Source organism: Lotus japonicus, chromosome 5 (assembly GCF_012489685.1).
Source record: "Lotus japonicus ecotype B-129 chromosome 5, LjGifu_v1.2".
Taxonomy (NCBI): Eukaryota; Viridiplantae; Streptophyta; class Magnoliopsida; order Fabales; family Fabaceae; genus Lotus; species Lotus japonicus.
The window spans coordinates 4223370-4289799 of NC_080045.1; the positions used below are offsets into that span (position 1 = coordinate 4223370).

Sequence of the window (66430 nt, forward strand, 5' to 3'; positions counted from 1 at the left end):
GTCCAGAGAAGATCAAGTTGTTGCATATAATTATTAAGAAATAATTGTGCATTGCAATGTATTATCTTTTTTTCTTATTTTAATATATATTTTATTTTCAGCATTTTCCCGATATACTGATAACATTATTGCATACGAAAAATCATATGTACATTAAATTTTATTTTATTTTTATTTATGTAATAATATTAATGCATACTTTTTATTTAATAACAGGTTTGGTCCCCTAACATATTTCCGTCCAAAAGTTAACGTTTTTGTCTGAGTTGACTTTTTCTAAATCATGTTTTTCTTTTATAGGCAAATGTTAGTGGTTAGTTGTTAGTAAGTTAGAAAATTCCTTCAAAATTCCCTTCTAGGATTTGAACCCTGGACCTTCCCCTCCCCAACCCTTATGTCCCTTAACTCTTAAATAACGTGGCATAGGATTAGGAGAAAGAAAGACTATGATTCCTACTACAGAGAGATTGGTTAGTGTTGGTGATTTAGGGGAGAAGAGATGAAGAGGGAGGAGAAGAACACAATGGAGATGGAGAAATAAGGATCAGCTTAAATCACGTGAGAGGCATGTGATGTTCCTCTCTCCAAATACCATTTCTCTCTCCTAATCTCATGCGACGTCATTTAAAAAAAAGCCAACTCAGACAAAAACGTTAACTTTTGGACGGAAATATGCTGGGGGACCAAAACTGTTGACTGAGACTAACGTGGGGGTAGCGAAATGCTATTTTTAAATTTTAGGGACCTCATTTGCACATTTTAAAATTCTGAGTGACCAAAAGTGCTAATAAGCCCCGGATTTTTAAACGCCTACAAAGAAAGGAAACAAGGCGTGTATATAGGTAAGGTTTATTTTCTTTAGACCGTTTGAACTTACTCATATTATTTTGTTTTAACTTGTGTATTTTCCTGCAGCGAAAATGTCTCGCCTCTCTGACGATGAGATCCTCCGCTTCCGCCAAGAACAAAAGGCCATGAGAAACGAGATGAATCCCGCCAAGACTCTTGAATTGGAAGAACACGCTGAAAGAGTTTGAAAAATTGATTTCCGAGGAAGTTACTTCACTTTGGGACGCAAAGATTGACTTCAACTCACTGGCGGAGACTAACCTTGTATTTGAAAGAATCAAGAAAATTGGTCGTCACTATAGGAAGATTGGCTGAAGAAATAACATCTTCTGAGGAAAATATGATGAGCAGAACTTCAGAGACAATCAACGTCCATCATCACATGAATATTGTTGCATCATAAAGGAAGACATGAGTTAGTGTGTTAGAATGTCTGAGCCAAAGCAGAATCACACTCTTCATCTGAAGAACTGAAGACTGATCGTCTAAAGCAGAATGAAGACGAAGGAAGCAAAAGATCGTCTCAGAAGTCAAAGTCTCACTCCAGCAAGCTACAAAGTCAAATCAAGTAAAACTTCCCGTTAAAGATAAAGCACAAGAAAGCTTTGTGCAGAAGATTCAAGTTGAAGATCAAATATCTGACGCAATGCTATGATGAAGAAAAGCTATGTGGTGTCACTAACAAATTTCTATATCTCTACACCAATGGATAGAAACAAAAACCTATGCTACCTACTACATGACATATTACATCTTTATGGAATAATGTCTCTATCAAACAGTACCACACTCTGACGAAAGTAATTTTTATGTGTTGTTTGATCCAACGGCTAGAAGCTCTATGAACTCCACGCTCCAACGGGCCGCAAAAACTACTTTTTACTCACATAGGATTCAAAAGTATAAACTATAAAGGGGAAGAAGTGAAGACTGGAGAAGGTAGCGCTTAATGCTCACATGGATTGAGCTTTATGCTCAAATCACTTAAGCGTGAAAAGAAGCCTCAGTTGTCAACCTCAGACATCAATGATGTACTTCATGATCATATCATTCATCATCGTCTGCTTCAACATGTAGAGTAGATTCTATTTAGAGTCAAATCATTTTCTATCTCTATCATGTAATCGAACATAAAGCATAAGCTTAGAGTTGAAAATCTCCTGAATGCTTTATGATTCATGAACTTAAATGTGTCTTCCATCACTCTTATTGGAAGAGACTATTTGTAGATGAAATGATCTTGAAAATGATAGTTTGGGAAAAGTCCTTCTTAATACTTGTAAATGAGGAGTCCTTCTAATACTTAGCGGGAGGAGTCCCGAAGAATACTTGTTGGGAGGAGTCATGTCTAATACTCAATGCCTGAAGAGACAGTGAAATAATACTCCGAGGAGTCCAGGATAATACTCAATACCTGAAGAGGCAGTGAAACAATACTTAGAGGAGTCATGTATAATACTCAATGCCTGAAGAGACAGTGAAATAATACTTGGAGGAGTCCTGAATAATACTCAATGACTGAAGAGGCAATGAAACAATACTTGGAGGAGTCCTGGATAATACTCAATGCCTGAAGAGGCAACAAAAAACTATTTGGAGGAGTCCCGGATAATACTCATTCGGAGAAGTTCTATCGAATACTTGGAGGAGTCCTGGATAATACTCAATGCATGAAGAGGCAGTGAAATAATACTTGGAAGAGTCCTGGACAATACTTAATGGGAGAAGTTCTGGCTAATACTTGTAAAGAAAAGTCATTGATACTCGCATAGTGAAATCTCGGTGCTGCCGGAGACTAGATGTAGCCCTATCGTTCTGGGGGTGAACCAGTATAAACTTGTGTGTGCATTTTATTTCCTATTCTTTAGTTTCCGCTGCACAAAACGATATCGACCAAGACGAGATATCTCTCTATCGTTTGTAAATCCAAGAGTTAATTCAAACCCTCATTTCTTGTGCTACTCTGATTTTAACTTCAGCTGATTCCATCCCTTTTTGACCACCAAAAAATATCCTTCCAATCGCCAACCATTTATCATTCGAATAGCTCGCCATGCCTCTCTATCAGATTCAAACCATACAAACCCCATCTTGAATTGCATGTCCCCCCCCCCGCACCGTCTATGATGCACTTGCACGTCCATGACCCTCCCTGCCCTAGAAAAAATCTTCTCACCTTCGCCTCAGTTACTCTCTCCCCAAGACCGTCAACAAACATCGTGAACGACCCCTCTCTTCGTCGAACTGTCTGCTGAGCCCTCTTCACAATATCCTCCCTTCTGTGAGTCACCTCCGGCGGACTACCAGGCCCTTTCCTGCAAAAACCAAAACGAGACGTCTCAACTGCTTCATAGCCGGGGCTAGCTCCAGTGACCGTCAAAGCGTGATAAACTAGCCCGATTCCCATACCCCCTTCGTGCCGGAAAATTTCTCCCAGAACCCCTCTCTCTAAAACCTCTCTTTAACATTTAACCAAGTTTAAACCCAATAAAATATGTATAGATAATAATAATAATAATAATAATAATAATAATAATATAATAATAATAATAATAATAATTAAATATTCTTATTCTAATTTGTTTTCTTATTTATATATTTAAATTTTATTAAATAAATGCAGTAATTTATTTTTCATATTTATACTTCCAAAAAATTGAAATATAGAAATATGAATGCATGGAGGAATAGTTTGAACATGTTAATTTTGAGTCATTGATTTTGTAAACGAGTTTGATTTTAGTTCTTCGGTAAAAATTTGATGTTTAGACGTCAATTTTCCGCCGAGGAACTAAAATTAAACTCACTTACAAAATCAGGGACTAATTAGACCATTCACTCTAATTTCTATATAATTGGTAATTGGTTATTATGATAATTGATTTGCGTGGAATTAAATTCCTATTAAAAGAAATTCCTATGATAATTTGTTTAGTAAGTTTCTTCATTATTATTTATAGAGTAGTACTACACCCTCTGATCACTATTATAAGCAAAAAACAACATTTCAGATTCAATTAATAAATAATGTATTAATTCATTATTATAGACTAGATACATCATTTATTGAATGAATTTAAAAACTCATTTTTTGCTTATAATAGTGACCGGATGGTGTATATAGCATAATGAGGTACAATTGCGCTGGATGCATTTATTTTAGTTTCTAAAAATAACAAATTAAATCACATTTTTATTGAACAAAATAAAATAACAACCCATTATAGAATACACTCTTCATGTGTGTGTAACAATTGTTGGTGTCACACAACATAATCCTAACTTATATTTTTTTATTTTAAGGCATAAATATGTTTTAAGTCCTTGAATTTGTAGGTGGAATTAAATTGGATTTCTGAAGGAAAAAAATCCTCTAAATGTCATCCTTGAGATAATGTTTTAATCAAATTATGTCAATTGCTACGTTTCGTCAATTTTGATTAATCAAGGACCTACATGGTGAGCCTAGTCAGCTGAGACTTGACTCTGTGAACTTCTCGCTTTGGTTTTAGTCTCTGCAAAAAATTGTTAATCACATTTAATCATTTCTCTTTCACCATGAATCATCTTCTTCCTCCATATCCACCACACCTAATAACTAGAGAATCGCCACAACCTTCACTCTAGGACCAAAAATTTAAATGCATGAAAATCACAACAGTCCAACAACCAGTTTCTTCAACCAACAATTTGCAGATTCTATGAGCATTGGACAACAAGAATAGCACACCGTAAAATAACAATAACACAAAACTATTCAACTAGAAAGAACATGCTGACTGGTCCAAATTAATAACACGTAAGATTTTGGACTTCAATTGAATAAAACAATCTCAGTGATAACATTTAAATGATTTTTTAGTAATCTAATTTAATTGGTCTTAAAGATCAAGACCTAAAACATATATTTATGTATTTTTTAAAAATACAAACATGCAACTTCTATTAAAATTTTGAATACATTAATATTAGACTTAATTACACTTTTGGTCCCCCAATTTTTCCCTTCCTGCGAAAATCGTCCCCCAACTACGAAATTAGCAAAAACTATCCTCAACGTTTACACTCTGTTGCAAAACTAATCCGTCGTTAAACTTCCGTCTGAAAACTAACGTTTTCTAGATAAAAAATAATAAAATAATAAAAAACAGATGAACTTCATCTCTTTCTTCAAACAATCTTCACTATGTTCTTCACAAATATTAGAAAAACCCAGAGTAAAAAATCAAGATTTTAAATTAGCTAAATTAAAAATATTTTTTTCGAATGCAGATTTCACAGTTAAAGGGAAAAAATGAATAGGCAGAGAATTAAAAGCATAAGAAAATTTATTGCAAAGTTTCTGAGAAGCTAAATCAAAGAGAGTAAAATTATAGTACAAGTTTGAAGGTGGAAACATCACTCAGTACAAAAATGAAACCTTAAAAAAAATTGAAAAGGAATTAATGGACGGAAGGAGTGGGTTGAATGGTGGGAGGGTGATGATGAAAAGAAGCATAAGGAAGGGTGTGGAAGATGAGGAAACGAACATGTCTGATTGCAACCAATATCATCTCTAAACTGCAGCGCCGTATACTCTTCAAGCACCTCCGCTACAATTGCCACCAATATCATCTCTCTTTGTTCGACGCCAACAATGAAATCACGTCAGGTTGAAGTTGAATCCAAGTGAAGGTAGGGTGTGTATGAAGTGAAGGCTGTGGGTTGCGATTTGGAGGTGGAGGCTGGGGATCGTGATTTGGGGATGGAGGCGGTGGAGATTGTGGGTCGCGATTTGGGGGTGGCGGCGATAGTGGTTGCGGGTCGTGATTTCGGGGTGAAACTAAGCTTCGTATAGGGTTAATCGTCTACTTGGTCCCTGTCTTTGTCTCGCCATCTGAAGTAAGTCCCTCCCCGGAAAATTTGCAAATCTGGGTCCTCTCGTTTGCAATTTGTGTGGAGCAGGTCCTCGCCGGAGTCCGAAGCTCCGGCGAGTAATGATTTGGCTAGCTGACTGGGATTACTTAGCTGACATGGATTTTTTTAAAAATTTAAAAATTTAAAAAAATTACTTATCAGATTTATTATTCAAATTAACAAAATTAAACCCTAATTAACTAACTAATTAACAAAATTTAATTAACAAAATAAATTTCCCCCAAATAAAATAAAAAAAAACACTCCAGGTCCAGAATCAAATTGGCACCGTCCCTATCAATCCCAAACATGAATCAACCCTCCACGTCTGAATTAACAATTTGGCTTTCTCTCTAGATCTGGAGGTGAGCTAGGTTTCTAGATCGAGGATCCAAATCCCTGTCTTCTCCTTCGAACACCCAAATCTCTGTCTCTAGATCTGGAGGTGTGCATTAAATTAAGGGTTAATCATCGGTTGAGGTTGCAGCATGGGGGTGGGTTGCAGGTGAGGGTGGGGTTGCGAGTGAGGGTGGGGATGGGGGTGGGTTACGGGTGAGGTGGGGTGGGTTGCGATGGGTTCTGGGTAGGGATGGGTTTCAGGGTTGGGTTGCGGGTGAGGGTGGGGTGGGGATGGGAGTGGGTTGCAGGTGAAGGTGGGGGTGGGTTACGAGTGGGGTTGGGTTGCAGGTGAAGGTGGGGATGGGTTACGAGTGTTTCTGGAATGGGTTTCTGGGGTGTTTCTTCCTCTGTGTGTGATGTTGCAGTGAGGTGATGAGGTGATGAGGAAGAAGAAACTGGAACAAGAAGGTCTCAATGGTCCATCTGTTTCGTGTTTCTTCATCTGTGTTTGTTTCTCTGCTGTGTTATGTTTTCTGCTCTTCTTTTCTTCCCCTTTCAATTTTTGTATGCTCGGTTATGGTGGAGATCAGGGTTTTGTTTTCTGGATTTTGATTTGTGTTTCTGGATTTACAACTCTTGTTGAAGAAACAGTTCTGGAACAATTCTGGGTTCAATTCGCAAGGATTTACAAGTTTTGTTTTCTGGGTTCTGTTCACATATCTGGAACCTGAACCTTCCTTGGCAGAAATTATTCTTAATTTTGTGAAGAAGATGAATAAGAAAATGAAGATGAGATCAATCTAAAAATTTTAGATCAAGAACACTCATGTTGAAGATCCATGTTAATGAAAGATGAATTAGGGATTTAAAACTGATTTGTAAATTTTTATTTTTTTTTATTTTTTTCCCTTGACACGTCAGACTCATTTATCCAGTCAGCTAGTCAAATCATCACTCGCCGGAGCTCCGGACTCCGGCGAGGACCTGCTCCACACAAATTGCAAACGAGAGGACCCAGATTTGCAAATTTTCCGGGGAGGGACTTACTTCAGACGGCGAGACAAAGACAGGGACCAAGTAGACGATTAACCCCTTCGTATATTACGTTAACACAAGTTCCATCTTAGTATTGATGCAAATTGCAGAGGGTGTGTATTGGGTAACAAATTGCAGAGAAATAGCGTGCAATCCAAGAGGGGCTTAAAACCCTAATTAGACTTGAACCCCTTTGTGAGTCACGTGAGAGGCATGTGAGTGTCTACTCATCATTCTCTCTGCTGAATAGTCACGTGAGACACGCGTGAGGGAGTCACATCAGCTTCTCACATTAGTTTTCAGACGGAGGTGTAACGACAGACCAGTTTTGCAACGGAGAGTAAACTTTGAGGATGGTTTTTGCTAATTTCGTAGTCGAGGGACGATATTCGCAGGAAGGGCAACGTTGGAGGACAAAAATGCAATTAAGCCTCAATATTAATGAATAAAATCATGAAATTTGTAAGCATATAAATTATTTTCAAATTTTAAAACAAATAAAATTTGATATCATTCTTATTCTTATTCTAAGTCTAATTAATCTTTATTCTTATTTCTTTACTGAAATTTTGATAAGGAAATATAGTAACTTAGTTTTCATATCTATATCTAAAAAAATAGAAATAGTTTGGACAAATTAATTTCAGTATAATTAGTAATTAGTTATTATAATAATTTATTTTCGTTTAATTAAATTCCTATTAAAATAAATTCCTATGATAGTTTGATATCAATTTTTTTCTTTTACTATATTTTTCATATTCTTAAAAAATAAATAGAATAGGATACAGACGTAAACACAGGCACATTCACTATTAAGCTTTTGTCCATTTTCTATTTTTATTTCCATTCCATAATAGCTGGCTATACAAATATATTGTTATATATAGCATATAAAATGAGAGTTCTGAAGTAGTATAGCACAACAATATCGATATGGCACTAATGTTATCAACAAAATCACTATTGTGGTTGTTATTTGTGGTGGTGTCCCACTTCACCATCTCATGCAACGCCGACCAACAAGGCAAATACCTCTACAAGTTCATTCAGTCACGAAGGTCTCATAAGAAGTCTTCACAGGGAGAAGCTTATGGTGTTAATGGTATGGATCATGAATATTTTTCTCAATCACATGTTGAACAACATGCGTCGAATCAGGAACTGAACCAGGTAGAATAGTACTTAAATGTTGTTTTTGCACCTTTAAATCTTGTATATTATTGCTTCTTTCAATTAAAGATTATTAGTTTTGATCAATGTATTTCTTTTTTGCCAACCTTATCCATTTTCTCTGGTTCCGTACCTGGGTCAAAGGATGCTGATAAGGTGAAGGCTTTGCCGGGACAACCCCAAGGGGTGGATTTTGATCAGTATGCAGGGTATGTCACAGTGGATGCCAAGGCGGGGAGATCATTGTTCTATTACTTTGTGGAGTCACCTCACAATTCTTCCACCAAGCCTCTTGTTCTATGGCTGAATGGAGGTAACTCTAGAATATTCAATACATTACTTATACATGCATATGATTTTCTGGCCACGTGATTTTGACCAAAAAAAACTGAATGATCATACATATATGTGGTAGGGTAAACATTCACTTATATTTCTTATCACATATGCGCTTATTTATAACTTGTTTAACAAAAGTTCTTTGCAGCTTCCTTCTGTACAATTACAGGCCATTGAGTTCTGCAGTAGCTAGCTAGGATTAATCTTGTTATATATAAAATAGTTTATTAAATTAAAATATTAGGGTTATTTTTTGGCCTCATATTTGATACTTTTATCACATGTTGTGTAATTGATAAATGAACATCATTACAAAATGTAATTAAGAAAAATACAAGAATATGAAATATGCCTATTTGAGAATGTTATTTTTTCCCAATAAACATCAAATTCCAATGACCCCCTCTATCCCACCCAATATTCCATGGTTAAACACAGCGAGATAGAAATTAGCCTTTTTTGCTGATGATTTCTTAATCATAATTACTTGAGAGGTGATAAGAATGAGATAATTAATTTCCAATCATTATCAACCAATGCACTAGAACATTAATAACATACACTAGTGGAGTTCCAACACAAAAGTCATGAGTCACGTCGGCCACCAAGCATGATTCCTGAGCAAGAATCTTTCATATTTTTAACACGGTTTTTATTTCTATATATTGCTTCAAAATTTAAGGTAATATTCATGATTATTTGTTAATTATATTTTAAATTTCATTTAATCCTTTATTACATCATTTTATACACTCAGCATAATATTAATTAATAATCTTGAAATTTGAAAAACAACTATATATGTACATATATGTTTTTGGCAAAAATTTTTTTTGGCAAAACTTAACTTGAATAATATATGTATTGTTTATGGTGTTATCCTAAAAAGGGTCAATTTTCTAACTCATTTGTCATATTTTAATTAGACAAAAGTGAAAATAACATATATAAAATTGTACCTAAGTTTTGTCCCTGCAGTTTTTTCCACGAGCATGCAATCTAAGCATTTTCAAGGCCTAATATTGCATTTCATTACATTTTAGGAGAATTTTGTCACTTTGAATATTTTCCTTTTAAGTAATTAGTGGAATGCACACATGGGAACAAAATTTTATAAATGTATACATTATATGGTGATGTACAGGACCAGGGTGCTCTTCCTTTGGGTATGGAGCCATGCAAGAATTGGGACCTTTTAGAGTCAATAGTGATGGAAGAACACTTCACATAAATGAACATGCATGGAATAATGGTAAGAGTTCTCTAGATATATGAAACCTATTATGTTTGTTTCAAAAAATAGTCACTTCTTTTCAAAAAATAATCAATCTTATATTTTTCTAAACTATTTGTGTGTGCTTTTACTAAAAAACTGAATTATATTTAAAAATAAAAACTAGAAATCTGATTATTTCTTTAAGCTATTTCAATTTTCCAGTGAATTTTAAATGAAAAACATTTGTTATATTTGTCAACAAACATACATCAATATCCGCTTTTCAAAATATCATAAAATAAAATCAGTTTCTTTAATTATTTAGCTTTAAAGTCATTTATTTTTGGCTTAATTGCACTTTTGGTCCCCCAACTATACCCTTCCTGCGAAAATCGTCCTTAAACTTCAAAATTAGCAAAAAACGACCCTGAAGTTTACACCCGGTTGCAAAACTGGTCTGCCGTCCAAAACCATCCAAAACTTAACGGATTCTGGGTTAAAAAATGAATTAAAAATTAAAAAAGTGAAACCCAACAACCTTCATTCATTATTCATCTTCTTCAAACATCTTCTTCTTCATTTTCATCCCTGTCATTTTCTTCCCACATCATCCTCAATTCTTCTATTTTGATTCAAAATTCTATTAAAGAAAAAAACTAAAAGGAGCAGCAGCAACTTCCATTTGGTGTTTCAAAAGAGCGTAGGTGGCAGAAGCGACAACAGAAGCGATGAAAGGTGGCAGAGATGGAGAAAAAGGTGAACGAAGATACCCATAGCTTTGCAGACGAAGTTGAGGTTGCTGATTCGGTCAATGGTTCGGCGACGGTGGCGGGTGATGGTGAAGGAGGCAGATTCAAGCCACCACCTTTCTTCTTCAGATCTGGTCTCTGTTGATTCTGTGTCTCTCTCATTTCATATATTCCTCCCTCCACGACTCCTTCCTCTTTAAAACTCATAAAAGTCCCCCTTTGTTCACCCCCAGAACCCAGAAAACCCACCGATTTTGGAACACCAACACACTTGCATTTTCAAGTTCTGGGTTTTATGGTTGTTTATGGTTTGAGTACTAGATTTGAAGGGGGTCAATTGATCTTCTGCTTCAATTGCTTGGATGTGATGGTGAATTTTGGTTTCGATTGAAGAAGCAGAGAGAAAATGCAGGTTGAGGTGGAAAGGGATAACAAACAAGAAACGATAAAACTCACCTCTTCAGTTTTTCAGGATTTGTTTTTCCTGGATTTGGTTTCCTTTTAATCTGAACAATTTTTTTTTCGATTAAAATTTCAGGTTGTGATCATTTGAATCTCAAATGCTCTCATGAATTGATGTAATATTCTGGGTATTTCTGGATTTCAATTAAAATACTATTATTTTCTCAATTTTATTTTTTATTTATTTTTTAATACATTTTTAACAGAATATTCTGTTAGTTTTTAGACGGAATCTAACGGAAAACCAATTTTGCAACTGGGTGTAAACTTTAGGGTCGTTTTTTGCTAATTTTAAAGTTTGAGGACGATTTTCGCAGGAAGGGTATAGTTGGGGGACCAAAAGTGCAATTAAGCATTTATTTTTTAAGCGAACAAAACGAGCATCACAATCTTTTTTTTTTGCATGTTTGCATTGTTGTCTGTGATTCAGAACTGATGAGTTTCTTCTATAACTGGCAGTGGCAAATGTTATTTTCCTAGAGTCTCCAGTTGGAGTTGGCTTTTCATATTCAAACAATTCATTACGTGACTCAAAAAATGGTGATCACAGAACAGCCATGGATTCATACACTTTCCTTCTTAACTGGCTGGAGAGATTCCCACAGTATAAAACAAGAGACCTGTTCATAACTGGTGAAAGTTATGCTGGCCATTATGTCCCTCAGCTTGCTCACATTATCCTATCAAAGAATAAGTTACATAAAAGTCACACAGTGATAAACTTGAAAGGGATCGCGGTGAGTCATCAATCCTGTCACGAATATATTATCCCAAAACCCACCAATTTGAAGATACATGAATAGTTTTATATTATATTTATAATGCATCCCTTCACGGTGACTTACAATGCACATGTTTATCTACCTTGTGTTCATATTCAACTTTTTATTGAAATAATAGGTGGATTGAACTCTACTTGGCGAAAGTGTTTTCAATTGCAGTTTTGGCTGCAATTATGTAGGAGAATCACATACAAATACAGGTTGTTGCAACTGCAATTGCGAGGACTAAGAAACCATTTACGTTGTAGTCGCAATTGCAATTGTAGAAAACAATTGAAAAAACTCTACTTGGTCATAGAGACTTTGATATTATATCAATCATACTAAAAACCTAAGTTTCTGGGTGAAGACGTGAGCATTGAAAGATTTTCTATAATATTTCTAACAAAATCTTTCAGTGTACAACATATTGAATTTGTTATTTCTTCTCAAACTTTTGTTCTGTGTGCAGATTGGAAATGCCTGGATAGATGATAATTATTGTTCAAAGGGAATGTATGACTACTTCTGGACGCATGGTCTGATCTCTGACGAAACCCATAAAGGACTTCAAAAACATTGTAACTTTAAGCATGCCAACCTTACAAGTGAATGCAACAAGTATGCAGACAGAGTAGATGAAGAGCTAGGAAATATTGACATATACAACATATATGCTCCACTTTGCAATTCATCAGAAAGTCATGCCACCTACACTGTAAGTTGCATGCATGTTGCAATTGTTACATTGTTGTTTGTGAAATCTCAACTTGCAATGTGGGGAAAACATTCAAGGGTAGTATTCTATTTCTTCATAGTAAAGTTTAATAGCAAGTTTGGATGAGTTACTCACAAACTCATTAATTTTAACTTTATAAATCAATTGTAACTTTCCAACATGCACTAACTGCATTTATTTTCATTCTTGACTTTGATAGTCTACTATATCGATCTAATTTTAAAATAGTCCAACAGTAACTACATGTCATATACACTTAAGTGTTCTCTTAAAATATTTCTTCTTAATCACATAAGATCATATATCACATCTATCAATTCTCTTTTTTCTTCTCTTCCTCCCCCTCTCATATTTCCTTTTTAATGTTACGCCTCTATCATATATTATTGTCATGTTAAGTTGGTTGTCTACCTAAGATTTTCACTTAATCCAAAGGGTTATTAGCTATACTCAAATAAGATCAAAGTTTTCATCCTATATCAAAAAACCTGCAATCATCCAATTTATGTCACTCTTATATATGGAAAACAAAATCGACAACAACATTACTTATCACTTATCATAAAAACTTAAGATAAAGTTCACATAAATAAAGAACACTAAGATTCCATAAAAAAAAACACAAAGATCATTCTATGATGTTTATAAAAACTAAATCAGAAATTGTTCTATACTCAACAATACAGGGCAACGACATTGACCCTTGTTCTGATGATTATACCACTACCTACTTAAATCTCCCTGAAGTTCAAGAGGCTCTTCATGCTAAGGCAACAAAATGGTCTCCTTGCAAGTACGCACAACTTAGCAATTGTTTTTCTTCCCCATAATTGTTTTTTATTTTCTGAATTAAAGTGTTAATGCTTCTTTTCAGCGAAATGGATTGGACAGATAGTCCAACAACTATTCTGCCCATTATAAAACAGCTAATATCAAGTGGTCTAAGAACTTGGATATTCAGGTGAGGGTTACAATTTGCTTCATTATGTGCAAGACATTATCACAGTTTTAAGTGAAAGGCAACATATTTCAATAGTTATACGAATATCCATATAACATCACAATATTTACAGAACATATGATAATATCAATAAGATTTTACAAGTGTATCAATATCTCAGTAATATATCGCAATATCTTGTGAATATCTCATCATTGTTTTTCAATAATGCAGTGGCGACACAGATGGTCGCGTTCCCATAACATCTTCAAGATATTCTGTGAATTCCTTGAAACTTCACGTGGACACAACATGGCGTCCATGGGGCTCTGGCAATGAGGTAACGAAACATCTTTACTCTGTGTTCAAAACTTACCAACCATAGGAAGGATTTTATATTATACGTCTCACACCGCACAATATATATATATATATATATATATATATATATATATATACACAGGTTGGAGGATATGTTGTTGGGTATAAAGGTCTCACATTCGTTACAATAAGAGGAGCTGGTCACACGGTTCCGAGCTACCAGCCAGAGAGAGCACTAACTATGTTCTCTTCTTTTCTCCATGGAAAACTTCCTCCGAAATTAATCTCTTAAGTCTATTTGTTATATGCATAAAATTGATATGGAAATGTGATAGATGATTTCATATAAAAATTCATCTATGAAATTCTCACATGTAATTTTTTTTTTGTAAAAGTAGAACAATAAAATCGCTCCTAAGCCTTATTTATATCCGTGTCAATGTTGAGCAAGAAGTTCAGGTATATATTTTCATAAGAATATGCATCAAAAGTAAAAAATAAACTATTTCTAAGAAAGGTTTATGATATGTTGAACTAATCATGATTCACTCCATAAATAAATGTGTGCATCTGTTATCCTCAAGTCTATTAGTAAAGGTGTCAAGTATATTTGAAAATGGATTATAAGAAAACTACAAAGGGTTATATAACACTAATTACTTCGTAGAAAGGAAAAAGTAAGTCGATCCAAACTAAAGAACAATAAAGTAAAAAACTGAGAGCTTTCACAATCAAATTTATCTAATTAAAAATAAGAGTTTAATGGATATGCACTGTCAGTGTAAAACTGTTTTACACTGACAACCAATCACAACATGCCATATAAGTGAAATAATATCTTTCATCTTAAATTTTAATTAAAACAAGAATATATTTGCTGATGTGGCGGAATTCAATTGGGCGACTGTGTAAACAAAGTTTACACTGACAGTGTATACCCATTAAATTCTAAAAATAAATCTATCACTATCTTATCTCTTAATTTAAAGTATGAGGTAATCCTATTTATCACCAAATAAATCGCCAAATAATTCAAATAATTATTTCATCTCCTCCACGACATAACTCGCACGCCCCACGCCCATCTTGGGGATGGTCCACAAAACCGTCATGTCACAATATCTAATCATGTCATAGATTCTATATGAGAATGTGTCCCACACCCTTTCTTTAGTGTGGTCCACAAAATCTTGTCATGTCACAATATCTTGTCATGTCACAAATATTGTAAGAATCTTTTCTCCAAAAAGACTCTGAAAAATAACTATATCAATATTATACTTGAAATTCACAGAATTTCACATACACATTATCATTATGATAATGAAAACAACCAATAATAATTAAAATAAAATTATTAATAATTATCTTGGTCTTACAAACTTTGTATTTCTTTGCTTTGAATACAACAATCTTTTTCTTCTTAGCTTGTAGATGATATGACTATTAAGTCTTTGCTTCTGATCATTTCTTCATTCTTCGTTCTCCTTAGATTTTGACATTTTGTGATATTTTTGAAGCGCCATTCTTCTCTGGACTTCAGATGCTTCAATGTCGGTGTAGTTCGACAAGATTGAGAACTTCTTATTAGCTTCTAGTTCTCTGTATGAGATTGCTGAGATACTAGAGCTATTTTATCTTGAATAGACGTTGTAGCTTTTGATCCTTGTTCTTTTTTTTTTTCCTTTGTTAATCTTGATCCTGCATCTTTTAGTAGATGTTTGACACTTAGGTTTAAGATCATTTTTCGTCATCTTAGATGATCTTCTAGTGCTCTTGCTTGTTGACTAAACCTCAAAAACGTTTGATCCTGCTTATATCGCGGATGCGTTGTCTTAGCATGATTTGTCTTTGAGGGCTTTTCTTCAACAATTATGACTTTGAGAGTTCCTTCTTTGAATTTTTGTTAATGAAGCGATATACAAGACTTGATGATCTTAGAGTATTTTTTTCTCAAAAAACATTCCTTTGAAGTTTGTTCATTTAGAGGGATCAATTCCTTACATCTTACTTATAGACATTGTGGCTTATATCCTCTTCATAGTCTTGCGCTTTTATACTTGGTACTGATTAAGAATTTGAATGACATAAGATCATTAGCTTTTACTGCTTTGTCTATTGTCATCATTAAAACCAAAAAATGAGATTGTTTTCCTTAACAATTTGGCCACACCCATAGGGACTAGACTTAGGGCGTTCTCTTATAAGGACTCTTAGGCTGAGGATTTATAAGGCCCAAGAGTCCATTGTTGGGGCTTCTTTCAGGCACCACCAGAGTGTGGCTTCTTGTTGTGGGATAATGAATATTTGTTTGAAGGAGCAAATACAACACTTGTATTTGAACTTACCAGAACATTGCATGAGTTAGAGGAGATGAAGAAGAAACTAGAAGAGAGAAAGAAGACCTTGGAGGAGAGTAAGATGAACTTAGAAGATTTGAAGAGGAAGAATGATAAGGTTCGGAGGAAGCTTGAGACTGAAATGATGAAGAAGAATATGACCATTGTATGTATTGTTCTGTCATGATTTTGGTTTGTGGTTGTGTCAGGAAAAGTAAATGTTGTTGTGTAGGTAGATGAAAGATAGGGATGAAATATTGAAAGAGATTAAGTTGGTTGTTGGATTGTACCTAAATGTATCACTATTTTGGTGCTAATTGCTTTTGTTTGTCAATTTCTCCTTATTTTCTTGCTTTGCTTTTGGTTCCAGTAAAAGACATATCACACCTAACTAAATTGAGAATCTCAAATATTCATGTACTGACAAAATGAAAACGTCAAGGATTCCTTAATGGGATCACTTGTTTAATATTTCCAACAAAAGCACATGACTAACCCATCAAAATGAGAATCTCAATGATTCATCTTATAATAAAACCAAAATATGTGGTCCAGCCACTCTCCAACAACAACAAACATTAAAGAAAGGGAAATGACCATGTCCTAAGTGGTTCACAATACATAAAGTATATCAAAATATGCACCTCATGTGCAGGTTTAAACTACCATTAAACTATTACAACCATCTAAACTCTGATCTAGTTCATCTCTCTAACTATCAGCAATACATTTTCCTTTGTTGAGTTGTTGTTGTCCTCCCTGCCCAGAAGCTTTAGCAGCATTCACACCTTCATCCTAAACTTGAGAGCTATGATTGTTTGCAGCAAGTCCCTCGACAAAAGCTGGCTCAGAAGCACCTTGTGTGACACTATCCTTCATAAAAGAAGAAGAATATTTAAGCTTCATAACATCAGTAGAAGGTATGTGTATTTAATTTTAGATCTGGCCAGGTTTACTACCCTCTGAATTTGTTCTTCAACAGGGGCAAAGGTTTTTTTCTTTGAAGGTCATCTTTTATTCCTCTTCACCTGTATAGAAGGCCACAAGCCTTTAGTTCTTTCAAATATAATAGAAAGAGAACTGACCAGATTTGTGCAGGGTACTTACCTTGGGAATTGGTTGGGTTGAATCAATCACTTGACTACCAGTTGCATCTCCCTCAACAACAATGTTTTATGTGTTTCTCCTGACCTACATAAGGTTAGGCACCATGATGCTTGTATTAGGGTATTAGGTTATTCTTTGATGCTTGTATGTAAATGAGAGAGAGAGAGAGAGAGAGAGAGAGAGAGAGAGAGAGTTTGTATTTTTACCCTCTTAGAAGCTTGTCTTCTAGGTCTAGAAGAAGTCTGATTGCTACTTTCAAGGGCTTGGGAATCTGGGTTGACCACTGGATTCTTGCAACTCCTTGTATTATGCCCAAACTGCCCACACCTACTGAATTTATTCCTGGAAACACCTATATGCAACCTTGTATGATTGTTAGTTGTGTCTTCATGTGGATCTCTCCTCCTAAGCTTCTTAGGTCTCCCCAAGGCTCTCCTGTACAAAGGAGAGAGGATGTATTCATCATTGGTTGTTGGCCAAAGTTTTTGACCACTAATGGGACTTACCAGATGCTCATAAGTTGCCCTATAGGCTGCCCTCCTGTAGTATGCATGGACAAAATCTTCTGGCTTTTGTCCATTGTGTGAAATGGCAGCAATTTCATGCCTAAATGGGATCCCCACCAATTCCCAGAAGTTACACATGCAAGTGTGTTTTTTCAAATCAACAATAAACTGGTCGTGTGATACTATATGCTTGACCTCAAACATATCCTAGCCACAACATTGAGGTATCAAGTGTGAAGTCATCTGAATCTCCCACTTCAATCTTTCCAATGGCTTTGGCATGACACCCCTCTAATACTTATCCATCTTTTCATTCATGGTAGCAAACCTCCCCATAATGTAACTTCTAATCTAATCCACCATTGTCAGAACTGGCTTATCCCTAGCCAACAGTATTGTAGCATTGAATGACTCATACAGTTTATTCATCAACACATCACATTTAGTATAAAATGTGAAAGCTTGCTTGCACCAAGCACTTGTAGGAATCTGCATCAGCCAAGTGTAAGCTTCTGGATGCAATGCCTGCAGCTCCATCATCTTTTTTGTCCATAGCTGGTGATAGGTTGCCTTTGCAGCATCCATCATGAGGTTCCTTATAACAACCCTTCCTCCAAAAAAATTCTTAAAATTGGCATATAGATGCCTCAGATAGAACATGTGTTCTACTCCTCCCATTAGGTCATCAAAAACAGTTAGCAAATCCTGCAAAAATAAGGACACTTCAGTACATATTAGTCTTCCCTATAACCTATCAATGTTATGAAGATAGTGATTGATATTTTACCTTATGTTGACCAACTATGAAGATCCATCTCCTATCTACCCCAATGTCATCTAATAAAGTTTCAAGGAACCATTTCCAACTCTCCTTGCATTCTGACTCAACAACTGCAAATGCTAAGGGAAAATATTGATCATTGGGGTCCCTTGCCACATCACATAGTAAGATTCCCCTATATTGTGTCTTCAAATGGCAACCATCCAGTCCTATGAATGGCATGCACCCTTCCACAAACCCCTTCTTGCAACCCTCCAAACACATGTAAAATCTCTTAAACCTAGGATGTAAGGTTCCAGGAAACCTTTCAATGTTGACCTTACATGTGTTTCCTCTAGACTTATCAATGAGCTCTGCACTGAACCTATAGAGAAGATGATAGTGTCTACTGACATCTCCCTCTACAATCTCCATGGCCATATGTCTTCCCTTCCAAGCTCTCCAACTTGTGATTCTAGTTGAGAACCCCACCCTGACCTCATCTTGCACTTCAGACAGCCTGGGCATCCTTGAATTCCGGACCTCCTCAATCATCTTGCTAGAAACACACTTACTTGATGCAGACTTGTTGTTGAACATTCTCCCACAGGTATGTAGTCCATGCATTGTTTTGATACTAAATGTATGCTTTCCACCAACCTTACTACAAAGCATAAGGAAATCACAATCTCTCTTACAAACCACCCTGCACCTAACACCATCATTCTTCTTAAAGCTGATTTGCCTCTCTTTCAACATAGAATGTTCCCTCACGGCTTCTTTAAAATGCTCCAATGATCTGAATTTCATCCTTACTTTGAACTAAAAATCCTCCCTCATGTCTTCTTTGTGATATTGTGGAAATTTTCTCTTCTGTTGTAGGATATCATCATCATCATCATCACTGTCAGACACACTACCAAGGTCCTCATTTTCCCATCCATCTTCCATGTCACGGTCACTATGGAAACCACTTCCACCCTTAGCATCACCAAACACCACACTAGGCCCACCCCTAGAAATTTCATATGTCCCTTCCTGCATCTTCATCACCTGCTCATTCAACAAAGCCTCAGCCTCCCCATTGTTGTTACTTTGAAACCCATCATCATGGCCTACTGCCCTATCTTCCTCAAAATGATAAAGTGAACATCCTTGACAGAATTCTACTTGGTCTTGTCCACCTGTCATGTTTTCTGGAACTTGATCAGCATCTACCATTGTTTATGGACCTTGCTCAACATGTGACATGTTTTGTGGAACTTGATCACCACCTAGCATGTCACCATCCAGCATGTTCTCTGGAACTTGATCATCACCTGACTCTTCAAATAATGAAAGTGAGGTAAGCTATTGTATGACATATAAGTAAGGGAAATGTAAATTGACCAATCAAAAGAAGAGAGAGTCAAACATGTAACATTAACTTGACCCAATTCTTCAACAAGTTGTTGCACCCCTTCCATATACCCTACAACTTCATTAATAACTTGACTCTCACCAACCATTTGACTTTCTCCATGTACTTGACTTTCAGCACTCACTTGTGTAAGACCTGGTTGATTTTGTGTTTAATTAACTAGTTATCTATCGGCTTAAGGGAGATAAACGCTATTAAGCTTAAGTTGATTTGTTTATTGTTCCTCATGTGTTTATATAATTATGATTGTATTATCATTATTATTATTATCTATTTTATTTAAAAGAAAAGAAAACTTCAAGTTGAAGAGGTGAATAATCACTCACATGACTAGTGATTGAAGAAAATAAATATATATATATATATGTAACTTAACAATAATACTTTGTTACTACTTTGTTCCTTCATCACTTAAACTTGCTCAAAGTGATCTAAATTCATATTTTATTATTTTTTAGAGCTCCTCATATTTTTTAGAACAACAATATATCATCTCAGTATTTTTTTCCTTAACTCTAAAAGCTAGATCCTACACTATCCAAATTAACACTTTACTTTATTCTATAACTCTACCATTCTGTCTCCAATTTTATTTTAGTATTCATTTACCATTCTTTTGCCAGAATTCTCGTGGCCTATTTGGGGAGTACCACGTGCCCAACTCCCCACTAAAATCTTGACACAACACACACTACCCATGACTACTCGACACCTAGACCAAGGACGACAACTCACCCTCTCGTAAACATATAACTAAGGAAAAAAAAACTGGACAGCAAAGAAAAAATTATTAAATGAATTGAAGCTTGAGATGGGTTATCCAAATCCTATGGCACGCATGACCAGGATTGAATAAATTACGTGTAGGCAAGATATTGTTTGTGCTGGCAAAGCTATGAAGCTAGGAGCATGAGGTGTTCAAATTTGAGATCAAGGATTTTACTATAAAAGGAAAGGCACGTAGTTAGTTCTTTGGATATCAATTCACCATAAGTGTGACATGCACAAAGCTATTGATGAGCAATATTTTACCCATTTTATATAGCCTTAATTTGTCATTATTAATGATTATTTGTAATTAATTGACCTTGCTTGACAGAGATTTATATTATTTGGTCTAATTACGTTTATTCTTATTTTCAGGTTTTATTTGACATCAAGGGCATTTTAGGAGAATTGCGGAAAGAAGATTTGATTGTGCTGGAGTGAAGATTGTATTTTAGGAAATATTAGGATTTAATTTCGGAATAAATTAAGTTTGATATCTTTCAGATTCAAACTTATTTAGGTTGTTATTTTTAAACTCTATCTTTAGGATTTACTGTTATCTTTTAGGATTTGATTTTGATTAGGATTTGTGATCTCAGCTCCTATTTAAGGGTTTGTGCTGAGAGAAACAATTATCTTTTGCCTTCTGCTTATTATTCAGTATAATTTCGTTTTCAGTAATTATTAAAGTTCGGCTAGGGTTTATGCTTTTATTCCCTACTTCCTCCAATTTAATTGCTGAATTCGCCCCATCCATGGAAGGCTAATTCCTTTCGAACGAATTCCTTTGCAAAGTATATCGCGCTCTTGAGGTATAGTGCTTAATAGAATTCGCCTGATTAGTTTTCTTCATCTCTACTTCTGGCTTAGGTTTGCTTAATTCCTTATGATTAGAAATAGAAGATGATGTATGTTCGCTTAGTTCATATTAGGGCGTAAACGATTCTTAATCGCTTAGTTTAGGAATCTGTGAATTAGTTATCGCTTAATTAATTAATTCTCACGAACTAGGAAACTAATAACAAGAATTGATCTTTAGATACTCGTGATTGAGCAGCGATATACTGAACAAAGGGATTCGTCTGCTAGTCCTTGCAACTGAATCACAAAACCCCCATTTGAGTGTGTGCGTTTGTGCGTTTTTAATATTGAGTCTTTGTTGAAACGATAATCCTTGGAAAACGACCTAGGAGTCACTTCCTAGTTACTACAGTTTTCTAAATTAATTATTTGTATCGGGTACGACCTCGATCAGCTATATTCCCACAGAATTTCCAAAATAGCAATAGCTATTTGGGCGAGTAGTTTTTGGTGAAAATTCTTGAGTGTTTGTCTTAAGTGTAAGGAGATTCTTCTGTTTTGGGGCGGAAGCTAGGATTCTGAAGCTTAGCATTTTTGAAAGTAATTAATTTTCTAAGGATACGAAGTGCGAGAATGCGTTCGTGTCAGAGCTAAAGAATGGAAGGAAAGTGCGCGAGCCGGTACGAGGAGCGATGACGTGATTGGATGAAAGTCGCAACTTAGGAAAGAAAATGCCTAAGGTGAGGGCACTTCGCTTCGGCTATTATATTGTTTGAAAATATGTGCTATATGCTTGTTGTGAAGGAAACTTACTTGCTAGTTAAGGCTTTAGGTGTCGGGAATTCGCATATATTAATTATTGATGATTGTGATTGACTGAGGCTTATGTCATTGCTATTTGCTGATGCTTCGGCCGATTGTTGTGGTTCCTGTCAAACTGGATTGTATGTTATTTTATGTCAAATTCTTGATATTTGTGCATATGCTTCTGTTGGACTATATTGACTAGAACTGAAGCATTTGTTATGCAATTGCGTAGTGTGGGTAACACTGGGTTATGTCACGGTGATGGCAGTTTTTGAGAGTGTATTGGGGAGGCTGTGACAAGAGGTTCAAACCATTGTCGTGTTGAGGATCGAGGCTTTTCCCGGGGATGTCACTTGGGGTTATTGGGAATCTTTGATTTGATAGGTTTTGAAAATAAGAGAATAAAGAGAGCTGGTATTTTTGTAAATTAATGATATAATGTATTAACTCATGAAAGAACCTTTTACTTAATAAGAGAATCATTTCAAAGGAAACTTAGGTTGTGGAAAAGAGTTTGAAAACATGAATTGCCGACGGTCCGGGTTTGACAAAGTTGTGAACCTAAGTGTGGACATCAGGAGGATGATCTGCTGTGACGGGGAGGTCACTGAGTGCGGATGACACTCCAGATTGTTAAATGTTGGTTTGATCATCAAGAGATGAGCCGTTGTGACGAGAGGTCACTGAGTGCGAGCATTATTCTCTTCGCTCTTTGAGTAGTTTGTTCGGCCATCGTGATGGTGAGCCAGTGTAACTTGAAAGGTCACTGAGTGCGAGCAGCATTCTTTTGCTTGTTGAGCAGTTTGTTTGGCCATCGAGAAGGTGAGCCAGTGTGAGTAGAAAAGTTAATAAGTGCTACATCTCTCTTGTTGAGGTCTCTGGATCGAGGGATCGACGTTTACCTTAGGAGGTTGTAGAGAAAATATACTCTAGCTAGACACGCGTGCCTGGTGATGACGACTCGTTGTTTGACTAACCATACAGCATTCATGCATACATTTTGTGGGGAGCGTGAGGCTTTCCGAAGGACGATATCATATCGAACTTCAAAGAAGCGAGATGCTTCAAGAAGCGATATGCTTCAGTGGAGCGTGCTGCTTCAGCGGAGCGAGATGCTTTGGGTCATCGTGAGGGTGACATTTTATCCGGATCATATTTTGAGCATGACATTGCATTGGCACGCCATGCACCTAACTCTACTTGTTAATATGATAATGATTAATTTTTATTATGATTTATACTGCCATAAATTATTATTCACATGTTCTATATATACTGTTTTTGACGTCATATGATTTGGGATATCGTCTTATGTGAATTGGTGGAATTATTATAAGTGATTGAGAGGTTGTCATGGATGACCCTCATAGTTTACGTAAGCCACGTGATCGATAGATCTACGTGAGTAAGCGTGAAACATATAAATATGTGATGGTGTGTATATTGTGTGACCTACTATTATGTATATAAACTTATATTCTGGAAGTTGACCCTCACACGCCATTGTATGTATTGTTTGTGTTTGGGCGGCCGGCGACTGCCAGGTGATGGGTGACGACATGCTCAAGCGACATGCTTTTGGGGAAGTCGCAGTGATGCTGCTGATGAGAAGGATCCATGACGATGTGATGAAGTGCCATGCCTTTGTATCAATTCGGAGGAGGAATAGAGTCTCGTATAAGGCTTGAGCCTTTTGGGTAGAAAGCTTACCGTTGTTGGTTGAAGTTTGTAGGATGATCATATGAGTTTGTATTATTTTGGTTTTAGCAGAAGCGTAGGCCGATGTTTTGCTATTTTTTGGTCTACCCAGTGTGGAGATCATAAGAAGCTTGTCGAGCATAAGGAGTCTTTTTATATTTCTTTGGAAGAATTATTTGTACGAATATTTATGGATATAAAGTTATCTATTATTGGGTAATTACTATGCTTTTGCTAAGAGCATGTTTTTGAAAAAATATACTCGCATTTTTGGAACTCCAAAAGTTTAGTCAACATATTTAATTTTTGGGAAAGGTTACTAAAGTGACCCTCGAGAAATCGGGGCGTTACAACTTGAGCCTTTGCCTTTCCATCAACCCCTTCTTCTTCACTAGACAACACCACAACTGCATACTGGCTATTTTTCTTTTTTGCTTTCCCAAGCTATTGGACTCTATTTGATCTTCTAAGAGATTGTGTGGATGGTGCAGGTCCTTTGGATGGAGTAGCCTTCAGTAAGTGGAGCAACCTTCTTTGGTGGACCAGTAAGTGGAGCAAACTTCTGAGATGGAGGCTTAAAAGGCTTTCCGAGGTTCTTGGTTTGTTGTGTGGCATGTTTGGGTCTTGTTGTGACATCTATATAACGAAGGAGGCCAAGTGGAGTATTAGGAAGCTCATCATCATCGTGCTCCATAAACAAGTGGACTTACCCTCTATTATCAACAACATATGTGCCAAACACCATTGCATCATTATCAGACAAAACATGGTGAAATTTGCGAGCAATGACATCCTCTTGTGTCCTCCACCATAGCTTGAACTTGCTTGGTCTATACCCCATATCTTTAACAAGATCAATACATTCAAAGTAACTCCACTGGTCCAGATAACACCAGTAAAGGTTGTGACTCATCCCTCTCTGTAATGTGGGTGTGGGTCCGAAGAATAGCACCCAAAATGGTGCACAACAACTGTGATTTTGTGAATGTCATATCCTACATCAACATAAGGGAAAAATTATGTCTTTATAAAACAAGGGAAATCATTGAAGAACCCTAAACATTGAAGAACCCTAACTACAATATGACAATCGTGAACCCACAACAAGGGAAACATTCGTGAAATAGAAATGACAAAAATACAAAAATATAAATGATAAAAATAGAAAGGGAAAATAGAATAAATGGAACAACTTCAAAGTCTCAAACGAAGAAATGCACCAACCTCTTCGTCGACTACAAGATCTTCTAGTCTCGTCTTCTCCAACCTTGTCGTCGACAGTAGAGAGCACCAAGCTCATCACTGACAGCACAGACCAACTCGTCCTCTCTAGTCGCCTTCGTCACATCCGAACTTGTATCCTTCGAAGGATGGGTTTCTGAGATATAGGTTTCATGTTTTAGAGGGATGAGGTTTCAGGTTTTGTTCTCTGTTTTACTTTCTTTTGCTTTTTTTTCTATCCTCTTTTGTATTATGGGTTAGGGTACCCCTTGTACCCCCTTAATACAATATCATTGCTTATAAAAAAAAACGGAAGGGTGGAAAATAGGGATACTGAGTGAATTGATAAGTGATTTCGGATTTAGGTTAAAATTGAATTCAGATTAAGGTTTTGTTTACTTAGTTAATTGGGATTGGATTTACTTAGTTAAATTAGGTTTTTTCACTACAGCATTTTTGGCCTTCCACTACGGACGAAAAACCGCGGGGCAATGTGAAAAAACCGTGGCTAAAAGCTTATGCCACGGTTCTGCCACGGTTTCCTTGTCGCGGGTTATGTGGCCGTGGCCAAGTTCAAGTGCCACGGTTTTGCCAAGTTTAAGCCGCGATTATTAAAAAAAGGTAAGGCCGCGGTTTATTAAGCACCGCGTGTCGTAAACCGTAGCATTAGACAATTTAGCTGCGGTTTACACACTACTCTAGTGCCACGGTTAATTTTTCACCACCAATTCGTAACCGCGGCCTATATATTTCCACCACGTTTGTACATAAACTCTTGAGCCACAATTATATTTACACCACTCGTTTGTAACCGTGGCCAATAGCTTTTAGCCACGGTTGTTATGGAAGCTTAAAACCACGATTTAGCCACTGTTTTGCACCTAATCCACATTTTAAGAACCATCTGTTTTGCTTCCATATTATTTTAATAACCTAATTTATTAAAGTATTATAACAATAACAAATGCACACATCAATTAAAATAATTACAATATCAAGAGATAGAGCCATTACAAAAAACTGAATCACATGAAACTAAGACCAAATCATAATTAACACGAATATTGTTTTTGGAACACAGCAAAAAATATAACTGCTACCAAAAAATGGCAATGCCTAATCGATCCTGTTCAACTTAACAGCTTCTAGTCAATTCATACCAATGTTAAAATCAACATAAACATCAACTACATAAAATCTCAAGATGTCATCCTAAGTTCCAAACAACCTTTCAAAATAAGAAAATACGATCAATTCCAAGAGCAATCAATATTCTTCTTCTCCGTCTCCATCTCCATCTCCACCCCCTTCTCCTTCTCCTTCTCCTTCTTCATGAAAATCATCATTCTCCCCATTCTGCTAACATGAAACGCAATACACACAAATTAGTGAAATAAACAATCCACATAATCATTTCATATTAGTCAAGAATATAGCCACCAACCGATGGAGAAAAACAACAAATTGTCGCATGTAAACAAACCTCTTGAAAATTGCTATTCTTTTTTTTTGGAGATCCAAAAGATATACTTTTGCTTTGCCCTCATGTTCTTTTCTTACTTGTCCCTATTTTAACATAAACTTTTCATTAGATAATATACTAAAAGAGAAATACATAACACAATTATTATAAGTCAAACAAAATTTATTACCATTTGTTTCGCCCCCTTCTTCTTCTTGTGCATTTTCTTCTTGTCTCATGGTATATTCTTCTTCATCAGAACTTTCATCTCTTGGCTCTTCTTCTTCTTTCTCCATTTTCTTTAGTTATTAATCTTTATTTATCCTTTTTCTTTGTTTAACCAAGGAAGGAATAGTTCAGAAGCATAGTTACTAATCTTTATCCTTTTTATTTGTTAAGGCAAATATCCACTAACAATCTAACTAATATAACATATAGCTTCTCTATGGTGCAAATATAACAGCAAAATTGACAATGTACTGTTTCCATGAACTGAATAGAAGTTTTTTTTTAGAGAATCAAAATCATTCAATTGATAAAGAAATGTCTTGGAAACAAACTCTCCCAAGTGAGGTGCTTCCAAGGATACATGAAAAAAGGAAAAAAAGCAAGCTAGAAAAAATAGAAAAAGAAGATACTAAAACTAAGATAGTAGAAGACTAAAACAGTAAAAGATGAGGAAAGGAAACATGTCTAAGAAAAAGAAAAAGAAGCAGCAGCATAAGTACAAAGCATTACAGCCAAGCAGACTTGCTCTTACACCTCACAGGCACACCAACAGAAGAAAACAACTAGGAGGAATAGTCCAGCCAAAGTCCAACATAAAGCTAAGCCGAGATGCCATCATAAATCAAAGTAGGGCACACACAAAAATATGCAGCAACCAAGAAGCCAGAACCAGAAGAAAAAAAACCAGATTTAGTAAGAAAAGAACTAGCAATTGGTTGGCAGTACTCACTTTCCGCAATCCACAACCCATAATCCAATTTCAAGACAGAAAGAGAAAAAAAAAAAAAGAATGAACACAAGGTGGAATCATCGAAGCTAAAAGCATGCATTGCAAAATTGCATAAGCGATTCGTATCAATCAAGCAGTTACCTTCTTCGGTGCAAAAGGATCATTGTCGTAATCATCATCATCGTAATCCGGGGATGGCCTCTTACTACCTGCGATTCCGAAAACGAAACAATCGATCAGAGTTAACAACACACCAACCAATATAATAAAATCTAAGAAAACATGGTTTGGTAACAAAATCGAAAAACCTGAATGCCTTCTGCCAATTTCGCCTCCGAAATCGAAGTCCTACGTTTGGCAAAACCGAAGTTGGGATAGGTAGAAGGGGGAAATGAATTCAGAGAAGGGAATGGAGAGAGATGTTAGTACTTACATCGTCGAAATGTGCAGGGGAAGCCATGGCCCATGCACTTCGAGAAACCCTAGATGCTGCAGCGATCAAGAGAGGAGGGTCACCAAGATGAGCAGTGCGAGCAGAGGAGGAGGGTCACAATCGTTCAACCAAGAAGGAGAAAGTTAGGGTTCAATCTTTTCTCTGAAGTAGCTATACGTGAGTGTAGTGTTAGGGATTTGGGGGCTTCTATTTTATATATTTTTTTAACTTAATTTCTATTATTTTATTACTTTTAAGTTTTTTTAATGAAAATTAATCATTTAGTTGTGTCAAAACTCTAAACACGTGCGGGACGATTCACCAAATTTTGGCGGAAGGAATTTTTTTTAGTATTATTAGGCCCGGTTTAATTAGTTAATTAAGATGAAGATTTTTACGCCACGGTTATATTTGTGGGATTAGGTTGCCGCGGTTGGAAAGTTGTAGCCATGAACTACCCACAATTGTGGAACCGTGGTATACAATGTAGACCCCACGGTTTTTCTCAGCCGTGGTCATCACACGTCCACAACTTTTGAACCGTGGTATATACTATAATTAGGCCACGGTTTTTTCTCCGTTGAAGAAATTAGCGTGGCCTAAAGTGAAAAATGTTGTAGTGTTTTTAATTTATTTTGTTTTTAATCGAAAATAAAAACAAATGCCACATCATCTCATTAATTGGCGTGGCATGTTCATGTATGCATGTGGTCGGACTAAATCTCAGACATGGTGGTTTGTCTCACCGGATGGACTACTTCCGAAAGTTACGCTGGCGAAGGACCAAAACCAGCTTTCACTTATAGTTCAGGGACCATTTACATATTTATCCCAAACATATATTTAAGCATTTTTTTTAAAATTACATAGAATAGGATATAGACATGCAACTTCTATCAAAATTTTGAAATACTAATGAATGAATTTATATAATGTGTAAGCAAATAAATTATTTTCAATTTTAAAAGAAATATAGATAGTTGATATAGTTCTCATTTTTTTTTTGGTTACAAGAGGAAAATATATAATTCTCATTCTAATTCTAATCTTTATTGAAATTTTTTTTTTGAAAACAAAAGCCATTATATATAAATAGATAAAAAACTTGGGAACAATCTCTCCCAAGTGAGAAAAGAGAACTGAAACCATGAATTGAAACAAAGAAAAGACTAAACTAAAACAATTACATAGGAAAGAACTAAAAAACAGAATTGCACTTGCACTGAAAAAAGCAACACCCAGCAATAAGAATAGGCCCCAAAGTCAAGAGCCAATGTTCACCACAACCAATAATCAGCATTCCAATATAATTAGGAAAGGAAATATAGTAATTTATTTTTCATATCTACATTTTAAAAAAAAATAGAAATATGCACGTAGGAATATTTTGGACATATTAATTTCAATATAATTAGTAATTGGTTATTATAATAACTGATTTGCATGGAATTAAATTTCTATTAAATTAATTTCCTATGATAGCTTGAGATCAAATTTTTTCTTTTATTATATTTTTCAATTTTTTTTTAAATAAAGAGAATAGGATACAGACGGAACCATGGGCACATTCGCTATTAAGTTTTTGTCCTTTTCTAATTATATTTCCATGTCCCTCCGGGGACATCCGATAAAAGCCGATAATTATATTTCCATTAACATAACAGCTTCCTACACAAAAATATTGTTATATATAGCATATAAAATGAGAGTTCTGAATGAGTATAACACAATAATAACGATATGGCACTAATGTTATCAACAAAATCACGGTTATGGTTGTTGTTTGTGGCAGTGTCCCACTTCGCCATCTCATGCGACGCGAACCAACAAGGCAAATACCTCTACAAGTTCATTCATTCACGAAGGTCTCAAAAAAAGTCTTCACATGGAGAAGCTTTTGGTGTTAATGGTGTGGATTGTGAATATTTTTCTCAGGCACATGTTGAACAACAAAATGTGTCGAATCAAGGACGAAACCAGGTAGAGTAGTACTCAAATTTTGTTTTTGCACCTGTAAATCTTTTATATTATTGCTTCTTTCAAATAGTGATTATTAAATTTAAATAATGTATTACTTTTGTGCCTTCTTTATCTATTTTTTCTGGTTCCATTCCTGGGTCAAAGAGTGTTGATAAGGTGAAGTCTTTGCCGGGACAACCCCAAGGGGTGGATTTTGATCAGTATGCAGGGTATGTCACAGTGGATGCCAAGGCGGGGAGATCATTGTTCTATTACTTTGTGGAGTCACCTCACAATTCTTCCACCAACCCTCTTGTTCTTTGGCTAAATGGAGGTAACTCTAGAATGTTCCATACATAACTTTTGCATGCATGTGATCTTTGTAGCTAGGTGATTTTGACCACAAAACTGAATGATCATACTTATATACAGTTTGGGTAAATAGTCTATTATTTTGATTTTCGTATATATGCCTATTTTGTTTAACATAAGTTCTTTAGAGCTTGTTCCTGTACAACTATAGGCCATTAAGTTTTTCAATAGCTAATGATTATCAACCAGCGCACTAAAACATTAGCAACATAAGATGACCTGCTAATGGTTTCTTATTCACAATTATAAGCAACATATGTTAGTAAAAATCCAACATGAAAGCCATGAATCATGTCTGCCACCAAACATGATTCTTGAGCAAGAATATTTCATAGTTTTAAGACGGTTTTTATTTCTATTTATCACTTTAAAATTTAAGGTAAATTCATAATTATTTGTTAATTACATTTTTTCATTTAATCCTTAATCATATCATTTTATACACTTATCATAATATTAAAAAAACAACTATGTACGAATATGTTTTGGGCAAAACTTAAATTCAACAATATATGCAATATTGTTTATATTATCCTAAAAATTGTCAATTTTCTAACTTTTCATATAATTAGAAACAGTAAAATCTATGCGTTTTCAAGGCCTAATATTGCATTTGAGCACATTTTAGGCGAATGCACAAAGGGCAAAAGAAATGTTATAAATGTACTCATATATATGGTGACATACAGGACCAGGGTGCTCTTCCTTTGGGTATGGAGCCCTGCAAGAATTGGGACCTTTTAGAGTCAATAGTGATGGAAGAACACTTCACAAAAATGAATTTGCATGGAATAATGGTGAGCATGATATAGATAGATGAAAATTGGCTCTTTTATCTATGTTTATTTCGTGAAATAATCACTTATTTTAATAAAAAAAAATAAAAAAAAATTCACTAATTTTAAAAAAAAAATTACAACTTTTTTTTTGAACAATTTGTGTATGATCTTGATAAAAAGCAAAATTTGAAAAAATAACTAAAATATTTTATTTCTTTAAACTGTTGATCATAGTGTTTGAAATAATAAATTATTTATAGTGGATTTTTTAGTGAAAATAAAATTTTTATATTTGTACACAAACATAAATCAATTTCTGCTATTCAAAAAATCTCTTAAAATAAAATTAATTTTTTTATTCAATTTTTTGGATGCTAAAATCACTTTTTTTAAGCGGACACAAATGACTCAATAGCATCACATTCAATTATTCTTTTATTTTTTTAATGTTTAATTTGCGGCATTATCGAGATTTAGAACTGATGAGTTGTTTCCATAAATGGCAGTGGCAAATGTTATCTTCCTAGAATCTCCAGCAGGAGTTGGCTTTTCATATTCAGACAATTCATCAGATTACTCAAAAACTGGTGACCACAGCACAGCCTTGGATTCATACACTTTTCTTCTTAACTGGCTGGAGAGATTCCCACAGTATAAAACAAGAGAGTTGTTTATAACTGGTGAAAGCTACGCAGGCCATTATGTCCCTCAGCTTGCTCACATTATACTCTCAAAGAATAAGCTAAAGAAAAGTCACACGGTGATCAATTTGAAAGGGGTCGCGGTGAGTCAAACATGTTACGAACCAACTACCTCAAAACCTCTCAATTCCAAGACAGATAAATAGTTTAATTTATATTCTATTTATAACATGCCTCCTGACGCTAACTTACAATGCATTGTGTTCGAAATCAATTTTTTATTAGAATAATGAGGAGGTCAATCGAACTCTACTTTGCAGGGTTTTAAATTGTAGTGGCGATTGCTGAAGGATGTCTAACTTAACCTAAAAGTTAGCTCAAGAGTTAAGGTTTGCACAACCATATATAAGCAATTGTTTGGCCACATCTCTAGCCAATGTGGGACTCTAACACACCCCCTCACGCCCAGTGTAGAACATCTGGAGCGTTGAATGAAACGGGTGACCCAAATATGGGGACTCAACAAATGGATCTAGGATAGGGTCCAGGCCCATGGTCAAACAACCATTGGCTCTGATACCATGAAGGATGTCTAACTTAACCCAAAAGCTAGCTCAAGAGTTAAAGTTTGCACAACCATATATAAGCAATTGCTTGGCCACATCTCTAGTCAATGTGGGACTCTAACAATTGCGATTAGGTCACAAAATTGTCGACAAATACAGGTTTATGCAGCCACAATTACGGTCGTGGTGCTATTTAAACCCTTTATGTGGTGGTCGCAATTGTGATTGCAAATATCAATTGAAAACTCTACTACTTTGTCGTGAAAACGTGTGAATGGTTATATAGTATATTTCTAACAAAATCTTTCGGTGTACAATATATTGAATTTGTTATTTTTTCTTTAAAAAAAAATTGTTCTTGGTGCAGATTGGAAATGGCTGGATAGATGATTATTATTGTACAAAGGGAATGTATGACTATTTCTGGACGCATGGTCTAAACTCTGACAAAACTCATAAAGGAATTGAAAAACACTGTAACTTTAAGACTTTCAACCTTACAAGTGAATGCAACAAATACACAAACAAAGCAGATGATGAGATGGGAGATATTGATATATACAACATATATGCTCCAATTTGTAATTCACCAGAAAGTCCTGCCACCTACTTTGTAAGTTGCATGCATGCTGCTATGTTGCATTGTTGTTGAAACACTTAAAGGTAGTAGTCCATTTCTTTATAGTAAAGTTTAATATCACTTTTGGGCGAGTTTAATTTCCTCATAAGGCTATGCCCAATGGTTTTTTCCATTCAACACCCTTCTTTTTCACTTTTTACACTCCACATCATTTTCTCTCTCTTTCACCTAATAATTCAACACACATTCAACTTTTACTCACTACAATGGTTTTGTTTAATAAAATTCAACACCCTACCCCACCACTTTTTATTTCATATTCTTACTTTCTTTTATGTTTTTATTTTTGTGATTATATCATTTTAAGAATTAATTTTTTTTTCTTTCTAGTTTAGTAATTTATTTTAGTAATTTTATATTCTTAATTAATTTTTTCTTGCAAGTAAAAAACGACGAGATATAGGGATAGTCATTATTAAGACATCATTGATAATGTTGACTATAATTTGGATTAGATGACGACATGATGAAATTTGAAGAAAATCCATAACTTGGTATATTTTAGGGACCTCGTTGGTTGGAAGATTCATTTTGAATTCTGTAGTTGTTGGGATTTTGGTAGTTGAAAGGGTAATTGGCAGAGCTTTGAGTGTTAAAAGGGTTATTGTTAGGATCCATTTCACTAAAAATATGTTTAGAGCTACAAACAAGAGTTTATTGGAGGCTAAATAGAAAAACTAGAGGGGAAAATGTCATTTTTTCTGTGTCCAAATCAAATGAACCAAGCATCTATTTATAGACAAAAAAAAAATGATGAATTTTAAAAAAAAAATTAATTTACTACGAAATAATTGACCCCAAATAATTAGGATGAGATAAGAATATGGAAATTAAAATAACCAATGAGATTTTACAATGTGGGATGAGTGAGACCAATTTACTGTTCAATCAACATGTTGATGTTGAATATTACACACTCTATTCAACTAGCTCATTGGAACAATTCGGCTATTGAATCTGTTATTCAACAGGTCTTCAACATGCCCATTTGCATGTAGTCTAATCCATTATCATCTAGAAGCTACTCAATACTCACAAATTTATCCTCATACTTGATTTTAGCTTTAAAATTACTTGGGGAAAAACTTTCAAACAAGAACTAAAATGCATTTGTTTTTATTTCATGACTTTGATATTTTTCTCCACTGATCCTGATCTTTAAATAGTCCAACAGTAGCCGCATCTCATATACACCGAAGTTTTCTCTTAAAATTTTTCTTCCTGATCACATGAGATCATGAATCACATCCAATAATTCTATCTTCTCTACCTCCCCTCTCATTTTAAGCCTCTCTCATGTTAAGTTGGTTGTCTACTTAACATTTTTCCTTAGCCCATAGGATACTAGCTACAGTAAAATAAGATTAAAGTATTCAACCTATATCAAAGCTTACAAATTACAATCATCCAATATATGACACCCTCACATATGTAAAAGCAAAATTGACTGCAGCATTACTTATCAATTATCATACAAACTAAGGAATAGTTCACATAAATAAAGAACACAAAGATCATTCTATTTTGTTCATCAAATCTAAGCTAGAAACTATTCCATACTTTAACATTACAGGGAAACGATTTCAACCCTTGTTCTGAAGATTATACCACTACCTACTTAAATCTCCCTGAAGTTCAAGAGGCTCTTCATGCTAAAGCCACAAAATGGTTATCTTGCAGGTATACACAAGTCAATGGTTTGTGTTTTCCTCCCCACAATTTGTTTTATTTTTTGGGCTAATTTGCCTAATGCTTCTTTTTAGCGACGTGGGATGGACAGATAGCCCATCAACTATTCTACCCACCATAAAACGGTTAATATCAAGTGGTCTAAGCATCTGGATGTACAGGTGATTTATATTAAGCTTCACAATTATCTTCATTACATGCAAGACATTATCTAAGTTTTATGTGAAGACAACATATTTTGATAGTTATACCAATATCTGTGTAACATAACAATATTGATAATATCAATAAGATTGTACAGGTACATCAATATCTCAGTAATATATCACAATATCTCGTGTGTCACAAATATCTCATTAATGTAGCTCAATAATGCAGTGGCGACACAGATAATTCCGTTCCGATAACATCATCAAAGTATTCATTGAATTCCTTAAAACTTCACGTGGACACAAGATGGCGTCCATGGGGCTCTAGCGATGAGGTAAGGAAACATATTTACTATGTGTTCAGAAATTACTAGCCATATGAATGATTTTATATATGTTTGATTCTCGTACAACATATATATAGGTTGGAGGATATGTAGTTGGGTACAAAGGACTCACGCTCATTACAGTAAGAGGAGCTGGACACATGGTTCCAAGTTCCCAACCAAAGAGAGCACTAACCATGATCACTTCTTTTCTTCGTGGAGAACTTCCTCCTAAACTAAAATCTTGAGTTTATTTAGCATATGCTAAAATTGATGCGCAAATGTGATAGATGAGTTTCATATAAAAATTTATCCCTGAAATTTTCACATGTAATGATTTATTTTTTTATGAAAATAGAACAATAAAATGGCTCCTAAGCGCAGTTTATATCCTTTTCAATGTTGAGCAAGAAATTCAGGTACAAATTTACATAAGAACATGCATCTAAAATAAAAATAAAAATAATCTTATGCTTATGATATGTTGAACTAATCATGATTCACCTCATAAATAAATGTGTGCATTTCTATCAGCTGGTCTGGTGGTAGAGGTGTCAATTTATTTGAAAATGAACTATGTGCAAACTACAAAGAGTTATATAGCGCTAATTCCTTCACAAAAAGGAAAAATAAGTCGATCCAAACTAAAGACTGAGAGAGTAAGAAACAGAGACCCTTCTCTGCAACTGCAACCGATTATTTTAGCCAAGTTGAACTAGATTTCTAATTCAACCTTGAATGCGGAAACACGCATAATGTAAAGTAACCTAAGAAATATAGGATTCACAGAACTCATCAAAATGAATGAGATCCCAAACCTAAATAAGAGGAACTTGAATTCTATAATCGCTTTTGAACAACACCATAGGGACATGCAATAAAACTATTGGTGATTGAGAGATATAAAATGACCCTTAAAAGCTTTGGAAAAAAAAGGCAAACAATGTCAACAGCTGGAAACAAATGACATGCAAGCAAGCACACAATCACACATAATTATTCTGATAATTAAGTTCAAATTCCTCATTAGTCATCATCACTCCTACAAGTCTAAACAAATTATTAATTGAAACCCTACCGTGCTAGCTCAGCTTATCAAAATTCAACTCCACTCCACAATTAGGAGGGATTCTTAAGAAATCAACAGATCAAGCAAGTTACATGGAAGAGAAGTTAATTTTCTCATTCAAGCGTGATGCTGTTGTGACCTGTTGTGAGAACTACTCCTGACGTGCACTTCAATCAGCTTACTTGCTGTTGGTGGCCTCCGTAAATGGGGTACGCTCCATAAGCAGCAGCATATATTCTTGGATCATGAGGTGGCGGCAAAGCATATCCATAGCCATCATAAACTGGTGCCCCATAATATGCCCCTCCCCAGGGACTGCCGAAATCCATTCTAATCTGCTATCGAAAGAGTCAACCAAAAAGAACAAAGAACTGCTATCAAAAGGTATATCGATCGAAAGAGAATTACACAATGCAATTACACGAAAGACTGCACTTACAAAGCATTTTTGAGAGATCAGATGAAAAAAACTACTTTTTCTATTGATTTAAAAGAAAATTCAGAAAAACGTTGCTTCAATTTTCCTTTACAAAGATTGCAGTGAACTCAGACTTAGTTTATGTGAGCAGTTAGGGACCTAAAATATTGTTCAAAAACAAAGTTGTTTCATGTGTCTTCACCTAACAGCTTGACTTTCTGGCATGGTTGGTTCATAACATGATATCGGAGTCTCTATAACAGAGCGATCTAGAGTTGCATTCTTTTTGCACGCATTATAATTGAATTTCAGCACAAGTTAGGTGGACATGTTCATTGTCATTGCCTCAAGTCCAATGGGCGCTTGTGTGAGGGGACATGCCAGAAGTGTAAAATAAAAATGTTTATGTGTCTTTACCCTTTTTGGGATAGTTGTTTCATTACAACATCATGAGACCTAATGCAATAATAATGAGAATGTGGGATTGCAAAAGTGAGAGAGAGAGAGAGAGAGAGAGAGAGAGAGAGAGAGAGTTTGCCTGCTTATTTGCTGGATTGCGGCCCCAAGAAAGACGAACTGTTTGCTTTCCAATTGTTGTCCCATTTAGCTTCTGCAACGCCTCTTCAGCATTATTTCTGGAAAAGTTGTTCAAATGATATTGTAGTGATTACATCAATGAAGAGATTCAAGAACATGTTATCTTTCAAAAGCATTTTATCTGTTACTATGAAAAAACTTGAGAAGGCAAGGACTTAACCTGTTTGCAAACTGGACAAAACCACACCCTTTCCCCACAGGTATCTTAACAGAGACTATCTCACCGTACTGGGAGAATGGCTGCCTAAGATCTTCTTCTGTAACATTAGGGTCGAGTCCTCCAACAAATATCTATAATGACTCACAATTGTATTAAATGACAAATCCCTAAAATGTAAAATTTAATGAAATAAGCTGAAAAACTCACAGTTGTATTTGTGGAATCTGATTCAGGTTGGCTGGACGTGCCATTTGACTGGCCTCCTAAACAAGGAAACAGAGAAAATCAAAACAGAGTTAGTACAGATACTTCAAAAACAAATAAATCAATTCGAGAAGTTCCATGATATAGATACCAAGAATAAAATCATGCCACACAACAATATACGAAATTGTCACGTGAGCATGCTGCATGCGTCGAATGATTTAAAGCAATTAATAAATCAGATGATTTTGCAACTATGCATGCTCCTATTCAATGAAATCAGCAAACAAATTCAATGTTCATTTGCATTCAGTTCACCATATGATTATTGTCTTTCTTTTGGCTGGGAAAAAGACATAATAATTGTCATTTCAAAGAATTTATTCATCTACAAAGACATGAAAATAGCACTCTTTTAAATTGACACCAAAATTTAAGCCATTAGACTGTGATTCTTGTTTGTTCAGGCAAGAAACGTAGTCCTTAAAGTTCATTAGTAACAGCTTGTGAGGCAGAAGAACAAATGGAATCTGAGGTAAAAATGGTGGATAGATGCTTTCTCTTTGAATGGAATGTAAAATGTAGTTTTATTTTTCTTGAAAGTAAAATTTCACACATCAGAAGCAAGTAATGTGATTTGGCATACCTTGTTGATGACCAGATGATTTCCTTGGAGTTGCAGCACCAATACGCATGGGTCTGCTAGAACAGTAAACACCATTCATTTGAGTCATAGCCTGGGATCTCTCATTATCATCGCCAAACCTGACGAAACCATAGCCTTTCGAACGGCCAGTATTGGCATCAAAAACAACTTTTGCGGCTTTGACTGAAGGGTATACACTAGCAAATGTTTCATGTAACAAACTATCCGTAACATCTGCAGCTAAATCTCCTACGAAAATTGAAAGATCAGAAACATTATCTGAAGTCTTCTCCCCAGTGCTAAATGTTGCCCAGTTCAGACGGAAAGGTTGGTCTGTATTGGGCATCAAGACTCCAGCATAATTCTGTAAAACTTTCTCAGCTGTGGCGTGTGAATAGAACTCCACAAATCCATAACCCTCTGATAAACCAGTCTGCTTATTGCGAATAACTTTGATGGAGGAAATCTGCAAAAAAATATAATGGTCAGAAGCATGACTGAAGCAATATGAGAAGGCACAGGGAACATCTTCTGTCATAACAAATTTATTTCCCAAAATGCAGGCTTATTTTCAATAAATAAGAGTGGCAGAGAAGTAGAACTTCTCTGAAACAATATTATCACACCAAAGAGTTCAGAAATGTACACACAGACACATAATGCCAAAGAGTTCACATTAATTTTCTTAAACATAGATCAAATGAAGGCCCCATAGACATGCCATTGGCATCACGACCGCAATTACGGCCGCATATACCCGCAACTGTCCGCAATTAGGAAACGCAGCCGTAATTTAAGCATACCTCTTAGTATAACATTTTCTCCCCATGTATAACGTTTGAAACACAATGTGATACACACATGCATACAAAGCTCATTTACTTAGGGTTGAAAAGTTAAATCATTTCCAGCTGCAACTTTAATGTTTTATAGACTCCCCACTTGGATGTTAAACGCAAATTAAAATGAGAAAGATAGGAAAATAAGAGAGATAAGTAATAGATGTGATATGATAGGAAGAGAGAGATTAAAAGAAAAATGAGGTTATGTGGGTGTTTGTATAGTTGGTTGTTTAAGATATAGAGTAACTTTATTTATCACAATTTAAAGTGAAAGGTTAAAGTTGGCACCATATTTCTCTTTCCAATTTCCAATATGAATTTATTTTCACATTTAATTGTGTTCCTTTGACATTTCATTGCTAAATTGGAATAATCTCCGATAAATACATGTTTAGACACTATTAGCCGTCAGTCGTGTTTGGAAAATTTTCTCACAATCACATAACGAAAGAGAATCGCGTATGAAATAAGCTAATGTGAGTATTCTTTTCACCAAAATAGGCTACTCGTCATATGCGAAACCAAACACACACCGTAAATTATTATACATGTGTTTGGATTGAATTTAAAACAATACATATAATAAATATATATCCCATGAATGTTGAATAGTGATAACCACTCTTCCCAATTTACACTTCAAATCAAAAGCTTGTCTAACCCTAAAAGATTAAACAACCTCATTGTAACATAAATTTAAAGGATGTAATTTTTTTAACATGATTATGTTAATTATACACTGATATAACTAAAATGTGGTTATTTAACACTAAAGGTAAGTAAACAACCCCATGCACATTTTTATTACAATGTAAACACAAACTCAAACACCAATCATAAAAACCACGTAACTTATACCAAATAAACTGCACAGCAACTTTCCAATTACAGCTAAACAAAACCTTGCTTAGTTCTCAAAAAATAAATCCACATTTTCTTCCCTCAAATAAACTGCACAGCAACTTTAAAGACAGTTATGGCTGGTTTGGCACGCCGTGGTCCGTATTAAGTATGATAGTATAAGCTTATACGATACATTATGAAAATGATTTTCCTCTTAACACTTGAACTGTAAAAAATAGAATTAAAGAAAGAAAGAAAAGAACCTCGCCGGTGGAAGCGAAACAGCGGTGGAGATAATTTTCGTCCATCCAGTGATGCAAATCTCCAACCCAAACGGTTTTGTTCTCGATGTTATTGTTGGATCCATGGTGATGCTGCTGATGTGGCGGCGCGAACTGGTGGTGGTGGTGATGGTAAGGCACGTAAGGCGGCGGCGGCGGGGGGTAATGTTGAGGCGGCGGCGGTAACATGTGGTGCGGCATTACCATAGCCGGATACTGCATCGGCACCCACTGCTGCGGCACCGCCACCGCCGCTGACCGCTGCTTGTTGTTCGGTTCCGTCGACGAATCAGAGCCGTTGGATTGTTGCATCTTTAATTAAATTCACCCTTTTCTCTCTCTGTTCAATAAATGAACACCGTAGATTCGAATAACGGAATCGAAGTTGGGGTTTTCTAGAGAGAGAAAGCTGAATCTGGAGGAGGAAGAGAGAGAAAGAAAGGAAGAGGCGCGGCAAGGAGAAAGGGTATATAAGAAGATGATGATGATGATGGAGGATTCTTCGAAAACGCGGTGGTTGTTTTGACCGTTGGATTAAATGATTCAATTTGATACTGAGCGTTGGATCTGAGGGATATGCAATTTGCAGGACACTAGTGTTTGTTTCTGTAACTGGATCCGCCGCCAGGCCAGGTTTTCGTTCCTTTGATTGTTTCCATCTCTGGATAGTTTTTTTTTCCTCTGTTAACTTTCTGCTTTTTTTCTTTTTTGGGCTATTTTTTTCGATTTTGGGCTATTTTTGTTTTGTTTTGAGATTTGTCAATGAACTATATACTATATAGATCAATCACCTCACGTCATTCATTTTTTGTTTCTTAATGCTGCTGCTGGGATGGGAATCATGGGATGGGATGTCAGTGGGAGTGAGTGACATTAACCATTTGGGGAATGCCATAGCATGGAATTCAGAGTCATCAATCTAGGTTTAAAAAAATGTTTTATTCACAACAATTCCACTTCCACCCTTATAGTAAAAAGATACAGTAGAATAGAAGTAGGAGGAGTAAAATTTATGATAAATGTTTTGATAGGAAAAAAAGAAAAAGGACACAAAGAATAAATGGTTGAAATGAGATTGAAATTAAAGAATTGTGTGCATATATCAATGTTGTAGAAGTACAATTATAGACTAATATATATTTTAAACTTATTTTGAAAATTTTCTGAAAAAAGATTGAAATAATATTTTTGGAGCTGGACGGGATCGGGAGATGGTTTATACTTTGTGCGTGATGGCTATCATTGGTTGAGAGACCGTGAGGAGCTTGACGTTGGCCATGGTGAGTCATGGCGTTGGGTTTGGAAGTTGGCAGTCCCTGAAAAGCTTCGGTTTTTTATTTGGATGGTGCTCCATAATGCTCTACCAACAAACGCGAAAAGGTTTCATTGTCAGTTAGCTTCATCGCCAGATTGTGCTCGCTGCTCGAATGACCCTGAAGATGCTACTCATTGTCTGAGAGATTGTTCCCATTCCAGAGAGCTTTGGGGGAGATTGGGGGCGCTGCATTGGTGTAATTTTTGGCTTGCTGACTACTAGATCTGGGTTCGTACTCAGCTCCAGAGTAACAACTTTCTCCGCTTTTGTTGTTATTGGAAGAAGAAGATGAAGAAGAATTAGGAATTAAGAATTTTATTAGGAGGGGCTAAAATTGGTCAAAATATTTTATCTTATTTTATACATACTATTTTCGAAATAAAAAAGTGGCAACTCCAACAAGTGCTAGCCCCTCATGCTTTGTCTTTCTTGAGTAGCTTTCTCTCTCATACTATTATTAGTAGCTAGGTAGACGATGTCATATGTGTATTTTCTGATTTTTTAGTAATTTAAAAATTCAACAATTCAATATTTTTGAAAATAACTATGATATTAATATGACATTTTTTTGGTTCTTAAGGATATTAGAATAATTATAAATAAAAAATCAGTTGTGCTATGAATAGTTTGGATGACCATGTGTATTTGGGTATATGGGCTATACTAGAAAGTTTGTGGGCTTGGCCTATGTGTATCCTCTCCAAGAATTGACCTAGTTCTAGTGCTATAAATAAATGAGGTTGCATCAAGCAGCCACACCTCATTTCCACATAATAACTTGTCTCACACTTACTCATCTCTTTCCCTCTCCCCCTTTTACTAATTTCTTAACACGTTATTAGCACGATTGTACTCTTCATCTCCTTAAGAACTAAGCACACTTAATCATGTTTCTTTGCCATCTTCTACTGCAATAGCATTAAGAATTATAACATTAATATTTTTTTCCTATGTAACTATACGTCTCTGGCTGTTTGTTTTTTCTTTTTCTTCATCCATTACATTTTTTTTTTACGTTGATTTTCATTCTCTAGAGTTTGGCTAAATCTGAGATTTTTTTTTTTTTTTTGAAATTGGGTTTCATTCAAAGAGAAGAAGCCACAGAGGCAAAAACATCATCCTGGATGAGAGAGGAAACCTCCAACGGAGCCTCTTCAATCCAAACCAAACAGCCTAAACGAAAAGCAAGTTTTGCCAACGCGTCGGCAACAGAATTGCCGGTCCTACGAACGAAAGTAAAAGTAAAAACATCAAAACTACAAAGCAGTAAACGACAATCCTTAACAACTGTTTCCAAATGGGAGAAGCCACCCTCTCTACGTTCCCAATAGTTGTATAGCACCAAGCAATCCGTCTCAACCCAGATGCGGCGAAACCCCAATTCCTTTGCCAACCCCAAGGCCCAGCGCAAAGCAAGTGCTTCTGCCAAAACCGATGAAAGAACCGGGCCCATGGTCGATGTAGCAGCAGCCAAGACCTCCCCCTCCTTGTTCCTTGCTATAAACCCGAACCCAGCCTCATGAGATTGTAGCAATGAAGCATCAAAGTTCACTTTAAAAATTCCTGCAGCTGGTCGACGCCATGAAGAAACATGCTCGCGGCCATGGCGGTGAGGAGCAGTTAACTGGTTGCTCGACGGGCGAAGGCTAGACGCTCGCAACAGGATCTGATCAACAGAGCTTTGCTTCGCGCTGAAGAGAAGATCATTACGTGCCTGCCACACTGAATATAAGATGGAGAAAAACATACCAATGCCATTACAATCAGCTGCACCCAGAAATTCAGTAAAAAATTCTTGCACCGAGCACTCCTCATGAAGACGAAACCCCAGCGGAGAGGCAAACCAGACCTGTTTGATAAACGGACAAAAAAAGAGAGCATGCTCATGTGTTTCCGGAGCCGCTAAACACCGAGGGCACAATGGATCCGTTGCCACTCCTCGACTGTGTAATAACGCACGAACAGGTAGCAAGTTGAGGCATGCTCGCCATGCCGTTTCGCAGCACCTCGGTGCTACCTCTGCCTTCCAAAGTTTCAACCAAAGAGCTGGCCTCATAGCTGGAGCTGAAGAGCCCGATGCCACACGCGCATGATGCTGATTTCGGATGAATTGATAACCTGTTTTGGAGGAGTAGCATCCATCAACAGTAGCTGGCCAGAAAAAGCTATCCTCCTAATGATACATGGGCAAGGGGACAGAAAGGATAGCTGTTGCAGTAGGTGGCCAGCACAGGAACTCAACCTTGTCACGGTCCCACCCCCCTCCATTTGGAAGCATTAAATCCGACACATGAGTGACATGAAGTTCCGCTGCCACATCCTCGCGGTACACCATTGGGGTTGAGGAAGGGATCCATTTATCGTCCCAAGCTCTAATCGTTTTGCCATCCCCAACTCTCCAAAGACCTCCTTGCTCAAAGACCCAAGCTGATCCCAACAAGCTAGACCATGCATAGCTTGGTCTATAACCCTTCTTAGCTCAAAAGATTGTTTGTCGTGGGAAATATACAGACTTGTAAACCCGTGCCAGCATAGTATTTGGCTTCGACATGATTCGCCACCAGTTCTTCCCCACCAAAGCGATGTTAAACGCTTTAAAATCTCGGAAACCCAAGCCACCCTTGCATTTGGGTTGGCAAAGAGAATCCCATTTGAGCCAATGAACACATCGATTGTCAACATCACCACCCCAATAGAACCTGCTTATCATGGATTCAATTTGAGAACATAAACCATCCGGAAGGAGGAAACATGACATCACATAAGATGGAATCGCCTGTGCAACCGCCTTCACTAGAACCTCTCGTCCAGCCCTGGATAAAACTCTTTCTTTCCAACCTTTGAGTTTCTTCCAAACCCGCTCCTTAACAAAGTTAAAAATTTGGGTCTTTGACTTACCAATAATGGTTGGTAGACCCAAATACTTGTCAAAATGCTCAACAGCCTTTACATTCATTAACCCTTTAAGGTGATTAAAACAATTATCTGGCACGTTTCGGCTACATGTGAGCGTTGACTTGTCAAGGTTAATGACTTGTCCTGAAACTCGCTCGTAAGTTGAAAGAATTTCCTTCACACTCTCCACCTCCTCTGGCGTAGCTTTTGCAAAGATTACACTATCATCTGCAAAAAGTAAGTGAGAAATCACAGGTGCTGATCGAGCTACCTTAACACCATGTAAAGAAGAGGACATTACTGCTTTATTAATAAGCGCAGAGAAAACCTCACCACAAAGGATGAATAGATAAGGGGACAAGGGGTCACCCTGTCGCAACCCTCTCCCCGGGGCAAAGGGGGTTTGGGGCGCTCCGTTTAGTAAAATAGAGAAATTCACTGTGGTTACACAACTCATAATGAGGTTGACCCAAGAGAGAGGGAATCCCATCTGTGTTAAAACACTCGCCAAAAAAGGCCACTCAACTCTATCATAAGCTTTGGACATATCAAGCTTTAGAGCCAGAACGCCATTACGGCCACTTGTTTTCTTTTTCATAAAGTGAAAACATTCAAACGCCACGAGAGCGTTATCCGTGATCAAACGACCAGGGACAAAAGCACTCTGGGCCTCACAAATAATATCCGGCAAGATTAATTTTAATCTGTTCGCCATAGTCTTAGTGATAATCTTAAAGATAACATTACAAAGACTAATGGGCCTGAACTGGTTAGCATGCAAAGGTTTTTTAACCTTAGGAATAAGCACTAACAAAGTTCGATTTATAATACCTGGTGATATAGAGCCATGTAAGACATGAAGACAGAACTGAGATATGTCCTCACCAATAATATGCCAAAACTTATGATAAAACAAAGCTGGCAATCCATCAGCACCTGGGGCCTTATTTGGGTGCATTTGGAATAAAGCCTCCTCAACATCCTCTTTTGTGAAAGGCCTAGTGAGGATCTCCAGATGGTGAGCTGTTAGTCGTCCTGCGACTAGGGAGGTCACTGAGTCAATATCAATAGGACCTGCAGAGGAAAAGAGAGACATAAAATAGTCAGCTAAAACACGGTAAATGTCCTTGACCTCGTCCACTGTTCTGCCATCCTCAGTTTCGATTTCTTCAATTGAATTGCGCTTCCTGCGTTGGGAAGCTTTCCTGTGGAAGAAACCCGTGTTTCTATCACCATGTCTAAGCCAAGTTGCCCTGGACCTTTGACACCAAACAATCTCTTCCTGTTCCAACAAAGCGTCTAGTTGCCCCTCCACCGTTGTTGTTTCTTCTACCACTTGCTCAGATTGTACACGTCTCTGTAAGGCTTGGAGCTTTACCCGTAAATCAGCCACTTTCCCTGAGACATCCCCAAAGGCCTCCCGTCCCCACGAGCCCAAATGTTGGCCTACCGAAGCAAGCCGATCAATACAGCTCCCTCCCCCAGAGCTCCAAGCCTCCGCGACAACTTCCATGCACTCCTCATTTTTTTGGAGCCAAACCTCCTCAAAGCGAAACATTCTCTCACGTCTAGTCTCCTCCTGCTTACGTCGAACACCAAACCACATGCGAATGGGGTTATGGTCCGATCTGTATCTCGGAAGGTGAGAAACATGAGACACCGGCCATTGTTCAAGCCACTTGTCATTTACTAAGGCGTAATCCAACCGCTCCTCCACAGTACCCGGAGCCTTGCGTTTATTAGACCAAGTAAAACGGTAACCGGAGTATCCAACATCTCTCAAACCACAATCCGCTATAGTTCTAGCACAATCCTGCAAGCGCGCCACATCAACTGGGCCTCCCCCCAATTTATCATTGGGACTCAGTACCTCATTAAAATCGCCAATGCATAACCACGGAACCGAATCATCTGGTTTGTATCTCCTCACTAAATCCCACGTGCGCCATTTGTTATGCTCCTCTGGCCACCCATAAATTGCAAGAACCTGAACACTGGAGCTAGTATCTGGGTCTGTCACCATACATAGAATGTGATTGAGTGAAGAGCTAATAAATTCCACCTCCAACCCCTCTCGCCAAAAAAGACAAAGACCACCCGCTCTAGATCGACCTGAGCCCGAGCAACCAACGGGAAAGAGGTTGGCAAGCCCACCAATATTCCTCAAAGAAGCCATCTCATGGGAAAACCTCCGCGTCTCCATACTGAAGACCATATCGGGCACTTCTGAACGGATGAGCCTTCGCAAGGCTCGAACTGCACGTGGGTTCCCAAGCCCACGACAGTTCCAAGATATGAGTTTCATTGAGGAGGGCGGGCCTGCAAAGCAGACTCCGCCAATCCCAATCCATCAGAGTTATTTTGTTTTTTGAAGGGGGGAGACACCCCCGTGCTTCCCAACGCGTGAGGGACCGAAGACACCCCACCTCTCTTCCTATTAGGTGGCCCAAGATCCGTCGAACCAAAGGAGAACTCCGCTGCTGGGGTAGGAGGATCCCCATGCTCGCCGTGGCTGGAAACCAAAGCTGGTCCTTTGCCCCGATACAGCTCCTTGCTATCGCTCCCTATAGAGACCTCCGGCTTGTTCACAACAGGAGGTTTTACAGTGTTTTCATTCTCCAGCTTCCGTAGTTCCTCATCAACATCCAGGCCATCCATGTCGTTTCCATCCACTGATTCATCATCTTTATCCTGAGCACGGTGTCCCTCCGGCGGCGGGTGGCTCCGTGCGGAGCTACTAGCCCCACTATGGTCATGAGCTTGGGACCGCTGCTTGCTGAAGGTGCGTCGGGCCTCACTCTCGCGGTCCCTCTGGCGAGCATAGGGTTGAGAGAACTCCGCAGCCTTCATCCAAGAGCCATAGGGTAGGTTGGAACGGTTTTCATTTGGTCCAGCTTCACGATCACAATTTCTGGTTATATGGTCCATCATACCACACCGGAAGCACAAGTTTCCCAGCTTCTCATATTTGAAAAGAACTTGGAAGGGCTGTCCACCATCAGTTTCAAGCATTTGTCCTCTAAGTAGTGGTATTGTGACATCTACCCAAACACGGATTCTGAAACAATCCCCAAAGCGGCTCGCATCGGACCTGTCCCATCCCAGATAGCCGGCGAACGCTGCACCAAGAGCCGCAGCAGTCTTTTCCTTCCGAAGCCAGACCTCAAGGCCATGAACTTGGACCCAATACGGTACCCGCACCAAAGGGACCTGAGAGGGAATTCCATTGGGGCGAAATACCTCCAGCACTACATTCTGTCTGTCAAAGAGCCAAGGTCCCCCCCTCACCGCAAAATTCCGTTCCCTGGTATTTGCAAAACGGAATACAAATAAGTTTGGAGACACTTCTCGGATGTCCACATAGTTGGAATCACCCCAAAGCCGTTGCATCACGCTTTTGAAAACACGGAAGATGTAGCCCGTGACGTCCCGAGTGAGGAGCTTGCCCACAGCCCACACATCAGCGGCGAGATCCCGGTCCACCTCCACAGCACCAATACGCAACACAGTGCTTTCCGCGCCGCTCAGTTTGATGTTCATATTTTTGTTCATCATGACAGAGACGAAGAAGATTGGACTGTGATGGTAGAATGGCCACACAAAGCACGAGAATGCTATAGATAGCAACTATAGCAAAAACTCCACAAGGAAATAGCAATACCCAATAAGGTAAAATAGCACAGAAAGAGAGGAGGATCTCCCTGTGGTCAGCGTCTGCAGGAAACTGAGTCGGTGGAGTTAGTCAAAGACGGCGGCGCACCAAAACCTATTTCTTGCCCTAGCAGACCCCATTCTCTTCCTTTTAGTCTTCAACATATATTCATTGGTGTTAATTGCTTTTATTGGTATGCTTTCATTGCTTTCATTGGTAATAATATCTGAGCACGTTATTGTTTTCAGTTTCATCATTTTCAGTCTCGGTTACAAAAATATATACAACTTGTCTATATATATGTAAAGCACACTTGTGTTTTTGCATGCAATTAATGTATTAAACCATAAAAGCTCACATACCTTTATATTAAATACATTAAAAAATAAAAAATTTAATAAACTAAAAACTGAAAAAAAATGTATTATAAAAACCTATTCAACTACTTATATTAAATAACAACATCCATAGCCTTAAAATTGACTTGAGCTTTGCATTTGACAAATTTAAAAAATCAAAATAAAAAACAAAATAATATTTGTTAATTAATAATTTAGATAAAATACTTTTAAAATAAAAAAAATTCTATCAATATATATCTATCTATATTGTACTTGGGGCTTTTATTTCCCAAAGTAATTATATATATATATATATATATATATATATATTTGGTTTTTTCAAAAAAAAAATATCTATCCATCTTCTATATATATATTAGTAAAGCTCACTTGAGATAAGTATTAAGTACAAATACACATATGTATTTAACCATAAAAGCTCACATACCTTTATATTAAATACATTAAAAAATAAAAAATTTAACAAACTAAAAACTGAAAAAAAAAAATTGTATTATAAAAACCTATTCAACTACTTATATTAAATAACAACATCCATAGCCTTAAAATTGACTTGAGCTTTGCATTTGACAAATTTAAAAAATCAAAATAAAAAACAAAATAATATTTGTTAATTAATAATTTAGATAAAATACTTTTAAAATAAAAAAAATTCTATCAATATATATCTATCTATATTGTACTTGGGGCTCTTATTTCCCAAAGTAATTATATATATATATATATTTGGTTTTTTCAAAAAAAAAATATCTATCCATCTTCTATATATATATTAGTAAAGCTCACTTGAGATAAGTATTAAGTACAAATACACGTGAGAACCTACATACATTAGTAAAAAAATTGGTGTTTTAATGAGATAGCTTAGTGAGTGAATGAACGGGTAGTGGAAACTTGTGCACTAATGATTTCATCTTTAAACTTAATAAATATCAAATGCATAAGCAAAAGAGTAACATCCATGCCAAAAGTGTAACATACCACAAAGTTATATCTGCAAATGGTTTTAGCACAGTACATTAAATTAAAATCAAATTTAATGTTAATTTTAAACTAATATCAATTTAGTCCATGAAAAAAAAAACTATTAACAATAAAGCATACTTCCGCCAAAATTAATCTTGATATGCAATGGTCTTAGTTTGCTGTCCAATTTTTTGCACGAATATATGTCTATTTTTCTTAAACTCACAAACTCTTAGAATTCCTTAACATAGTAACTCCGAAGAAAAACTAACATTAAATTAAAAATAGTGGCATGATGGCAATACCAGTGTCAAAAACTGAATAAAATTGTTAATGTCAGGAGGCTATTCAACTATCTACATTAAATAAATAAAAAATAGAATTTATTATATTGAACCATGCATCTATTATATCTCTATATAAACAAACCAATGAAATCACTCACAAACTCAAATTATTCATATTTCGTAGACTTCAGCTGCTGGTGAGAAAAAAAATGACAATTGTCTCTAACTACTTCAACAAGTATGTTATTTTTAATTATTTTAGTTAATTTCAAAATTGCTTTTTTAAATTACTCATTCTTATTTCTTTATTGCAGGAGAAAGATCATCAACAACAACAAGAAACACACATTACTTAGTGATATATCCCCGTTGCAGATGATTGAAAAATAAAACTGTGAGTTTTACATATATGGTAATTTACTAAACAATTCTTCTCATTAAATTGAAATCATACAAATATATCATCATTTCTAAATTTATATGACACAAATCAGTAACAAAGTGTGAGCCACATAAATTTATATACTGCACTAGAAAGATAAGTGTAAAATGTTGTACTCACTATATTCTTGATAAGAAATATGAATCTTTCACTCCTCAATATTGTCATATTATGGAAAAAAAATAGCAACTTAATCATTCAAAGGGAACAAATGACGTCCATCCTGCAGTTAGATAGAATCTATTTTTATGTTCGTGAAAGAAATTTTAAAAGAACTTCTATGCCACAAGCAATGGTAAACAACCACATCAATCTTGATAAAAAAAATTAGCACAACTGATAACATCACTGCAACGACTAAATCAATATTAGAAAAAAAAAATAGTAGACTACCACGTTCATTTCAATACTAATCTAATTAAGTAATTAAATTTATTTTATATAAAAAAAAACTACTCTCATTTCAATCTCAATAAAAATCTACCTATTTTTTCTTCCGATGAAGCTAAAAAAAAGAAATCTACCTGTTTGATCCTTTTTTCCCTTATTAGAGAAAGAAAGTGTGAGAATATCATAACTCAATTATATTTAATTATACATATATTCTAAATATTCTTCTAAATAATAGCTTTCTTACCTTTCTGCAAATTTAAATATTACAATTAAAAACGAACCCGTGCAACGCACGGGTTAAATTTCTAGTTGTTATGTATGTATTACTTTTCTTTTTCTTCCTCAGTGGTATAATTTTTTTTCAGATTGGAGTGCTTCCAGATTTTATGAACGTATTTCTTTTATCAAAACTCATATTGTTGTAACATGTCGATGTGGTGATACTCAATGGTGCATAGCATATCTCATTTGTGATGAGATCAAATAAGCTATAGGTATGGTGATGTTTAATTATTATACTTTTATCTTTTTTATATCTTACGTGTTCAGAAAAATCATAGTGAAAACCCTCTTTATGGATCCTGAAGATTCATACTATACAAGTCTAGAAGAACTGTAGTAAAATATACATAAACTATGAATCTAGTAGATTCATCCAGAATGTAACATTCACGAAACAATACGAGTCCCGTAGTGATTATTTTATGAATCCCGTAGATTTATGTCCTACGAGTCCAGAAGAACCGTAGTGATTTTGTTTTTAGTGAACCCTGAAGATTCACATCAAGAATATTCATATAACACATCTAATCTATGGATCCAGAAGATCTATAGCTAGTATGATGAACTTAATCTATGAATCCGGAAGATTCATAACACGAAGAAGCATAGCTTATGCACTAAAAGAAGTGAAAGTGTTCATCTTCTTTATCACAAAGAAAAGTGACATTTTACATACTATTTTATGGATAAAACTTTGAATTAATTTTATGTAAAGTTATAATTGAAATATTTTCAGAAGTAAATATTTCATGGTGAAGGTTCTGATATTTTATTAAAGCATGATTAATACTTAATTGTCCGCGAAGAGCATGTAACAATATATATGATATTGTATGACGACTCTCCAGAAGAAGCATATGAAATATCAAACCAATGTTTATGGTAATGTGGTCGTAACTCACAATTGAGGGGGAGAATGTTGAGGATTAATGTGTGATTTAAAGATTCTCCTACTTTGAGCTCTCCATTTTTTCCTACTGGTGATATCAAAAGTATGAAGATAAAAATGAAAAAATGTGAAAATCCCTGAAGGATTGAATATGCGAGAAAATATTATTTGAAATATTGAAGCATTATTTTGATTAGTGAATTTCTTCATATGAAAGAAGTGATTGTGAATGGCATATGACCGGTTAAACCATCCCGAGTCTTATGATGCGAAAGTATATTTCTCAAATGTTGTTCTCAAAGCCAATGAGTCATTATAATTCTCTCAATTGCAATTGGTTCATTGTCAGGAACCTAATATCTCTCATCTAAGAACTTTTTATGTGAGCTATGTGTTCTCCGTTGTCCAGCAGACAACACTTAGATGAGAATAAAAGAAAGCTGAGATTATGCTATGATTTTGAGCTATTTCCAGAAGATAATTCGTATCTCACTTATAATTATTTCTCTGCATTAGGGGGAGAGAAAAATTATGCAGCTCAGAAAAATTATTTTGAATGCATATATATACTCGCACACAACAATATGAACTTGAAGTTCAAAAGATGCATTCTCTGACCAAAAAGAGATTTTTAAATTTCTTTACGCTGCAAATGACCTTCTCTATTGAAATTTTATTAGGCTAAGGCATGCCTAAACTTTGTTCCAAAGATAAATCTTAGAGAAGGAAGGTGGTCTTGTTGATGAGAAAAACTATCATGAAAAGTGTAGAGATTATAAAAATGTTTATACCTCCTGAAGAGGTTCAAGTACATGTCATTACTGATAAAAAAAGAGGTCTCAATCAATTATTTATATCTCTACAAGTTAAAGTAAGGAACCAAGAGTTTGAAAAACTGTCGACAGATAAAGTAGCGCTCAAAATTATAAATGCGAGAACAATGAACCCGAAATAATAGGTGTCATTGGCTAAATTAAATAGAAGCAATATATCGGTAAAATATAAGGGTTTTTGGACTCGAAGTCTATACCCTAAATGTGTAAATCCAATAAGGCATATACGAGCCTTTGTATCCAAGTGCAATGATAAACATTAACATTCACGGGATAATTCAATAATGTGTTTGATTCATTTCAGTGGTTCAATTTATGTTTGATAATTGTAGTTTTCCCTCGGAATAAATTTCGGCAACAACTATATATGAAGGCTACACTACATTTGTTACGCAAACAAAGGAAGTATATATCAAGAGAGATAGCGCAAAACACATATCATCAAAGCTCTTCTTCACTCATGATCTATAAAATACAATGACAAATTAAAGACATCCGACAAATTCGTTCAAGTGATAATTTGGCAAACTAATTTATGAAATCTCAATTAAAATGCATTGTACTCTTTATTTCTTAACCATGTTTTTTTCCCAATTGGATTTTTCATGGTAGGATTTTTAATGAGACAATGTACAAAGAGGAGCTATAGAATGATGTACTATTTTCCTCTTTAAGGGATAATCATCCAGGAGGAGTGTTATGAATAGTTTGGAAAACCATGCGTATTTGGGTATATGGGCTATACTAGAAAGTTTGTGGGCTTGGCCCATGTGTATCCTCTCCAAGAATTGACCTAGTTCTAGTGTTATAAATAAAGGAGGCTGCATCAAGCAGCAACACCTCATAGGCCTGTCCAACTTTTTTGGGCCCGACCGAAACCGACCGGCCCGCTACCAAAAAAGGCCTTTTCGGTTCGGTCGGGTCGGGTGGCGGGTTGAGTAATGAAAAAAACCGGCTCCATTTGGGTTGGTTCGGTTGGTTACGGTTTGGAGCCTGGTCCGACCGAACCCAATATAAAAAAAAATATTCACCCGGCCCAATAAGGCCCAAACCCAACCCACCCAAACTAAACCTAATAATATCCGGCTCCTCTCTTTTTCTCTTCAGTCTTCACCTCTTCCTCTTCTTCTTCTTCTCTCAATTCTCAAACCCTCAAACCCGCTGCCGCCACCACCCTTCTCCTCTTCTTCTTCTTCTTCTCTCAAACCCTACCTCTCAAACCCGCCGCCGCCACCACCCTTCTCCTCTTCTTCTTCTTCTCTCAAAGTCTCAAACCCTACCTCTCAAACCCGCCGCCGCCACCACCCTTCTCCTCTTCTTCTTCTTCTCTCAAACCCTACCTCTCAAACCCGCCACCACCACCCTTCTCCCCTTCTTCTTCTTCTCTCCAAACCCTACCTCTCAAACCCGCCACCACCACCCTTCTCCCCTTCTTCTTCTTCTCTCCAAACCCTAGCAGCCACCACCCTTCTCCTTATCCTCTGCGCCGCCATCCTCTGCGCCCTCACACATCTCAAACCCTAGCGGCCTAGCCACTCCACCACCACACTCCACAGTTCTCCTCATCCTCCCGCCACCACCCTTCTCCTCCTCCTTTCCGCCGCCACTTCAACATCTTCATCACCCATCTCAGAATATCCTCAGTCCTCACACATCTCAAAAGTCAAACCCTAGCCACTCCACCACCACAGTCACAATGCATGGCTTTTTCCTTCACACGTCTCAAACCTCCATGCTTCTCTGATCCGAAATAGTTTGTTCATCTTCATTGCCATCGATTCTGATATGAAATCGCAAGGATGAAGTGAACAATCTATTTCGCATGAGGAAAGCAATGGAAAACTTGGTAGTTGGTATCTCCGGATCTGATCTGACACTTGTTCTTGGTTTTTTCTTATTCTTGGTTTTTTTTTGATAAGCTGATTTTGTTCTTAGTTTAATGAAATTAGCTAGGGTTCTATGTTGAACCCGACCGACCCGCCTCATAACCCGTGAAATTCTGGTTCTCGCGCACAGGACAGATGTCAAACGCGATGTTGGGACAATCGGTTCGACAATTACACAACAATACAGAAATTAAGCCACAACGTTTAATAAAGTAGAAACAGCACAGTAGCAACAATAAATCACTAAAAAAACACAGAGAATTGTTAACCCAGTTCGGTGTAACATCACCTACATCTGGAGGATACCAATCCAGGAGTCAATTCACTATCTTAGTAATAGCTCTCAGGTCATACATGAAAGTCTCTCCTATACCTAAGTTACTCCCCCTTAGTATAGAGCCTCTTCAATGTCTACCACTATTACAACTAGTGAATCTAGCTTAGCCCTTCCCTCTAAGCTACGAGGAAACTTCCTCTAACCCCTAAAGACCACTGCCACAGCGATCAAGACATGTTTATCAATAAACAAGTTTGATGAGATTACAACTCAACTAAACATATCAACTTAGTACTTGCAATAGCACAGGAAGCACTAAGTTGTTACAATACTCACAACAGGACTCAAATAATAAACCCTAAGATCAGTATATCACCCTCAGAATCCCTGTTTTGCTAGGGTTTATAAACTCCTTTATATAGACGTTCACGTGAGGCTTGGATCTTCAATGGGCCGAACGTCATAGAGTCCACAACAGCACTTCTGGAAAGAATCTTCAAGGAATCAACTCTTACCAGAATAAAATAACAGAACCAAGTAAAACAGAATTTGAGATAGACTTGGTCCACACGCTATCAATCTTGTTACTTCAGCCAAGATTAAAACAAACACGCCTTCAGAAGATAAAACGCACAGCATAGGATAAAAACTTCTGAATCACCATACAGTTAGCAACCTCACAACAAGCTTGACTTTAACGACTGAACAAGCAACATATGTAATTCCACCATGTTGCTCCAGATGTTGGTCCATATGGTTGCACATCATGGTTTGAGCAAAATGCAGCCAATCAAAAGAACTACAATCTCCCCCTTTGGCAAATTTTGCCTAAAACATGAACTGAAGGCCAAACATGCACAAACAGCAGTACTCAAACAACATTAGCTAAAATGCAGACAATCATAACAAAGGAACAACAATCTCCCCCTTTGGCAAATTTTAGCTAATACAATCCACTACCATAAAAACTCTTCAGAATACTTGCAGCTTGAATCATCAGAGAAGAGTAACCAGAATATATCAAGGTAGCACACTTCAACATAGTTATTTGCAGTAGCTATGCACAAACACAATCTCAGAACCATACTCCATACTCAGTGCAGTATTAAAACCATATCAGAGTTCAGCACATCAGCACACACTTAACACCCTGTAAGCAGCAAGATGCTGCTCTAAAACAAGCACAACTGACCAGCAAACCTCTTCACAGTAGCAAGCTACCACAGACACAAACACAGCAGCAGAAACTACACATACTATTACTCCCCCTTATTAGCACAATTTGACAAAGGTAGCTAGATGAAACCAGGAAACATGTTAAGACTAAATCCACAAATGCTTACCAGAGATGACCATTGTAGGCAGCCAAAGTACACATAACAGATAGTCATAGAGTTATGACAACCCAACATCAGCAAGAAATTCCATGATATCCTTGCACTTCATAGCTTCTTGACTACACTCTTTCTCACAGCCAATCTTTTCCTGACACACAGATTTCCACGTCTGAACATTTGCTTCAGGATGGAATGACACATTATCCAGAGGAGCAGGGGGAACATTAACAGGAATTCCCTTGCCTCTTATCTGTTTTCTAGCAGTGGGCACAATGTTCTGCACATCTGGTTCAACATTTGTCTCTGAATCATTAACAGAAACTTTCTTCCACTTCAAAGATCTTGTCTGGGTATGCAAATTTTTCTTCTTTCCTTCCTTCTTATTTAGTACAGCAGCAAGATCCTTGTTGGTTCTGGGAAAATGACTAGGAGCCTTCACAATCTTTTTCTCTTTAAGCCCTCTTGGTTTCCACTCTTTCCTTGCTTGAACAACATGTGAATTGATCCTTGGTTGATCATGTTGCTGAGGAAATCCATACAATCTGTAACAGTAGGGCCTTATATGTCCATATCTTCCACAATGATGGCATCTCCAACTCAAGTTCTTTGCCTTCTTGCCTTGTGGGTAAGTATATGGTATTTGTTGATACACATGTTTGACACAATGTTGTGGCATCTGGTTTGACATCTTGAATTCATTTTTTCTTTCTGCAGGAACAAACTTATGAGTGATCTTTTTGGATTCTTCTGGTGCAGAGTCACTCTCATATCCCAAACCTTTCATATCCTTAGCTGTCTTTCCTGTTTCTAACATCATATCAAACATATCAGTACCATTATTCAACATACGTACAGATTTTATCATACCTTCAAGTTTAGATTTCAGCACAGATACTTCCTCCTGAAGATTGTTATTGATATCCAACAGATTATGTTTTTCATTTTCAAGACCTTTGACAGTTCTCTCCAACTTCTTACCATAGTCACAAGCTTCTTGCCATTTCTTGAATAACAACTTGTATGTTTCAGCGAGTTCTTCTTCTGAAATTTCTTCATCACTGGACTCAGTATCAGAATTGTATTTCACAGTAAGTCCCAAGACTTGATTTCTAGTTTTATCTCCTTCAGAATCTTCACCAGACCAAGTGACCATCATCCCCTTTCCTTGTTTCTTCAAAAACGTTGGACATTCTGCTTTGATATGACCATACCCTTCACATTCAAGACACTGAACCCCTCTGTCTTTGCTAGATTTCTCTTCATCTTTGCCTCTGCATTGAAAATCAAAGTTCCTGAAAATGTCGGACGACTTGTCCTGAACATTTGTCCTTGACATTTCGTCAAATCTCTTCAAAACTTTGTTAAAATTTCTACCAAGAACTGCTATAGCTTCTGAAATACTTTCACCAGTATCATTCTCCCTCTGAACTTCATCTTCTTCAGTGTTGGACACAAATGCTATATTTTTCTTCTTCTTATCAGATTTGTCATTGAGAGACATCTCAAATGTTTGTAAAGACCCAATGAGTTCATCAACCTTGATGTTGCTGACGTCTTGAGCTTCTTCAATGGCAGTAACTTTCATATTAAACTTCTTAGGTAGAGACCTGAGGATTTTTCTTGCCAACTTTTCTTCAGACATTTTTTCTCCTAACGCAAAGGATGTGTTGGCTAGATCACGCAAGCGTATATGAAAGTCAGAGATGGATTCATATTCCTTCATTTTAAGATTTTCAAACTGGGTTGTGAGCAACTGAAGTCTTGACATTCGAACTCTTGATGTTCCTTCATGAGTTGTCTTGAGAATCTCCCAGGCATCCTTAGCCACAGTGCATGTATTGATTAGCCTAAACATATTCCTGTCCACTCCATTGAAAATAACATTCAAGGCTTTCGAGTTTCCAAGAGCTTCTACATCTTCTTATTTCGTCCACTCTTCTTCGGGCTTCAATTCTTCTGTTGATGTTCCTTCTTTAGATACTACAACTGGATGTTTCCAACCTTTCACAATTGCTTTCCATGTTTTGCTGTCCATAGATTTAAGAAAAGCAACCATACGAGCCTTCCAATAATCATAGTTGGCACCATCCAATAAAGGTGGCCTAAGGAGTGATCCTCCTTCTTTAATGTTGTCCATGAAACCAGAATACATATTCCCTGGAACTCACCCAAACAGAATAGGGTGCCTGCTCTGATGCCAATTGAAATTCTGGTTCTCGCGCACAGGACAGATGTCAAACGCGATGTTGGGACAATCGGTTCGACAATTACACAACAATACAGAAATTAAGCCACAACGTTTAATACAGTAGAAACAGCACAGTAGCAACAATAAATCACTAAAAAAACACAGAGAATTGTTAACCCAGTTCGGTGTAACATCACCTACATCTGGAGGATACCAATCCAGGAGTCAATTCACTATCTTAGTAATAGCTCTCAGGTCATACATGAAAGTCTCTCCTATACCTAAGTTACTCCCCCTTAGTATAGAGCCTCTTCAATGTCTACCACTATTACAACTAGTGAATCTAGCTTAGCCCTTCCCTCTAAGCTACGAGGAAACTTCCTCTAACCCCTAAAGACCACTGCCACAGCGATCAAGACATGTTTATCAATAAACAAGTTTGATGAGATTACAACTCAACTAAACATATCAACTTAGTACTTGCAATAGCACAGGAAGCACTAAGTTGTTACAATACTCACAACAGGACTCAAATAATAAACCCTAAGATCAGTATATCACCCTCAGAATCCCTGTTTTGCTAGGGTTTATAAACTCCTTTATATAGACGTTCACGTGAGGCTTGGATCTTCAATGGGCCGAACGTCATAGAGTCCACAACAGCACTTCTGGAAAGAATCTTCAAGGAATCAACTCTTACCAGAATAAAATAACAGAACCAAGTAAAACAGAATTTGAGATAGACTTGGTCCACACGCTATCAATCTTGTTACTTCAGCCAAGATTAAAACAAACACGCCTTCAGAAGATAAAACGCACAGCATAGGATAAAAACTTCTGAATCACCATACAGTTAGCAACCTCACAACAAGCTTGACTTTAACGACTGAACAAGCAACATATGTAATTCCACCATGTTGCTCCAGATGTTGGTCCATATGGTTGCACATCATGGTTTGAGCAAAATGCAGCCAATCAAAAGAACTACAACCCGACCAACCCGAAACCGACCCAAACCGAAACATCTCACGGTCGGTTACGGGCCCAGTTTTGTGTCATGCGGGTTCGGTCGGTGGAGCTTTTTGGGCCCGAAACCGACCGAACCCGACCGGTGGACACCCCTTTCTCACACTTGTCTCACACTTGCTCCTCTCTTCCCCTTTCTCCCTTTTACTAATTTCTTAACAAATTGTAAATTTTATACCATTAAATGTATTTGACATTTTTTTTATTAAATCTATATGTATTGTTTGAGTTTAAATATAGAAAAGTTAAAAAAAAAAAATTATAGCTATGAATATTTGATAAATTAATTTTTTGATTTTGAAAAAATAACAACGAATTGCGTATCTTGAAATTTTGAAAAAAAAAATTGTCTCATAATTATCTTAAATTTTGATAAATTATTTTGTCTCATAAATAATATTTATTTTGAAAATGATTTCCTAAAATATCAATCTAAGCTAATTTTCACACGATCTACTACTTATCATCATTTGAAATTATTACATTTATTAACACTACAAAATTAATTACTAATCATTATCATCATATTAATTTTATTTGAAAATTATTATTTTTAAGTAATTTGTAACTATATATTATTAATACTATCTTATTATATATTATAATAGTAATTCGTAATTAAATATTAATTGATTACTAATCCTTTTATATCTCAATCAAATATCAATCTTTAATAATCATAAATTTTTTAAAATTACATTTATTAAAACATGAATTATTTAATTTGACAAAAAACTGGATTTTAATTAATTTAGACTAAATAATGAATTACTTATTTTTGTAAATAAAATTTGGTTATTATTAATTTTTTAATACTTAATATTGTTATAAAAATTTAGTTATTATTAAATTTTTAATTACCAATTCCTTTTAATTAATTCAAAACTATATCATTAGCAACAAAAAAAGTGCAGTTTATAATAATGTTTTACTAGGAATTGATTGAAAGTTGAATTTTTTATGACTTGTATGTGTATTTTTATATTACGTGCAAAAAAAATTATATTATAAATTTGAATATAAATTTGTGCCCTTCGTATTACAGCCGCGCAATGCCACGGGTTCAATACTTGTAGGGACTAAAAATAATTGTAAAAATTTCACGTGGTGACTTCTCAAGTGAGTAGCTCACCACTATATTGTTGAATAGTCAAAATTGATGTCACTTAGGTAAAATGACTTTATTTGCGGGATAGGTTTGGAAGGCTTTTTAACCTGTCCACACAGCAAGATAAAATGATTATAGAAATGGGTGAATGGACAAATGGTATTTGGCACTGGACTTTCACTTGGCGCAGACCATTATTGCAGAGGGAGGAAGATATGATAGAAGAATTGAAGAATGTGGTGTCTAGCTTTCCTCTCCAAGAAAGGACTCCGGATGAGTGGATATGGAACAAAGAAGATGGAGGCATATTCTCAGTGAAGTCCGCTTTCTTGTTACTGTAAGGTGCTGTGGCAGAACACCCTGATAGAATTTTCAGCAACCTTTGGTCCCTAATAGCCCCTTCAAATGTGCTCTCTTTGGCCTGGAAAATTCTGCTCAATAGGGTGCAATCAAAGGAGAACTTACTTAGAAGGGGAATTATCCAAGGCACAACTCAAACTCTGTGTTCGTTCTGTTTGCATGAGGTAGAGTCTACGAGCCATCTTTTCTTTTTCTGCAAACATTCTTGGGCTGTTTGGTGTTGTATTATGCGTTGGCTAGGCTTTATAATGATCACGCCAAAGGATGCATCAACGCATTTCATGATGTTTCAAGATTTCTGCATTGGGAGAGATAAGAAAAATGGCTTCGGGTGCATCTGGTTATCCACAGTTTGGTTTATCTGGCATCTTAGGAACAAAGTTTTATTCAATGGAGAGGCGCTCAATTGGTCAGGGGCTATTGATTCAATTCAATTCCGATCGTGGCTCTGGTTAAAAGGAAAAGCAAAAGGTTTTGATTCCTCTCTTTATGAATGGTCCTCCAATCCTCTTGTCTGCTTGGAATCATTGTAATTTCCTTGGCTTCAAGTGGAGTTTCTTCACCTCTGTTCTGCACTGTTGGACAGCCCTTTACGTTATTTACTTCATTGTGGAGGAGTAGAAGCGCTACCTTCTGGCCAAGCTTTTGGCCTTGTTTTTTGTTGCTGTTTTCGTGGCCTATTTTAGACTAGGATGCTCCTCTGGTTTAGTTTTAGTGCCTTCACACAGCTGGACTCTAATGACATGTAAGGTTTTTGTACTGAAGTGGTATAGTTTATTTTGAAAATTACAGTTTTGGGGTACTTTTTTTTTATTTACCAAACTAGTATAAATCGCCACTCTCAGTAGCGATTCTATTTTTTTTTTTTACTTTATAAAAGAATCGCCAATGCTATTGGCATTTTTGTTTTTATTTTCGTTTTTTAAATAAATCGCCAACCATGTTGGCGTTTTCTTTTCTTTTCTTTTTTTTTTTAATTTATTTTTTCTTAAAATCGCCAACATAGTTTAATAAATTGATACTCACACACAATTTTGTGTCATTACTCACTTTTGCAACACTTTAATCATAAATATTTGATCGGATATTTAAGGATAAACATATGCATTACATAATTTAGTTCAAGCGAAAATTATTTTTTATTGTGGAGTCGAGCAGCAATGGATTTTTTTCCGCGCACGTTGGGGTCGTTGCCTTCGAGGTTCTTCCAGCACTTGATTTTCATTTCCGGTTGGAAGCACAGTTGGCGATTTATTTGAAAAAAATAAGGAAAAAATAAGAAAACGCTAACTGTTGGCGATTTTAAGAAAAAAATATATAAATAAAATAAGAAAACGCTAACTGGCGATTTTAAGAAAAAAAATTAAAAAAAAAAAGAGAAAAGAAAACGCCAACATGGTTGGCGATTTATTTAAAAAACAAAAAAAAAACAAAAACGCCAATAGCATTAGCGATTCTTTTAAAAAGTAAAAAAAAAAAAAAGTAGAATCGCCACTAACGGTGGCGATTTATACTAGTTTGGTAAATAAAAAAAAGTACCCCAAAACTGTAATTTCCAAAATAAACTATACCACTTGGGTACAAAAGCCGACATGTAAATTCATATTCTTTTATGTTTCCCCTCTCTTTCTCTGTTGTATTGGGTTAGGGCACCCCTAGTGCCCTCATTTAATACAATTCTCTTTGCTGAGAAAAATAAAAGGTAAAATTACTTTATTTGATTAAAAAGAAATCTCATAAATAATATTTTAAATTTTTTTAAGGATTCAATTTAATTCTTGTTGCAAAGTAAAAAACCTTAAATTAAACTTGAACTTTCAATCAATTCCTACTTTCCTAGTAAATTATATTTTCAGGGTAGGTCAAGTTGTGTCATATTTAGAACGTACTTGAACTTTTGTAGTCCAAACTCTTTTTGACACCTCAAGTTTTGAAACCAATTGTAGGTACGCAACAATTTTCGTTGTCTCATTCTAAGACCCTTACAATATTGTAATTTAATTTTCTTTTATACCAAAAAACAAGAAAGCAAAGAAAAACAACAAAACACCAAAGACAATTAAGCCCGAGTGAAACTAATTCCTATAACACTCAAGATATATTTTTATGCACAATTTCACCTCTCTCAAACAGAACCCATTAATAACTCTCATCAACTGGTGGATGGCCTCCTCTCCTAGGGTTTGGCCAAGCGGCGGCAGACTTTGGATCGTGTGCCTCCTTTATAGTGGTGGACGCTGATTTTCACTGCTCTGCTATCAACCAATTACGCTATTTCTGTTTCTGCAATAGCATCACGTTTCTGTTATAGAAAGTTTCTTCCTCTCACGAACTTTGATGGACAAGGGAAAGAAGATTGTCTTGCAAGGCTCTAAAGCCGAAGTCTTGAACCTCGGTGCACTGAAGGTCAATCCCAGGTTAGGCCGAGATGTCTGGTTAGTGGGGAAACTGCTGTGCCGAGATTCCTTCATGGATCATACCTTTCGGAATGTCTTCCAGGACCTGTGGAAGACACGTAATGGCGTTGAGATTCGCCAAATAGAAGAAAACCTCTATACTTTTAGATTTAGGTCGAAATTCGACAGGGATGCGGTTCTTAACTCAGGGCCATGGACGTTTAACAGGTTCTCTGTAGTCTTGGAGATTCTGGACGTTAATGTCCATCCAACGAAGATCCCTCTCACTCGTCTTCCGTTCTGGATCCGAGTTTTTTACCTTCCTTATAGCTGCTGGACGGAACAAGTAGCCAGGGCTCTGGGAGGCACTTTTGCGGGCTACATAGCATGGGACAAACGTGGGAATAACAGGCTTGGGGCTTATTTCCGTCTGAAGGTATGGGTTGATGTGACTACACCTCTACGAAGGGGGAAGGTCCTAACTTCTGATGATGGAGGGGAGATAGAGGTCTTTTTTCAGTATGAAAAACTCCATAACCACTGTTTTATATGCGGCCTCCTTGATCATGTGGCCAGAAACTGTGACAAAGGGCCACTGCCACCGAATGCAGAACAACCTTATGGTCATCTTAGGGCAGAAGAGTTTGAGCGCAAACGTGGTCCCTCAGCCAGGGTGCATGAGCGGGGAAGTGATCATGCCTATGATGAAGGACGTGACAAGACTTCCAAGCCTAGTCACCGAGCACAGCGAGAGGAGGAACCAGAATATGGGGAAGATTTTGACGACTTGGATGCTGAGTACGAGGATGGGCTGAATCTTGAGGGCTACGTAGCCAAGGACAGGGAGAAAGATACTAACAGAACTGGGTCTGAGACACGCACTAAGAACTCTGCTGGGAGAGAAAATTCAAATAAACAACAGCAACCTCCCTCTTGTGACTATTCTAGCCAGAAGCATGGAAACAGTAGACACAATTCCACAGGTTCTACTTCACATGGAGCTCGAAAATATAGGAAAAGGCCAGGAGGGTCTTCCACGGCTCCAGACCAGACCGGAACAGGGGCTACCCCCCCTTTCAAAAAACTTACTTCAGATATTGGATTGGGATTGGCGGAGACTGCTGAGCAGTCCCGCCCACCTCAATGAAGCTCTTAGCGTGGAACTGCCGTGGGCTTGGGAACCCAGGGGCAGTTCAGGCCGTTAAAAGGCTTATTTCCACAGAAGTTCCCGACGTGCTCTTTCTCTCAGAGACACGTAAATCAGCTCAAGAGATGTTTGCTATGCGATATTCTTTTGGTTTTTCTAACTGATTTCCTATAGATTGTGCAGGTGGAGGAAAGTCTCGTGCAGGGGGGTTATGCTTACTTTGGAATGATGAAACAGTGGTTCAGATAGCACACGGCTCTTTAAACCACATCATCTGTATGGCGGATCACCCAGAAGCCGAAACTAGGATGCAAATTCTTGCAGTTTATGGTTTCCCTGAGTCACAAAATAAGCATCGCACGTGGGAGTTGATTCAGAGATTGAAACCGCCAGACACAACACCTTGGATTTGCTTGGGGGACTTTAATGATGTTTTGAGCCCCGAGGATAAGCTTGGTGGTGGCCCAGTTGATGTCCTCCATCTTCAAGCAATCTCCCACACCCTTTCAGATTGTGGGTTAGAGGATGCGGGACACGCGGGCTACCGTTTCACTTGGTCAAACAAGAGGAGTATCCCAGCCTCCATTGAAGAAAGACTTGACTACGCCCTCATTAATGAGGCGTGGAGGGCCTTGTGGTCGATGGTAGAGGTGAATCATTTACCTTGTCTACATTCAGACCATAATCCCATTCTGGTGAGGTCAGGGCAGCAGCGGCATGAGTTGAATAGAAGACAGGCACGTATGTTCCGGTTTGAAGAGGTTTGGTTGCAAGATAGCGACGATTGTGCGGAGATAGTGGCAGAGGTTTGGTCTGGAGAGCACCGTGACATCAGAAGCAAGATCACAGAGGTGGGCTCAGCTATCCAATCTTGGGGGAGGGAGAAATATGGCGCGATCCCAAAGAAAGTTTCAGACATGAAGGTGCGTTTACAAAACCTCCAACAAAGTGTCCAGACAGAGACTGTGGTGGCAGAATTGCGATCAGCTGAGGTCGAAATGGAAGAACTGTTGAAACAGGAGGAGATTTTATGGTGCCAACGATCTAGAGCGTCATGGCTGAAGCATGGGGATCGGAACACAAAGTTTTTCCATCAAAAAGCCTCTCAACGCAAAAAAAGGAATAGGATTGAGGAAATCAGAGATGATGAGGGCAGGAAGTGGACGGATAATACCAATATTGCGAGGGTGTTGACAAGTTACTTCACTCATTTATTTACCACGTCCAATCCTTATGGGATTGAAGCTGCCACATCGTTAGTGGCGAATCGGCTAACTGAGGGCCATTTGGCCATTCTAAATTCTCCTTTTGATAAGGAAGAAGTCAAAGAGGCATTATTTAGTATGCATCCAATGAAAGCTCCTGGCCTTGATGGTCTACCAGCGCTGTTTTTTCAGAAATTCTGGCATATTATAGGGGAGGAGATCTCAACTTTTTGCCTTGAGGTGTTGCATGGCCGGATTTCTCCAGGTTCGATTAATAAAACTCTAATTGTTTTAATTCCAAAACTTAAAAAATCGGTTCATGCAACCCAGTTTAGGCCTATTAGCTTATGCACTGTTCTTTTTAAAATTATAACCAAAACTATTGCTAATAGGCTCAAGCTTGTTTTATCTGATATTATTACTGGGCCTCAGAGCGCTTTTGTTCCTGGTCGGTTGATCACTGACAACGCTTTGGTGGCATATGAGTGTTTTCATTTAATGAAGAAAAAGATGTCTGGCCGTAATGGCATGATGGCGTTAAAGCTTGATATGTCAAAGGCTTATGATAGGGTCGAATGGCCGTTTCTGCAGCTTGAGCAAATGGGTTTTCCCACGTGGTGGGTTTCCCTAATTATGAATTGTGTAACCACAGTCCAATTTCAGGTTATGCTCAATGGTAATCCTCAGGTCCCTTTTGACCCTGGGAGAGGACTAAGGCAGGGAGACCCCCTCTCCCCTTATTTGTTTATCCTTTGTGGAGAGGTTTTCTCAGCTTTGATTCAAAGGCAAATTCAATTATCAACTCTTCATGGCATTAAAATTGCCCGTTCTGCAAATGCACCTGTCATTTCTCATCTTCTTTTTGCAGATGATAGTGTGGTGTTTGCCAAGGCCACTATAGAAG

At 36.8% G+C, this 66430-nt stretch overlaps 4 protein-coding genes and 2 long non-coding RNA genes across 7 annotated transcripts; 3 read left to right on the plus strand and 3 right to left on the minus strand.

Moving 5' to 3' along the window:
- The first annotated feature begins 8049 nt into the window (after positions 1-8049).
- On the plus strand, positions 8050-14226 carry LOC130718525 (serine carboxypeptidase 1-like). The gene is made up of 9 exons (XM_057569124.1): positions 8050-8292; positions 8449-8605; positions 9776-9883; positions 11518-11795; positions 12292-12537; positions 13245-13351; positions 13433-13519; positions 13733-13838; positions 13962-14226. The coding sequence occupies exons 1-9, from the start codon at positions 8056-8058 to the stop codon at positions 14109-14111; spliced, it is 1476 nt and encodes a 491-aa protein (XP_057425107.1). The 5' UTR covers positions 8050-8055; the 3' UTR covers positions 14112-14226.
- A 2573-nt stretch (positions 14227-16799) lies between these two features.
- Positions 16800-21432, plus strand: LOC130721571 (uncharacterized). Its single transcript, XR_009013512.1, has 3 exons — positions 16800-17078; positions 17257-17358; positions 21095-21432. It is a non-coding gene; the product is annotated as an uncharacterized LOC130721571 (long non-coding RNA).
- A 5658-nt stretch (positions 21433-27090) lies between these two features.
- Positions 27091-28260, minus strand: LOC130720663 (uncharacterized). The gene is made up of 3 exons (XR_009013205.1): positions 28100-28260; positions 27975-28014; positions 27091-27875 (listed from the first exon to the last, which is right to left on the minus strand). It is a non-coding gene; the product is annotated as an uncharacterized LOC130720663 (long non-coding RNA).
- A 1588-nt stretch (positions 28261-29848) lies between these two features.
- LOC130720122 (serine carboxypeptidase 1-like) lies at positions 29849-35500 on the plus strand. Its single transcript, XM_057570741.1, has 9 exons — positions 29849-30055; positions 30224-30392; positions 31120-31227; positions 31716-31993; positions 32784-33029; positions 34630-34736; positions 34820-34906; positions 35124-35229; positions 35319-35500. Exons 1-9 carry the CDS (start codon positions 29849-29851, stop codon positions 35466-35468), a joined length of 1458 nt encoding a protein of 485 aa, XP_057426724.1. The 3' UTR covers positions 35469-35500.
- Positions 35501-36189: 689 nt separating this feature from the next.
- Positions 36190-40879, minus strand: LOC130717933 (polyadenylate-binding protein RBP47C-like). Of its 2 annotated transcripts, none has more exons than XM_057568345.1 (6): positions 40263-40879; positions 38315-38780; positions 37672-37727; positions 37465-37595; positions 37246-37342; positions 36190-36627 (listed from the first exon to the last, which is right to left on the minus strand). In XM_057568345.1, the coding sequence occupies exons 1-6, from the start codon at positions 40590-40592 to the stop codon at positions 36463-36465; spliced, it is 1245 nt and encodes a 414-aa protein (XP_057424328.1). In that variant the 5' UTR covers positions 40593-40879; the 3' UTR covers positions 36190-36462. The 2 variants fall into 2 exon arrangements, with proteins under 2 accessions (XP_057424328.1, XP_057424329.1); XM_057568346.1 differs by having other exon boundaries at positions 36190-36624; positions 40263-40866.
- Positions 40880-42577: 1698 nt separating this feature from the next.
- On the minus strand, positions 42578-44366 carry LOC130720399 (uncharacterized). Its single transcript, XM_057571037.1, has one exon. The coding sequence runs from the start codon at positions 43649-43651 to the stop codon at positions 42680-42682; it is 972 nt and encodes a 323-aa protein (XP_057427020.1). The 5' UTR covers positions 43652-44366; the 3' UTR covers positions 42578-42679.
- Between the last annotated feature and the right edge of the window lie 22064 nt (positions 44367-66430).

What these genes read in the sequence shown, in the direction of transcription:
- LOC130717933 (XM_057568345.1), bottom strand. Translation starts at nt 40,592, where the DNA reads ATGCAACAATCCAACGGCTCTGATTCGTCGACGGAACCGAACAACAAG. An exon ending in TTTGTCCAGTTTGCAAACAG is followed by an intron (nt 37,343 to 37,464) that starts GTTAAGTCCTTG and finishes CAACTTTTCCAG; the next exon opens with AAATAATGCTGAAGAGGCGT. An exon ending in GCAATCCAGCAAATAAGCAG is followed by an intron (nt 36,628 to 37,245) that starts GCAAACTCTCTC and finishes CTCTTTCGATAG; the next exon opens with CAGATTAGAATGGATTTCGG.
- LOC130720122 (XM_057570741.1), top strand. Translation starts at nt 29,849, where the DNA reads ATGTTATCAACAAAATCACGGTTATGGTTGTTGTTTGTGGCAGTGTCC. An exon ending in TGTTCTTTGGCTAAATGGAG is followed by an intron (nt 30,393 to 31,119) that starts GTAACTCTAGAA and finishes GGTGACATACAG; the next exon opens with GACCAGGGTGCTCTTCCTTT. An exon ending in CTAAGCATCTGGATGTACAG is followed by an intron (nt 34,907 to 35,123) that starts GTGATTTATATT and finishes TCAATAATGCAG; the next exon opens with TGGCGACACAGATAATTCCG.
- LOC130720399 (XM_057571037.1), bottom strand. Translation starts at nt 43,651, where the DNA reads ATGAGGCCAGCTCTTTGGTTGAAACTTTGGAAGGCAGAGGTAGCACCG.
- LOC130718525 (XM_057569124.1), top strand. Translation starts at nt 8,056, where the DNA reads ATGGCACTAATGTTATCAACAAAATCACTATTGTGGTTGTTATTTGTG. An exon ending in CGAATCAGGAACTGAACCAG is followed by an intron (nt 8,293 to 8,448) that starts GTAGAATAGTAC and finishes GATGCTGATAAG; the next exon opens with GTGAAGGCTTTGCCGGGACA. An exon ending in CATGGGGCTCTGGCAATGAG is followed by an intron (nt 13,839 to 13,961) that starts GTAACGAAACAT and finishes ATATATACACAG; the next exon opens with GTTGGAGGATATGTTGTTGG.